The following is a 72,089-nucleotide window of genomic DNA, read 5'->3' as shown; positions in this document are numbered from 1 at the left end:
CGTGCATAGAGAAATTATTTTAAGCTGTATTGTTCTTTTTAAAATTGTGTTATTTTGGTCACCATAGAGTACATCATTAGTTTTTGAGGTACTGTTCCAAGATTCATTGTTTGCGTGTAACACCCTGTGCTCCATGCAATCCGTGCCCTTTTTGATGGGTATCAAGGTATCACCAGGCTCACCCAACCCTCAAACCCCCTTCCCTTCTAAAACTCTCCATTTGTTTCCCAGAGTCCACAGTGTCTCTTGGTTCTTCTCCCCCTCCAATTTTCCCTATGTGATTCCTTAGGCTCCACAAATAAGTGAAACCATATGATAATTGACTTTCTCTGTTTGACTTATTGCACTTATCATAATCTCTAGTCCCATCCAGGTTGATGCAAAAGTTGGGTATTCATCCTTTCTGATGGCTGAGTAATATTCCATTGTGTATATGGACCACATCTTCCTTATCCATTTGTCTACACTGTTGGTGGGAATGCAAATTGGTGCAACCACTTTGGAAAACAGCATGGATGTTTCTCTTCAAAAAATTAAAAACAGACCTACCCTATGACCTGGCAATTGTACTACTGGGTATTTACCCCAAAGATACAGATGTAGTGAAAAGAAGGGCCATATGCACTCCAATGTTCATAGCAACAATGTCCACAATTGCCAAACTGTGGAAAGAGCCAAGACACATAGAGGAATGGATGGACACACAAGAAGAATGCAGTGTGGCTGTAAAGTCAGATATTTCAAGAGATGTGTCCACAAAACAAGTAATCCCTGCAGGTACCAGAAGCTGGGACAGGTAAAGAATGAATTCTCCCTAGCATTTGCTGAGGCAGAGCAGAACACCTTGATTTTGGACATCTGGTCTCTAGAAGTGTGAGAGGACACATTTCTTTTGCTGTTAGCCACCCAAATTGTGATCATCTGTTAACAGGAACCACAGGAAAACTCATGCCCCAGGTGTCTACACACTTGAGATTGTGTGCTCGTCATTTCTTCTCTTGTTTGAAGCACACGTTTGGTCAAAGTCAACGTTCAGGGAATCATTGCTTTCCTAAAACACCATTCACTATGATGCTGGGCTATAAGTGACCATTTTTTTTTCCCCATCATGGCTATTTTACATTATATTTAGACATGATTCAGTACAGAAATTTCATGCATTTCATTTCTCTGAGATCCCACCTCCTTAACAAATGGAATGCATTTTGCATTGTGGCTGGATGGCATTAAGTTAGATGGAACTGGGGTGCTCCTTGTAACCCTGTGAAGACAATTTTATTGCCCTGATGTTATCAAATGCCCATTATGAGTCCAGCATCAGTAATGAGCAGTAATGTAGAAACGAGCAAATCCAACGGGTTTCGAGTCAATGGAGGTCACCATCCAGCAGAAATAAAAAATGAGGATTACAGTCAGTTTTGTTATCTACAGTTGTGATGTCCTACAAAGTCACCATAAGCACTGAATTCCTAAATAGTGAACTATAAATACAGGATTAGGGTCCTGGGAGCTTCTGGTGGCATGACCACCCAATGGAACTGGGAGTTTTTATTTAAACATGTGTTTTTATTTAAAGACACCTTATCGACCAGACATAGTTGATTGATTTACATTGGAGGCCAACAACGTGAGAGCTCATGCCTGAACAATGCTTACCTGACACATGTATTTTCTTAGTAAGGCTCACCCCAACTTTCTTGCCCTTGGGAGTAGTGGAGAGTTCTTTAGTAGCACACATGGCACCATTTTAAACATAAAATCACAAACAAGAAGCACGAAAACATGGCACCCAACAGACCACATGAAGAACACTTGATTTGATGTCTGAGAAGGGAAAGGAGGAGTCAGAGTGTCACCCTGGTCTTGCTTAGCTGACATTGTGTGTAGCAGGAGACACATTTTTTTTTTTTTTTTTTTTTTTTTGCCACTCCGTGCTTGTCTGAAAATGACAGCAAAAGTTCCAAGTCTATTGACAGGGTCATTACCAATCAGCTCTAGTGGTAGGTGTACTGGTGGGTATGGATTCTGTAAGTAAGGAGGACAAGTGTGCTTGGAAAGAATATCCATAAAGCTCAGGTTTGCAGGGGCACCTGGGGGTTTAGTCCATTAAGCATCTGCCTTTGGTCATGATCTCAGATCATGATCTCAGGGTCCTGGGATACACCCCCATGTTGGGAATCCCTGCTCAGTGGGGATTCTGCTTCTCCCTCTCCTTCTGCTCCCTACCCCCCACTTCATGCTCTTTCTCTCAAATAAAATCTTTTTAATTAAAAAAAAAAGCTCAGGTTTGCAAACTTTTATAATGACACACCACTAACTCTTTGGGTCGTTAGTAAATTCTTCTGGCTTTGGATTTTTGTTGTTTTGATTATTTTATGAAGAACATGTTGTGTGAAAACCACTGTGCAAAGGCATTTCCATGCTTTTGTTTATTTTTAATTATTTTTTATTATGCTATGTTAGTCACCATAGAGTATGCCATGAGTTTTTGATGTGCCGTTCCAAGATTTCATTGTTGACATATAACACCCAGTGCTTCATGCAATCCATGCCCTCCTTAATACCGATGACCAGGCCAACCCATCTCCCATCCTGTCCCCTCTAAAACCCGCAGTTTGTTTCTCGGAGTCCATAGTCTCATGGTTTGTCTCCCCCTCTAATTCCTCCCTTTTCATTTTTCCCTTCCTTCTACTAATGGAAGATTAGTCAACCATCAGAAATGATGAATACCCAACTTTTGCATCAACACGGTTGGGACTGGAGGAGATTATGCCCAGTGGAATAAGTCAAGCAGAGACAGTCAGTTACCATATGGTCTCACTGGAACATAAGGGATAGCATGGAGGACATTAGGAGAAGGAAGCATGCTTTTATTTTTCCCCTTACTCCGCACAAACTGGTGTGTGCAAAAGTCACTACTATTGCTTTTTTGTTTTGTTTTGTTTAGTTTTTTTTTTTTTAATTGCACTTGAAGGATTAGGAAATATGCCCAAACTTGAAAGTAGTGACTCTGGGAATCCTTTCTGGGTCCGAGGAATATCGAAAGTTATTATTGGACATAAAATGGTGAATGACTTCTGTCTGCATTTCCCAGTTCCTTAACCCCTTCTTCTGCTCTTCCTCTGGGTCCATGTGTATTTTCCATGTGTTCCCCCTCCCTGACCACACCCATGTCACTCCTCTGTCCCCACCACTCTGTGCCAGACTCCTAGCATTGCAAATCCCAACTGAAAAGTCATTTTGTTCCAGAAAATGACCGTATTCATCTACCTGCAGTGAAACTGCCTTCTCTTCTCTCCTCTTCTTTCTTCTGGGGCTTTATTCCCACATGATATTTGCTCTTCCTGGTCTGCCTTGTGTCCATGATCTTTTTGCAGATGTCCCCATCTTCCCTGAGTCTCATCTACACAGGCAACGTTGAGTGTGTCCATGTTCATTCAATCGGCGGAAACCTATCAGCAACCAGAGATAGGCAAGATGGGTTCAAAGCCCTTCATGCTGGCTTGGACAGGTGTGCAATGATCTAAGGTGTGGGGGAGGAGAGTGTGTTTCTGGTGGAAACAGCAAGGAAGAGTTGTTTTTCCACCTATGGGTTGAATGCTGGGGTGCTGGCAAGAGTTTTCACAGACCCTGGAGACAAGTTACTTGGGTTTCAATTCCGAGTACCACGAATCCCTCCATTGATGCTGACAGTAAGAATTAGACAGGCCCAGGTAGGTCCACACCCCCACACAGCCGGCTGTATCAGGAACCCTCCATCTAAGTTGGCCCACGCCACCATTAGCAACATATTAAACACACTTGCTTGCCTGGGGACACATATTTTAAAGCCACCTCATAAGAAAGGACATTCCTTTGATTTTGACCGCTTGGCTCAGAGAAATAAATATGGTTTTAAGAGACGGATTTGCATTGGAGCCTCTAAAAGACAACATTGAACTGGACAGGTAAATGAGATCCAGGTGCCTCCTTCTTCTTGGTCTGACCTGTGATCTGAATCCGCTGTGATAGGCATTTCCTCAGCTCTGATGCATGCGCGTGGTTGTTCCTCTGCTTTGCGCTGAACCAGAAAAAGGAGGCTTTCAGGCATTTGGTGAGCTCCCTTGCAAGTTATTTTTAAGAGTGAAAAGCATGCAAAAACATACGTATCTACCATTATCTTCACATGGGGCAAGAGGGAGAGTCTGCTTGCTTTTTGCTAATAATGTGCATGCTTTTTGGCGCTACATTTTAAAAAATTGGGGTAAAAAACACACAATATAAAATGTATCATCTTAGCGATTTTTAAGCATATAGTTTGGTAGCTAAGTATATATTCATATCGTTGTGCAACACATCTCCAAAACACATTTCATCTTGTAGAACTGAAACTTTACACTCACATAGGCCATTTTTCTTTTTTAAAGATCGTTTCATTTGATTTATTTTATCCATCATGATAAGTGCACGCCTTAATACCCATCCCTACTTTTCTATCCACCCACCCCCTTCTCCTCTGGTGACCCTCGGTGTGTTCTGCAGGGTTAAGAGTCTGTGTCTTTTTTTTTTTTTTTTTTTTTTTTTTTAATTTGACAGAGAGATCACAAGTAGGCAGAGAGTCAGGCAGAGAAGGGGAGGGGAAGCAGGCTCTCCGCTGAGCAGAGAGCCCAATGCAGGGCTCGATCCCAGGACCCTGAGATCATGACCTGAGCCGAAGGCAGAGGCTTAACCCACAGAGCCACCCAGGTACCCCAAGAGTCTGTGTCTTAATTTGTCAATATGAGTGAAATCTTATGATATGTGGAATTGAAGAAACAAAACAAATCAGCAAAGAGGAAAAAAAAAGAAAGAGACAGATCAACATTTTTTTGCTGAGTCATAGTCCATTGTAGCTATAGTGCTGGATACTCGACAAGTGAAAACATTTTTTAAAAATGTGCATTTAAAATGAGATTAGTATATAGAATTGTTTACTATCATACAAGATATGCAGTAGGCATTCAATTAAAAAAAAGCTGTTAAGAAAATAATAATAAATAATTGTATGAAGTAGGACTAAAGAAACACTCTATCATTAAAGCCTGTTTCCAGTGTTCTGGAGAAATGTTCTCAGATTCCTCCCATATTTGATTATTAGGTCTGTTCTCAGATTCCTCCCATATTTGATTATAGGAATATTGTTTAAAAACTGTGTAAAATTGTAGAAATGTTTACGGTATTTTAAGGCATGAGAATCCATAAATCCACACAGGCACACAGGTAGATATCAATTTCTGCCCTTTGGTGGTTTAGAGGAAGAAAAATAAAATCTCCCTCTACCCTCTTATGTTCAGTCCCTGGAACCCTGTAAATTAAACTGACAAAAGACAAATTATCAGGAGAAAAGGCATGCTCATTTTCTTCAATATTAATATTTTTTAAATTAATTGGTTTACCAACACATTAGAAAATAATCTAGTGAAAGAGAAACGGCATTAGCAAAGAACTCAATGGCCTGTATTCAACAAGAGATTTTTGTAGATTGATATAGTATCCTGAAACTTTGCTAACTTATGAGTTCTAGTACCTTTTTTTGGTAGCGGTCTAAGAATTTCCTAAGATTATCATATCCTCAGTGAATAAAGACAGTTCTACTTCTTCCCTTCTGATAGACCTTTTATTTACTTATCTACCGATTTTTAAACCGTATTTCAATAGCCAGGATCTGTGGTGTAATGCTGAACCCAAAGGGTGAGGATCTGTTGTAGGGTTTTTGTTTTTTGTTTTGGGGGGTTTTTCTTTGTGGATGCCTTTTTATAAACTGGAGGAACTTTTTTCTTTTCTCAGTTTACTGAGAGTTTTTAGCATGAATAGATGTTGGATTTCCGTCAAATTATTTCCCTGCATCTGTTGAGAGGATCATGTGGTTTTTCTTTCTCATTCTGTTAACATGGTGAAGTCCACAGATGGGTTTGAGACGGCTAACTCATCTTGCTTGGCCATTTTGTGTTTTGAGACCTGTGTCAACCCCATTAGAACAAGCCCAGTGATCGAAAATGGGGGCCTAGCTGTAGTATAGTCTTGAGGGGATTCCAAGTCCCATCTATCCTGAAGGATAAACCCCAGGAGATTGATGTTGCACTGCCAGGGGACCAGGAAGGAACAATGGGAGATGATAATAGGGCCATGTCTCTATTCTGTGTCAGGACATTCAATAAATAGGCTCCTTTTCTCCGTTTCAGTGCTTGTCCAATTCAGGTGAACCACATGGCTGAACTGGGTAAAATTTTCAATGTCTGCTTGAATTTTCCAAAGCTGGAATGAAATCCATTGTTTAACCAATGCCAACGCTCTCCATGATAGAAGCTGAAAAATCACTTTGAGGTCTGATTCCCCAGCAGAACCATAGGAAGCTGTAAATTCCTATAGTTTGAAACGGCGTGTGGTTGTTTGATATAAAACTACCATGAGTAAGGAATCTGATCTGCCCTCAGCTACTTAGCTGGTTATCGCTGCTTTTGCAAGCTGGTGAAGATATTTTCGATCATGGTGGCCACATGCAAAAATCCTCTCCATAAAGTCATTTTGGAGCCCGAAAATGGCAGACCCCAAATATGCCAGGTTTTGTTGCCTTCTTTGCATTTCTAACAGAAATAAATCCCATGACTGATTTAATTGCACTTGCCTGGCTAATGGCAAATACTCACATTGTGTCTGACCAAAGTCTTGCATAAAATAAATGTGATGCATTCACAGCTCTCTAACATACTGGCTCCCTTAGGCTCCAGATGTTATACATTAAATGATTATGATACATTTTATGGTGTAGGACTTTTTCTTGGTTTTACCTTTCCCTGCTATAGCATTTTATATTTTTTTTTGCAAAGACCTTGCCTCCTTTCATTTTAGTGGAAAAGTTGGTATGTTTCCATAATATGATGTATCTCTTTCTGCCATTTGGTTGTACCATATTCTGGGTACTGCCATGGCTCTCAGACCCTTGAAAGCAACATCTGTGACAAGTCCTTCATACCTTCCCAGGAGAGAAGACAAAAAGTATGGGTAGAGTCAAGGTTGCCATGAAATACAGAGAGTGCTAAGGAACTCTACTAAGTATTGGAGACATGAAGGTAAATGAAAACAGGAACCTCTTAAATAGTTCACTTAGATAGAGAGGGAAAGCTCATAAGGGGAAACCCCATAGGGTGGGTGTTATATTGGGTTCCTAGACGAGGTAACCCTTGTACCAGACCTCAGAGAATGAACTGGAACCTACAAGTTGGAGAAATTAGGCAAGAAGTTTCCAGGTAGAGAAATGTGTGAGCTCCAAGGTTGGGAAGACACACATGCTTTTGGAACAAAGCAAGAATTTCAGGGTGTGTCAGGAGTGAGGGAACAGATATGCAACTGAGGGTGAACTTGAGGGCATAAACTGGGGTCCAAGACCTGGAGGGGCTCCCAGCATTAAGGGCTCAGGAACATATCTTTTGTCAATAGGAAGCCAACCAAAGATTTTCATGTCCTATTATGTTACTGAATCACAAGAGACGCCAGCGAGGACATATTTAAAAAAAAAAAAATTGAAACAGAGCTGACACAAATTGTTACATTAGTTTCAGATGTAGAACATAGGGATTCAACAGTTCTGTGTGTTGTGCCATGCTCACCGCATGTCACCACGTGTCACCCTACAACACGATTGTCATATCATTGAGTGTGTTCCCTATGCTGTGTCTTTGATCCTCATGATTTGTTCATCCTGTAACACAATTCCGTGCATACATCCGACTCCCCTTCACCCATTTTGCCCATCCCCCAATGGCAGCCTCTAGTTTGTTGTCTGTATTTGTGGGTCTGTTTGGCAACGGCCATGCCACAAGGTCTTTGGGCCAGCCATGCCGGTAGCCTTCATTCTTGACTTCACCACACACTTAGGGCAGAAGCCCAGTGCAAATTGCTCTGTAATCAGACCATTTCTGTTGAAAAGGAAACGGTCCCTGTCACTTGGAGCTGGCTTCAGTAACATGGTCAAACCGTGAGATGAATTACCGATGCAAAAACAACACGACGCTTCACATCCAAGTCTGGCTGGTGAAGGTGGAGGCTGAGAGCTTCCGTCCTGCCTACAGGCTTCCCCCCTCATTGACAGATTTGTTTCCATGGCTCTGTCTTTAGTAGACCGTTTCTTTGCCTTTGCTGGGGGAGAGCTGAGTTCTGCCAGTCAGCCCGATGTTGCAGCCACGCCAAGCGAATGCTTGGTTGACTGTTGGCTTCCTCCGTGTGCCAACACCCTTTCCCACTGCTCTGTCAGCCCACTAATCCCTGAAGGGACTTTCGTTCCAAGGTGGCCTTCTGAACCGACCTGCGTGTTGAAGCCTGCCGTCCCTGCTAAAGGTCTGAGGCAGCCTGGTGTTTACATTTTGAGTAGAAGAGCTTCCACTAGAAGCAGCAAATAAATACCACAGAGCAGCTGGGCGTGCAGGGACTTGCACACACACGGAGTCAAGGGGACTCGCTCTGCTCCTTGAAGAAAAGGCGACCCAGAGCAAAGGAGTAAATTCGAGAGTTTATAAGAAATGTCTGTGTGGCTCTGGGACTGCCAGTAAATATTTCAGTTACAGACACATTTTCCACAATTAATGACTGTATGTGTGGGCAGGAAGTGGGATCTGTAAGAGAAGTTGGAATAACATTCTAAGACCATAAATCTTTAATGATTGTGGAGAAAGAGGGAGAGAAGGTGCCACCGTTCCAGAAAAGAGAGTCCTCAATAGTTGAAAAGAACAGAATGAGAATGAGTTGTGCCTTTCCCATGTTCTCCTCTGTCCTAAGCCAATTCTTCCAGAGAGACTCTGTTTCTCTACCACCTGGTCCTTCACCATTCACGGCAGGTAGATGCTGTTGCATTGTGACCCCGTGAACCACAGCCGACTCAGAGCCCAGCAACAAGGGTGGTGTAAGAAGGTAAAGTAAAGCTGAGAACTTGCCAAGGATTTGAAACTGCCATTCAAAGAAGGAAGAATTTCTATACCCAATAAAGACAGCTTTTGCTCCAAAATGCCATCTCATTGATTGGGTGGTAGGGTTTTCTTTCCTCAGCATGTGGCCAAATACTGGCCTTCTCATCTCCATGCATTGAAAGACGGGGATGATTTTCACCCTTTGGTGATGCCAGGTGTCAAATGCCTGGGTTTCAGATGGACTGCTACTGAGTGAAAGTATCGGGGTATCTGCAGGCCAGGTCACTGAGTCCCCTGACTGCTTGGGTAGCTTTATGTGAGCAAATACTGGAGGGAGTCTGTGCCCATCTGGTGCACAGAAGACTACCCTCTTCTCTCTGTTTGTCATTAAAACCCATCAAGCCTGTGGCGTGCATTCTGGAGTCACAAAGGGCCGTCAAACTGTCTCTTCAAGCTTCCGCCTGTGGCTCTGAGGACCACGGGGGCACATTAAAATCCTACCCAGCATGTGGAAATGCCAGGCGGATAGGTGAGTGTCAAAATTTCTCATGCTTCTGAAAGTCAGATGAGGGGTACCTCTTCCCCCCAGTCCTCCCCCTCAGGGAGTGTCTGAATCAGTAAAAGCCATAACTGCCATTTTTAAGGGTACACATTTAGCTTTTGCTTGGGATGGGAACACTTTTTTTTTTTTTTTTTTCCCCTTACAATCTCAGGAAAAAGTCAGCTAATCCTGGTTCTTTGTTGGGAAGTTCTCTTCTGCATGGATCACATGGGTTATTTTATGCATTCACAATAAGTTTTTATTTGTTCTTTTTTTAAAATTTTATTTTATTTTTTTTAGTGTTCTAAGATTCATTGTCTATGCACCACACCCAGGGCTCCATGCAATATGTACCCTCCTTAATCCCCACCACCAGGCTCACTCAACCCCCATCCCCCTCTCCTCCAAACCCTCAGATTGTTTCTCAGAGCCCACAGTCTCTTGTGCTTCATCTTCCCCTCTGATTTCCCCCAACACACTTTTCCTTTCCCTCTCCTAATGTCCTCCACACTAAACTTTATGTATTTGAAACACAGTTTGCAGTTGCTTCAGGATTGGATATAGAAGGGAGAGTACCAACACCTTCATGGAAGTCTGGGTGACGTGGGTGACTGGGAAGACATGGGTGACAGAGAGGATGGTGTGTTGGAAATGTTCAGTGATTCTCCTGACATGCATGAGGGTCCCTTTAGTTGGTTCTGTGCACCCTGCCTGGTTATGCATGTGCTTTGCTTCTCCCGGCCAAGACCCTCTTCAGAAAACAGGCCTTGGCTTCCTGGAACTGCATCTCTCACATCCAGAGAGGTGTGGATTTAGCTCAGCCCTCAGCCCAGGGTGAATCAACCCTGATGCATAAGTACCATCCAGAGTCCCTTGCAGGTTCAAGCAGAGGCTTCCTTTTGCAGAATTGGTCGGAGGTCCCACCTGGCTTGCTTTATTTTTTTTCCAAATATCACTCACACAATCGGTTTGTTGGGAACACTTCCTCTTGTGGTCTGCTTTTCAGAAATCAGACCTAAGGCAGATGAGTAAACCAATGCTTGAAAATAAAATGAACACTTGAGTGGCTCAGTTGGTTAAGCATCTACCTTGGGCTCAGTTGTGATCTCAGGGTCCTGGGATTGAGCACCGCATTGGGCTCCCTCCTCAGAGGGGAGACTTCTCTCTTTTCCTTGGCCTCTGACTCCTGCTTACTCTCGCTCTCTTAAATAAATAAAACCTTTTAAAAACTAATAAAATAAAATGAAGCAGAACGTGAAGATTTTTTTTTTAATAACTCAATTTACTTCTTTTTGTATGCATTGATGATAGCTTGGTTTTGCTTTTAGGATGAATGTATTAAATAGCTCAGGTTTTTATTTTTCTCTGTGGTGTCTGTCCCCAAGAGGATCAATGCTGGCAATTTACAAGCATGAATTGTACTTTCTTTGTAATTTGAGTCTAGGGTCCAAAGCCACACACAGAGTGCTTCCCAAGAACATTTCTGAATAAACAGGAATATTATACTCAATAACATACTTATCTGCTTTACAATATGTTCACCCCCCCCCGCCCCCATGCCTACAGTGAACTGACAGTGGGTCTATGACCATGTGGGCCTTAGATGGAAGAAGCCAGACACCCCGATCTCTGCCTGTTCAGAAGGGCCAGGACAAATGAAAAAAAAGATGCTTCAAAGACCTGGAGAGAGAGCAGGGAAGTCTTACTCTTTATACTTTTTGGAAAAGAACTAGTCCTTCCTCTTTATCTCAACAAAGGAGATGAAGCTCTACTTTTGTTTTCTTGAAGGAAGGGAGTATTTTAAACTTAAGAAAATTCAGTTTTGTCTTATAGTTTTGGCAGATAGTTAGACAGGTTAGGATGAATGGATTGATAAGGATGGATGGATGGATGGATGGTTGGATGGATGGATGGATGGATGGACGGACGGATGGATGGTTGGATGGATAGATGGATGGATGGACGGACAGATGGATGCATGGTTGGATGGATGGATGGATGGATGGATGGATGGTTGGATGGATGGATGGTTGGTTGAATGGATGGATGGTTGTATGGTTGTATGGACATGTACACTGACAGGGAGATAGATATGAAATTCAAGGTTAGAAAGTTTCTCATGAGTATCCATTGGCTGGCATGCCGCTCAATGATCTCAGTCTTGGGTGGCAATGTGTCCCATGTTTTCTAGCCAGGTGAGATTGTGCTTTTGGTGTACGCTATCCAGAGGTCCACCATGTTGTTGTCATTGTTTCCATTATGCTCCACATGCAGGCAACTACAGGAGAAGTTCTTAAGGCAATAATACTCTTCATTCACTACAGAACAGACTAGCACATTGCTGTGCAAAGTGGACATCGATTGCCCACACACTGGCGTTCAAAGCCCAGCTCTGTTTGTTCCTCAATGTTCCACCTAATGGAAGTTTCTTTCTCTCCATCAACTTGGGCTAGGGGTCAAGTGGTTAATGAGGGTCTCCAGGGCCATCTGGAGGATGATAGACTTCAGTGTAAAATGTCTAGTCCAGGGCTTGGCTCCTGATGCCCGGTAAAAAGTCATGAATATTGTTGGCCATATGAAGGAAAATTCCAGAATGTGCCCATTCTATTTGATCTGGCAGATACATAACCTATTCAGAAGCCTGCTCTAGGCATGAACAATGGCGAGCTGATGCTGGATGGCGGTGAGAGGCTGACAGGCAGAGCTGCATTCTCCGACTTCCATTGCAGACTCTCAAGGCGTGTCTCCAGCATGGCCTGGAGCAGAGCTGAGGTGTAGCGGGTCTGATGCTACAGGCTCAGAATATCACCTGTCTTCTTTGAGTCCTAGCCACCACCTGGAAAACGGACAAGTGATGCACTGTTTACCCAGCATTCCTGACTAGTCCTGCGATCTAGAGAAAAGCACTAGTCCTGCGATCAGGTCAACCCTGCAGGACACTGGAGCTACCTTTTCATTCTCTTAAGTCGATGACCTTGCTAATTATTCTAGTTGCTCCTTAATGACCTCTGACCCAAAGCAACACATTAGGAGGCACAATGCTTCACACAACATACAAATGAACCAAAACCACTTTTGCTTTGTGCAGAAATAGATCTATCATGCAATTTGTTACCAAAGAAATATTTCAGATCTGAGCTAGGCATCACATATTTCCTTAAAATCCACAACGCATGTGGCAATCTTCATCTCATGAAGACAAATCCATGCTAGGGTGGATGTGTATTATTTTTTGGTCTTAATGATGCTGGTCTACCCTGTCCATCACAAGGCTTTTGTCTGTCTCTGTGGTCGTCGCCCATATCCTGGGTCCATCTGTGCACGCTCTGGGGTAGGACTTGTGTTTGAAAGTTTCTATGACCCCGGTGTATGTGGTTTCCGCTATGACCCATCGTTTTACGGCCTTAATAAAATAAGAAAATTACAATGGAGGGTTTTCCAAAACTGATGGCAGTACGTTTTGTTTCGCCTGACCCTTCCTTTGTGTTGTCATGGTTACAGTCACCAAAAAATAAAATACAAATCCAGCAGACTGAAACAGCCCGCAGGCACCATTCACCCTGACCTCTGCTTTCCTGGTGCGTCCCTTGTGATGTGGGCTCCAGCGTGACTCATTCTATAGGCAGGCGAAAAGAGCTTTTGTGAGCTTTTGGTACAAGTGCAAGCTTCCAGGGGCTCCACCCTTGAAGCTGCTCCCCCAGCCTGGACGAGCCCAGCTTGCTTTATTTATGCTGGCAAACCAGATGGCAGTCCTCGGTCCATTTGTTGGCACCAAGGTTCTTTGAGCATCATTTAACATTTTAGACTAATGAGACTTGGGCTCACCTCACTGACTGTCAGCACTTTGAGACCATGACCCGTACCTGCTGGATCTCCCCTTGGATGCTGGCATCCCAGGTTTTGCAGAGCAGACATGTGATTCTTCCCCACCCCACTGGTTTTCTCTTGCTGGTTTCTGTGGTGGCGAGCAATAAGTAGCAGTGGAGGCTCTGAGTCATTGATCCTGGCTGAGAGGTTGGTCTCCATCCCACTGTTGCCTTTGGACCTCTGAAGGTCTTTTTTGCAGACACCTGGAGGGAAGATTCTGTGTCTGGGTGTCCTCGTGATGCCCCAGGTTTCTCCAGGTGGCCACGTGTGCAACATATCAACCTGGGTCCTCAGTGTTTCCGTGTGTGGCTTTGCAGACCAGCCGAGCCTCTGCCCCTGGGCCACCATTGTCTGAGGGGACTTTCCAGGGCTTTGTTACAACAGGCAGGTTTTTCTTGGTTGGTGCTTTATTGCCTCTACTTGGACCAACTCATGAGGGTTTTAGAGGCTCATAAACGTTCAGGAATCTGCAATCAGCACATGCTTGCAATTGTGATGATGGGATCCTGAAGTCAAAATCAAAACCACTCATTTTCCCTCCTTATGTGCATGGCCCAGGCTCCACACTGTGTGTGTGCCAACGGCCATGGGGCACTTGCCTCATACCCATGCCTGCCTTCTTCGTGTGTCTTTGGCTCAATGTGTATTCATGAATATCTAACTACTCCTCCCCCAACAAGTTAAACTTCACAATAAGAGGATCGGACAAAACATTTTTTAATGTAATTACTTCTGAATCTTCTGACTTTAAATGGACATCTCGTCATGTCTAAATACTTGCTCAACATTCTCAATCCACCATCAAGAAAAAAGCTTCCAATGGAATAGCACCAAAGTGGGGAACTTTCAATCTTCTTCTCTCTCTTTTTTTTTAAAGATTTTATTTATTTATTTGACAGAGAGAGATCACAAGCAGGCAGAGAGGCAGGCAGACAGAGAGGAAGGGAAGCAGGCTCCCTGCTGAGCAGAGAGCCCGATGCGGGACTCGATCCCAGAACCCTGAGATCATGACCCAAGCCGAAGGCAGCCGCCGAACCCACTGAGCCACCCAGGTGCCCCTCAATCTTCTTCTCTAGTTAAAGGAGATACATCACCCTTCGTCCCTGAGATCCAAACTTTTTTTTGATATTGATATTTATTTTTTATTTTCAATTCAATTAGCCAACATATAGCACAGTATTAGTGTCAGACGTAGTGTTTCACCATTTGTCAGTTGCATATAACACCCAGGGCTCATCCCACCATGTTCTCTCCCTAATACCCATCACTCTGTCACCCCATCCTGGCTCCCACCTCCCCTCCAGCAACCGTCAGTTTGTTTCCTAGAATTCAGAGTCTCTCATGGTTTTTCTCCCTCTTTGAGGAGTTGCTATAGTTCTTCTTTTCCATGCATTCACCAAATCTTAAAGACCCTTCCTCTGTGATATTTCTCAACTTTCTTTTCTTCTATTTTTGCTCAGATCACCTTAAACTAAACCTTCATTTATACTTTTTTTTTAAAGATTTTATTTATTTATTTGACAGATGGAGCAAGAGATCACAGCAGGGGAAGCAGCAGAGGCAGAGGGAGAAGCAGACTCCCCACTGAGCAGGGAGCCTGATGTGGGGCTTGATCCTAGGACCCTAGGATGACTTGACTTGAGCTGAAGGCAGATGCCCAACTGAGTGAGCCACCAGGTTCCCCAAAACCTTTGTTAATTCTAAACCAAATTATGAAAATTGCCTCCTAATTAATTTTACCAGAAACCCAGTTAATTTTTCTCAATGGGAATCAATCCAACTCTCCATCCCCTGCAATTAATTTTTTTTTAAAAATTCCTTATTGGTCAAATAGTCTATGGTAGTGGCTTAAAACAAGCAAAGTGGAAAAGCTTGCAACCCTTCCGTGTTGACTATTCAATTCATTTCAGTATGGAACAGACTTCACAGCATAGTGCAAGGTACGTCTCTGGTGTTCTCTGGTACTCACACTTCATGAAATCCACATCCAAGCTAACTTGAACCACTGCCTGGTTCCCAAGACACCAGGCCTTTGCATCCCTGTGTCTTCCTCAAACTAATTTTCTGCCAGAGAAGCTTCCCTTCCATTTGTGTTTGAGCAAATCTTAACCATCTGTGAGTCACCCTTTTCCTAAGATCCCTTTTCTCTCCAAATGTATTCCCCATGTACAACTCTCCTAACCAATCATGTTAATGAGTGTTTAGTAGGAGGTCTACTTGGTCACTGGGGACACTGGGATATCTTCCTTATTTTCTCCATGAAATAGTGAATTGTTATCAACATCAGGTGTTCAGTAAATATGAGGAGATGTGAATGAATGAAACGGGTGTATGGAACAATGTTGAATCATCCTGTCTAGCTTAGGAGCTCCATGCAAGATGGACTAACCTTGGGATAAACATTTGACCTCCCTTAGAAACCCATGCAAGATGGAACAGCCTTGGAATAAAAGTTTGATCTCAAAAGGAAACTCACTTCGTAAACACATCAGGTTGATGTTCATTAGACATTAAAACACCTAAAAGAATAAAAATGGCACATTCATCACATAAACCCTCCATAAAGTAAAACAGGTTGCTAACTTGAGTTGCTTACAAACACAAGACAGAGTCCAGAAAAGAAAACAAACAAACAAACAAACAAATCCATGTTTCCAAGATCCTAAATATGCAGACCATGAAGAATTTGAGTGGGAAGTAAAAGAACATGAATTCTTCCAAGTTATGCTCTTATTTTGTTCCTTTTTCTACCCATGTGGAACCCATTCATTGTCTTTTCTGTAGAGAACTCTGGTACACAGAGGGAATGACTTCTGTGGAAACCAAAAGAGTCAGGCTGGGTGGTAAGCTGATTTCTGAGGAGGTAAGTGTGTGGACCTTAAACAAAAAGAATCTTTAGAGAGAGATGGTGGTTTGCAAGGATCTCCTGTGAATTCCACCATCAACGTTCCACCTCATCTATCCCTTCGGTTTCAGATTTCGCTCAAAGTTGCAAAACTTGATTCATCCATTCTGTGGTTTAGACATGCTTACTGAAGTAGCTTCTGTTTATTGTGGTAAGTGGCTTAAAAAAAAAAGGCAGGGGAGGGTCTTCTCTGTATTCGATGTATATAATTCCAGGCAGGAAAGAGTTGTTTATGTATTTATGGAGTGGACTGAAAGTCCTGAAAAGTGACAAGGTCCAAGGTGATGCATCATTTCCTCAGGGAAATCTGGGAGCTCCTGGTCTGACTACATATGTGTGTTACAAACTCTGAAAGTATCTCCTTTATATGACTTATTGCAGCCGTGTGCATTAGCTGATTACCATTGAATCTTTACCTCATTATTCACATTTTTATCTTTTGTCCCCTTGTCTGTATGTGGAATTTCATCAAAAGATATTTACTGAATAAATAAATGCATGAATGAGATATCTTTCATAATAAGTGATGGGCTAAGAAAACCAGCTCTCTGGTTTCTCCAAGACAACACACACGCTCTGATTTGTAGTGTTTGCCCATTCCCATGGTGTAAATCCTCCACTGTGGTTGATTTCAAGTGACCCATGGCTGAACAGGCGGCTCACAGAATTCCTGGATGTTTGATCATTGGCTTCTCAGTGCCAAGATGAGCCTCTCTGGTGCACGACTCATTCCCAGTGATGTGAATGCGGTCTTTGATTTATTCAACACCCTTCTCGACCAAAGAACACACTTCAAAAGTCAGAATCAGAAATATCATTCTTAAATGTGGTGAGCATTTGCTTCAGGCTGCCTGATGTAGATTTTCATGAGTAGAAATGCCCCCGATTGTTTTTGGAGCACCTGGCAGAACCGGAACCAGACTTAGAACCAGAGGTCTGAGGGTGACCTAGGAAAATCTGCTCTATAGACCTTTTCCTTCTGCAAGAATCAGAAATGTCGCCAACCATTACTTTGGAACTTATAGCCAGTAGCGTGAAACAAGGAAAATAAATAAGAACTATGACTATGGAGAAAAGAATAAACTCAAAGTGTTCACAGGCAATATCATCTTTTAAATAGCTTAGCTTAAAATGATGCTGATTAAAAAAAAAAAAAAAAGACCTCCATAAGAAAATTTAGCAAGTGTGTTTGAAAATTCTATGCAGGAAAGAATGGACCATTTCTAATATAGAAAGATGCTTATAAACAGAGGCACAACTGATGACCAGCTTATGACCTTTCATGGGAAGACACATGTACAAGACGTATGTCAATATATAGCACATAATGATATATGTAAAAAATATTTTTAGAACTTCGCAAAAAAAAAAAAAAACCCTCAGGCATTTAAGACATTCTGGTTGAAATTTTAATGATTTTTGTCATGAATTTTTTTAAAAAAATTATTTGACCGAGAGGGGGATCACAAGTAGGCAAAGAAGCAGGCAGGGGGGCAGGCTCCCCCCTGAGCAGAGAGTCTGATGCACAGCTCGATTCCAGGACCCTGAGATCATGACCTGAGCTGAAGGCAGAGGCTTAACCCACTGAGCCGCCCAGCACCCTTATCATGAAATTTTTAAATAAAATTTATCTCAAGGTAAAGACAGATAAGAGTAACCATGATAATAGGAAAAAGATTAAGAAACTTCCACTGTGGCGTTAAAATGTATTATAAAATACTCTACAACAGATCAGAGGAAACAAACGTAAGGCAGTTTCTATCCCTGGAGAAATGCTAAATTAATATGTGGCCTTAGAATAATTGGTTTAATATTCAGTCCAAGAAAAGTTAGACTTTCACCTTATAGCACCGAGTCAAGTAGGTTCCAAATGTTTCATGTTTTAACATTTAAAAAGGAAAAAATATTATAAAAGCAGGTAGGGGACTATCTGGTCTCAGAATGAAGAAAGGTTTTCTAAACAGAACGGGGGAACCACGGAAACATGAGAGACGCAGCTACCAGCAATTCTAAAAACTTGTGTACTTCGGAAAAAAACAGAAAACAAAAAACAAAAACTGCAGTTCTACAAACAAATTTGAAAGGAAAAGGATGAATAAGAAAATGTCACCAAATATTGCTACAAAATACTGCCAAGACACTAACGCCTGTTGGAGCATTTGCTATATTTAGGATGTGCTAATGCCTTGTTATGTAAATTCTTCTTGTTACTAAAAAAAAAAAAAAAAAATGTCTAAACAGCTCAACAGAAATATGGGGACAGGCTAATAAATGCTTCCTTTATGAAACTGCCAAGTTCAGTCGTTTGTTAATTAATGTGCTTGACGATAGAAAGGACATATTTCTTTTCTAAGTACCAAATGAGGGGCTGTTAATATGATCCCAAGTCTTGGGCATAAAGTTGTTTGGTCCCATGCCAGCGTGGAGAAAATGGAAATTGGAAAGCCTTTGGCCAGAACCTCAGATGCCTTCTCCTTGTCTACTGTAGCAATCCTATATCCCAGGACTTTGGACATGAATGGAAGATTCTTGGCAGAGATGGCCAAGAAAATATGAAACGATCCAGATGTCCACCAACTCAGGATGAAAGAGTGTATGGTGTATCCGTGCAGTGAGATTTTAGTCCCATTAATGACACTGCAGTAAGAGAATCATAGATTGTTATGGAAAGTAGGTGGACTTTAAATCACATGGTTTGGCACATAAATAGAACTGATACACACACACACACACACACACACATACATATATATTTTGGCATATACACTTACCCATATTTGAGGACTTTCAGTGTATTTTGAGTAATGTGATCATGAATAATTTTTATTTTTTCCCTTTTTCCTGTATTGCTCTATCTCATCTATAACATTTACACTACGAAGTCGAGGCTGTACAAGAAGTCACTGCAGTACAGACCTTACGTGTGAAAACAGTAGAAATGTGGTCTTTCTCTCCCAAGTTCCTCCTGGCCGATTCCTTCTGGCCCTCTAACAACCTGGCCACATGGTGGGTGGCCTTCTGTTCACTTTTCTCGTTTCTGCTGGAAGGCTGTCAAGAAAGATTATTTTCCCCCACTTGAGATGTACTAAATCCAGTATTTTCTGTAGGAAAAAAAATGTCCTCTTTTTTTTTTTCTTATTTTTATTATTGGTTTAAATCCTGGCTTAAGAAAAGTCTCATTTTCCAGAATCAACTATGAGAAAAATGAAACGGCAGTGGGTACCAATCCTGTCCTCTGAAAATTGTGTTTTTAATCTTCCTTTTACTATTTATTTAAAATAGACCTCAACCTCCTCCCATCATCCAGAAAGAAAAATAGAAAGAAAATTTTAAAAAGCTTTTAACCAGATCTATTTTTATAAGCATTCAGAGCCAGATTCTGAGGGAATATCATAACTTCCACCATCTCATCACGGTACTGTTGAATTATTTGGACATATTGCACAAAAGTTTATACAACATAAAATAATAAAAGGGAATTTGTGATTCTTTACGTTATATGTGAAACCCCTTCAAGATTTTGTTTGTTTGCTTTTTATTATTGTTTTAAAATTCACATGGCCAGACATTAATGGAAAAGAGCCCGTTTCTTTTTTTTCTTCCTTTTTTTTTTTCCTTTCCCAAAGCAGCCTGTCTACATTTTCTTTTTCATAACAGAAATGTTGAATTCAGTTTTCACTAGCAACACATTGTGCTGCTCTCAAGGCACTTTATGGCTTTAAAAAAAAACAAAACGAAAACATACTTTTCTCTTTCTGTTTCTTAAACGATCAAGGGAGAATCCCTCAGCATCTGGACGTTTTGACTAGAACATTGTAGGAAAATTTAATACGGGGCACCTGGGTGGCTCAGTCAGTTAAGGGTCTGCCTTCAGCTCAGGTCATGATCCCAGGGTCTTGGGATCAAGCCCCACATCGGGTTTACCTGTGCATTGGAGATCTGGCTTCTCCCTCTTTCTGCTGCTGCTCCCTTGTTCGTGTAGGCTCTCTTTTTCTCAATAAATAAATTTTTAAAAATCTTTTAAAAAAGAAAATTTTAATATATGCCATGTTTAAACATCCACCTGCAATTTTGACCTGGACTGCAGACAATCTTTCTGGGACTCACAGAGGAGAGAAATGTGGGATTCCCCCCTCCCACCAGGAGTTCCTTGATCTAGAAGAAACCCTGAATGCTTAAAGTCCTACCATACATTTTAGATCACAGCCTGTAACAGAGTTTGAAAACCACGACTCATGTTTGCACTTGAGTTATCCTATCTACCTGTCAAAAGGATCATAATACCGGTAAAAGTCAGAGTAGCTGGTTTTTCCGCATTTCCATAGAAAGGTCTTTGCAAGTATTAGCTCATTTAAACATGGCAGTGTTTTTATGGTTCATGAGCTAATGTGGGGCTCTGCTGGGCGTAATATAAATGGTTTCATCTCTTTTGTGGGACCCTCCTATGGGTAGAATAAACCCCAGGTTTGCAGAGGCATAAACCTAATAAGCATGGGTCTCTGCTTTCAAGGTGGAAATGGCTCTCAAGACCTATGGTGGCCACAAGAGGAAGGATTTCAGAAGACAGGAGCACAACAGAACCTGCATGTTAGCCCATGCCATGTTCTAGATTCGTATTATCATCTCTATTGCATCATTTCAGTCTGGAAAGGAAACACCTGATTGGTGAGAATTGGTCACATGATTGGATCTGGAGGCAAGGAAGTCTGGAAAAGGTGGTGTATCCGTTCTTCATCAGCTTAGACTGAAAGGAGACCCCTGATTGGTGAGAATTAGTCACGTGACTGGATCTGGTGGCAAGGGAGTCTGGGAAAAGTGGTGTATCCTTTCTTCTTCATCATCTTAGTCTGGAAAGGAGACACATCATTGGTGAGAGTGGGTCACATGCCCCTATCTGGAGGCAAGGGAGCCTGGGAAATGTAGTCTGTGCCTGGAAATGGCACCTCACCAACAGTATACAATTGCAATAGGACTGCCGATGCTTGATGCTTCAGAGATAGCTAATTACCTTCGTGGTTATGGAAATCACATTCTTTTTTTTTTTCTTTTTAAGATTTTGTTTATTTATTTGACAGACAGAGATCACAAGTAGGCAGACAGAAAGGAGGGGAAGCAGACTCCCCGCTGAGCAGAGAGGCCGATGCGGCTGGATCCCAGGACTCTGGGATCATGATCTGAGATGAAGGCAGAGGCTCAACCCACTGAACCACCCAGGCACCCCCGAAAATCACATTCTCATGGACATCTTAGCAAGGGAAGGGACTCAGAGACTAGGAACTGTGAGATAGATTCAGATCCAGGCTATCATCTGTGGTAGGGCTGCTTTTTAAAAATGTCTTCTATGTACCAAAATGGGAATGACATTCAACAGATGAAAGGATAAAGAAGATGTGGTCCATATATGCAATGGAATATTATGCAGCCATCAGAAAGGACGAATACCCAACTTCTGCTTCAGCATGGATGGAACTGGAGGAAATTATGCTGAGTGAAATAAGTCAAGCAGAGTCAATTATCATATGGTTTCCCTTATTTGTGGAGCACAAGGAATAGCATGGAGGACATTAGTAGAAAGGAGAGATGCAGGGGTAGACATCAGAGGAGGAGAAGAACCATGAGAGACTATGGACTCTGGGAAACAGAGAATTTTAGAAGAGAGAGGGGTGGAGGGATGGGTCAGCCTGGTGATGGGTATTAAGGAGAACACATACTGCATGGAGCCCTGGGTGTTATACACAAACAATGAATCATGGAACATTACATCAAAAACTAACGATATACTGCATGGTAACTAACATAACACAGTTCAAAAAAAAAAAAAAAAAAGAAAAGAAAAGAAAATGGGAGTGACATACCAAATAAAATATCACCAAGATTTTTTTTTTTTTAATTTATGTTTTCGGGATTGAAAATTTTTACCGAGTGAGGCATTCCCTCCTCTGTGTGACTTTTGAAATTACCCAGCTCTGCACTTGGTATCCCATCTCTTCATTTCTTCATCTCTTAATACATATTCTAAGAGAAAAAAAGACTTATAAAATAAGAATGACTGAACCTATATTAAGATGTGAGAAAGGGGTTGGATACCATTCAGGATTGTGGCATTTTATTTTGTGGGTGGAAGGCTTTTCACAGATATGTAAGACTCACCTGGCCAGATGAAATACAGTCAGTGTGGCAAAGGGTCATGAAAGGTCAGGTATGATATTTTAGGACCTGCTAGGGCATAGTGCACACACTGTGAGATTTATGTGGACATTTTGGGTAGTAAAAGATTTAGCAGGATCGTCTGTTAAAATACGAGTCTTTGAATCTTGAATCCCAATATAGCCATACATATATAATTTTTATATTAATTTGTATATATGTTGTACATGTATATATTATGTCCTCTATCTAGCCATCTACCTACCTCTCTCTCTCTCTCCGGCTTTTTTATTTTTTTTTAAAGATTTTATTTATTTATTTGACAGAGAGAGAGATCACAAGTAGCAGAGAGGCAGGCACAGAGAGTGGGGGTAGTAGGTTCTTCGCTGAGCAGAGAGCCCGATGCAGGACTCGATCCCAGGACCCTGAGATCATGACCTGAGCCGAAGGCAGAGTCTTAACCCACTGAGCCACCCAGGCACCCCTCTCTCCTGCTTTTTTGTTTGCATACCCTCACTGCTTTGCTCTCACATCTCAATGTGTTTCTGATAGTCTAGACCAGGACTGGACTTTCTTTTTACACAATCAAAAGGTATCATAGAGTTTCTAAAACAAACAAAAATGTATATTTATCTTTCAGATGATTGACGCTACCCTAATATGTGGTAGGCACAGCTGCAGGATTTTTGTTTTAAATAGGAGTTTTGACCATTGTCCCATGATCTGCATGTTATCTCAGTGGTTTTCCTAATAATCCTATAAAATGAGTGATGTCATTGTCATCTAAAGGACAAAGAAACAGAAGCTCAGGTAGATTCCACCTAGGTTCTCATAGCTGATAACGAACAGAACCTAAATTCATGCCCACCTCTCATTGATTCAAAGCCTTGTTTGTCCTGCTCTATTTTAATAAGCCTCATGGTTGAGCCAAGTCCAACCTAGTACATAGCTTACTTATGTTCTGGTTCTGGTTCTGCTACATGGTTCTGGGTGGCCAGGTCACAGCCAAAGTTGCATGATGTGGGAGTGGACTATATCATCACTAAGAACTCTTCCTCAGAATTCAAGTCTTCCAACAGCGTTTGTGAAGCCTAAATTGAATATAGTGTGTGAAACATGCTTTGAAAACCACAGCTAGTTTAAAATCTTTGGAAATAAAAGCACCAAGTATGGAAATAACAATGCTACCAAGTACGTTCAGTGGGTAAGTCTCTGTTCTAAGCACAGTATTTTCTACCTTAACAATGACCCTATAATGGTTAGGGTTAGGGTTAGGGTTGTTAAGGGTTTGTTTTGAGCTTCCTCTTTCTCTCAAGTCTGGAAACAATAGCACAGAAGCTAAAACAATTTAACTTAAATAAATAATGAGGTTCGAATGTTTATACGTGGAGGACACACCCTGCAACTTGGTGGAAACGATCATATTAGATCACCCCATAGAGCGTTAAACCATAAGGAAATGCACAGTGCCCTGTGGTATATATTCACTGCACAAAATCCTGGGCTGTGGTATAAATTTTCCAGACCACCTGTTGCCTCTTAGCACTAAACCTGCCACTTGATGATCTCAAACCTTGACATAGACTATAGTCACAGGGGCTTCTCCCTCAAAGACTCTCGTTTAATTGGTTAAAGATACGGGTTGGTGTGTTGAGTTGATCGATGGTCCCACAAAAGATATATCCGCTTCCTAGACCCGGAAACCTACAAATCAATCTTATTTAGGAAAATAATCTTTGGAGACATAATTAGGTAAAACATTTCTACATGAGTTCATCCTTGATTAGCCAAGCGGACCCTGAATGCAATGGCAGGTCTCTTTATAAAAGACAGAAGAGGAGACACAAGCACAAAGAAGAAGCCATGTGAGGACAGAGGCAGAGGTAGGAGGAATGCGGCCACAAGCCCAGCGATGCCTGGAGTCTCAGAAACTGGAGGAGGCAGGAAGGACCCTCTCTGGAGCCTGTGGAGGGTGCATGGCCTTGTGCCGCCTGGATCGTCCTGGTCTTGCCCCGCCTGGATCTCAGTCATCTGGTCCCCAGAACTGGGAGAGCATAAATTTCAATCCTTCTAAGCATCCTCCCAAATTTGTGTTGATCTGTTACGGCAGCCCCAGAAAATGATCACACCAGGACGTGAGGAATTTTTAATCCCCTCCAGGTGACCCCAACACAAAGTCAAAGAGGAGACCTACTGGCTTCTTAAGATGTAACAAGGTTAACTGTTAAGAAGGCTGAACAGCCAGACATTTGGGATGTAGTCAAAATGACGTTGGGCTTTCCTTTCCAGAAATATCAGCTCCTCCTGGACTCCAGAAACTCCCACACCTCCCGTCTGTTGTTCGGTCTTACTCGATAAAAGTGGAGAAAAGGCCCCCATGGGATGCAGCATCCTGTGGTCTGGATTTAGTCTGGTTTTAGTGGTCAGAGGGAGGCCTCCATCTCATTCCCTGGAATGAGAGCTGCATATGCCATTAGAAACCTAATAGTAAAGAGAATTACCTGGGTTGGATTTTGTTTTCCAGTGGAACCCTGAGAGCAATCAAAGGTGGACGACTGATGCTACTGAGGGTTTTGTTTCAGTGCACAGATTTACGAGCCCATATACTAGACGTGAGAAGTTGTGGAGGGCAGGGGTGGGGAGAGATGCACTCTAAGTTACTATATTATCTACAGATCATAATAGAACCATGAGCGATTCCAATTAATTATCTGGAATCACACACATCCCCTTTCTGGGCAAACTGATTTAAGTGTGTTTGCTCCTGGGGGACCGGTCCTTGTCTCCTACCCATATCATTCTGCCCCACCACCCATCTTATGACTTCTCAGTCATAAAGATGTCCCTTACTCTTCCATCTGATGTGGCCTTTGAGTCCCCTAGAATCTGAAAGCTCTCTGAACCCCCTGTGATGATTCTGTATGTTTTAGGCTTGGAGTAAGCAGATTTGTACAGTTGTTCTACAACATTTGACAAGACATTGAGTGCAGAGGACCAAATGCCTCTTCATGCCATCCTATCTTGCCTACAGCAGGACATGGCAAGTCTTTAAGGATGTACCTTGAGCCCACCCATGAAAGTATGTCATCAACCCATCTATCATCTATCTATCCATCCATCCATCCATCCATCCATCCATCCATCCATCTGACAATCCCTATCTCCCTTCTTCTCTCCCGTCATCCATCCATCCATTCATCTATCCCTATATCTCTCATCCACCCATCATATCTATCTATCAATCATCTAACGACCCATTCATCTATCCATCCACTCATTTATCCCTATATCTGTCTGTCTGCCTATCTGTCATCCATCCATCCATCCATCCATCATATCTATTTATCCATCTATCTATCTATATATCATCTATCTATCTATCTATCTATCTATGTATCTATCATCTGTCTATCATCTATCTATCTACCTACCTATCTGTCTTCTTCATCTTCATCATCATCATCATCATCCTTCACATTTCTAGCATCTCGGACACTGGTTCTGACCTGGGGACAGTTGAGCAGTAACATCTGACAATATCTGGAGCCAGCTTTTGGTTGTCACACCTAGAGTGGGATGTGCTACCTGCATCTGTTGGGTAGAGACCAATGATGTTGCTCAACACCTTATAGGGCACAGGATGCCCCACTCACCCAGATGAGTACAGACACTGAGAAGCCCTCTAGCCAAACGTCCGTGTGTGGAGCATGAACTCTTGAAGCAGGATGTGTTTCCTACACATCTGGGTGCCTGCAGGGCTCCTCCCTGTGCCAGGCACATAGTAAAGGTCGTACTGCATGAGGAAATGTATGGGTTAATGAGTGAGACATCCTTTGTGCATACCACAGCGTCACGGAAAGTCACACACTCTGACTTCAGTGACCACCATTCATCAAAGATGGACAACACTGTTCTTCTGTCAATGCTACTCTTCATGTATTTCCCAAAGCTTTCTCTTGATTTTTGTCTTTCTTCTTTGGGGAATGACCGTTTTTGCATGTTGCAGGAAGGCTAGTATATGTCCCCCAGATGTGGCTTTCCTAAAGAAAATTTCATGAGTGATTGCTAAGAAACCACGTTCCCATCTCCAACCCCAGACGGTCTTGCTCCATATTGGACCTGTCATGCTCCAGGACCAAAGAATATCACCGTATATTCCTATCAAATACACCTTGGAGCCACTGCCTTTGCTTCTGTTTCCTTGCCTGATACACCCTTGCAGAGAACAGAATAGTTCTAATGTGGTGGGGGAAAAAGCAGTTTTTCAAGAATTGTGCTTTACCTGCAAAATCACTCAAAATGCTCTTGCCCTGGAAAATAGGACTATTATCATTGCCCAGTTACTTGGAAAATATTATTTTATTATCAAATGTACATTATATTGACCTTAAAAATACAGTAAAGCAGTCATGGGGATAACATGTGTCCTAGTTTCCATGAGCACACATTGATAGGGGGCTGGGTGGGGGAGATAGTTCCGGACTTTTCCAGGAGGCTTTGGATTCACCATGTAGGGTCACGGCTTAGCTCTCTCCTGCCCTCTCCCCCAACTTCAGCTCTCAAGATAAAACCACAAACAAGGAAATCCAGCATCCCAGCCTCCAAAACCATAGGGCTGCTGGGGAAGGTAGTAAAATAGCAGTTACTGAATTTGCTCAAGGCAGTAGAGGGGATTTGCTTTTACAATTATATTTCCATGCCTGCTCTCGTGTATCCAAGTCTTGTAAAGACCAATAATTTATTATTTTTAATGAGACAGAAAGCATTGCTTTCTTTCTAGCCTCATCGTCTGATTAGAAAGAAAATATAAAATGTCTTTATGTAAGACATTATATAAAAAGGGAGTTCCAGGGAGAGTGAGTTCCATTATATATTTAAAAAAAAAAAAAAGTGAGTTCCATATAAAATGGTAGCTGTATTGTATGGAAGTCGTATGTTACAAAAACATCAGTCCCTGTGGTTCTAAGCCCTCAGAGGGCAAGCTGGAGGTCTAAAGGGACAGGAAGTAAGTGAAAGATGGGTAGTCATTCTAGAACATTCTATCATGTTAAGACTGCAACAGGTTAGCTAGAGGACGCGTCTTCAACAAGGCAGCAAGGCACCGGTCATCTCTATGGTTTATGTGCAGTGAGTGCTCCTTCGGTCAGCTACACACGCCCATATGGTGTCTTCAGGATGAGCCCAGCTCCTACGAAACGCCAGACGGGGGTAGGCATCCTGCTGTAAACCTGAATGAAAGTCCCCGGAGAGGCTAAACCATCCTTCCCATGTCTGCATTGCTTCCTTTTGCTGGCAAGCAGAGGTCAAAGTCAATATGAAACCCAGCTGAAACCCAGAAACCCTGAAACCCAGCCAGGGGCCACCGTGCACCATGACAGATCAGTTAAGAGTTCTGACCAACCGGACGTGGTGGCTTTCTTACAAATGATGCTTTGTTCTAACTTCCCAAGCAATGGCGGTGGAGTCCGTGTCCTGGGAGGAGGCATTTCAGTAGACGTGGATATAAGTAGTCTTTGAGTCAGTGCCTAGGATGTTCTTTGCAGTGCACTTGTAGAAGCCTGCATCTCTGTGCGTGGCCTGCTGGATGGTCAAGGAGCCTTGGGGGTGAAGGAATCTGTTCCCATAAAGACGGGCCTGTGCCCCGGCAGTCAGGTGTGATTTGTCTGGCAGGTCCCAGGTGATCTCGGCTTTGGGAATCCCCATGGCCATGCAGTTCATCTTGACGGTGTTGCCGGGCCGTGTGTAGATAACGGGTGTTGGCTCGCTGGTGATCCGGGGAGGATATGCTATCACGATAACCGGAAAGTTCATGACAGAGGGGCCATACTCAGTGTCCACCTTGCACACGTAGGTCCCCCTGTCAAACACGGAGGCATCACGGACCGTGAGGGTACCATTTTCCCAGAGGGAAAAGCGTCCCCGTGTTTGGGGGCCCTCTAAGAGCATGGTGTTGGGAAGCGTCCAAGAGAAACGAGCCGGCCGGCCCCTTGGAGGGACGCAGGACAGCTGCAGGGTTTCCCCGTTGATGATGCTCACCAGATTGTGGTACTGGTTGCTGACCTCGGGTTTCACGCCCACCTTCAGAGACACCAGCCTCTCCGTGTAGCCGGCGGAGTTCCGGGCCACACAGCGGTAAGCCCCGGCATCCATAGAGGAGAGGCCACTGATGTGCAACATGCCATCACCCTTATGGTAGAACCTCTGTAGCTGTTGGCCGCTCTGGAGCTCCGTCCCGTTGGGAAGGACCCACAGCAGGGTGGGCGTTGGGGTCCCTGCGGCCGAGCAGTTGAGACTGATGGTGTGGCCGGCCATGGCGGTGATCTTCTCACTGACTGGGTCGTGGAAGATGGGCTTCTCCACGGGCTCCAAGACCGTGAGCTGCACAATCAGCCTGGCTTCCCCACCCTCATTGCGGCCGATGCATGCGAGTTGCACAGAGTCGCTCTTCCTGAGACTCCTGATGTCCAACGTGCCATTGCGATGGATGGTGATCCGGTTCCCATAGTACGGGGCTGGCAGAACCACGCCCTCGGGAAAGGCCCACAAGACTCTTGGGGTGGGGATGCCTTCTGCCTGGCAGTCAATGAGTTTGCGGCTCCCGCCAGCAGCGATCTCCCGCACGGTGGTGATGGCGTTGGGGTGTCCATTGATGGTGGGCGACTGGACGTTGACGTGAATCCAGACGGTTTTCCTGTCCTCCCCGGCGCTGTTTCTGACCACACAGGTGTAATTGCCGCTGTCTGAGCGCTGGGCTTTCTGAATGAGGAGAGTGCCATCCTGATAAATCTGATACTTATCAGAGGAGGCGGGAATCAGCCTGTTGGTTGGAGAAAGCCACGTCACCCTGGGCGTGGGCTCCCCTTTGGCTTCACAGGCGACCGTGACCACATCACCATAGGGGACCTGGACCACAGAGTATGTCTTGTTCCGGATGGCGGCGGGCTCGGTCACCACCTTGACCCGCACCCTCATCTCATCCTTACCAACCTGGTTTTCAGCAAAGCAGGTGTAATCCCCTTCCTCCCGCATGCCCACCTCATTGAAGTAGAGGGTCCCGTTGTTAAAAACCACGTAACGCTTGGTACGGCCACCGCCGTCATCAGACTGCATAAAGGAGTTGACCAGGCTACCATCCGGGAGGCTCCAGGAGATCTCGGGGTTGGGCAACCCAGTGGCCACACAGTCCACTTTCAGGTCCCCCCCGTAAAAGACCTTGTGGTCATTCTCCTCCTTGTGCTCAATCTTGGCTGGTTTCATGACCACGTTCACCTTGAGCACGACAAAGTCATCTCCGACCTTATTCCTGGCAACGCACAAGTAGTCTCCTGCATCTTTGTCCGTGACGGATTTCACCACCAGGGTCCCGTTGGCAAACACCTTGATTCTGGTGTCAAAGCTGACCAGAAAAGAAAAAGAGAATGTTAGTCTCTTGTACATTCTATTCTGGCTTTTGGTCACTGGAATGAGACGAAAAAATATGGTTCTCAGAAGCTATCTGGGTACATGGTTGCTACTGCAAAATGTCACATCGGTTCTGCAGCCTGACCTGGACACTGATTCCAGGATGTGAAATGCAGTCAAAGACTTCTACCCTGTTAGTGTGGGTGTACATCCGTCGCATATTTGCGTGGCGGTCAGGGCACAGCTTGTAGTAATGATAAAATCAGGCAAAATGCGACAGCCATGGGGAGAATGAATCTGAGTGAACCCAATAAAGAAATGCACTTCTCCCTGAATGAAACGGTTCAGACGCAATGTTCACCCTTGGCCATCTTGTATTATGTCATCTCCCATTATGAGGCAAGAGACTGCCAAGTGGCTACTGTATGCATCATGTGATTAGAGTTTTTTCCAGAGTTTTAATACTAACATTGGGTTCTTGAGAACATGACAAGATCAGTGGGATGTGTTCTTCCCTAGAACTTGTACCTAAAGCTGAAAGACATTCACCAGCTAGCACCCCCAGTGCCGTTGCATTCCCCCACATGAAAAGATGACTGTGCACCTCTGGGTTAACTGAAAATTAAAAGATTTTCACTTCAAAGGAGCCAATCATGGGGAGAATGATAGGAAGGTCTTCGTTATGCATATGACCTTTTTCTAAAAGTTGGGGTGTCCTTGAGTGTCAGAATTCATGTTTTGAATAAGAGGTGGAAAGACTTGGGAGGTTCTTCCTTTGTACGTGTCCTGATTGAAAAATCGGAATGACACATCATTTATGACGGTGATATTGGGGAAGGAGGCGGTTGAATTTAAATCCACAAAGAGTTCCTAAACATTGCATTATTGGAACAGCATGGGTGGAACTGTGTTGAAGAGCTGCAGAAGAAAAAGGAGGAGGAGGAGGTGGAGGAGGAGAAGAAAAGAAGTCGGCCTATGGTAGAACCGACCTGATTACTGTACCTAAAACGCAAACAACTATGAACAATGACCACATAAACTGTTTTGTTGGTTGACAGTGCAAACCAGGTCCGCATAAATCAGTAGCAGAGGAGCAGACACAGATATTTCAATGTGTCTTAGCGTTTAGGATCCAAAACTGTGTGCAGTAGCTCATGTCTGCCAGCGTTTTGAAACTTCAGAGTGGTGATTCCAGCCTGGGCTGTAGTCACCGTCCGTGGAGCGACCCAGCATGGCAGACGTGCCTATCCAACCCTAGGGATTGGCCTTCAAGAAAAGATCCAAAAATCTGTATTTTTAAAGAGTCCCGATGTGTAGGCACGGCATAGAGCCCGCCGTTTTACAAAACCCACATGCGTGGTTTAATCACACCTTCCTAAGAATGTCATTAGTCAGAATTTATTAATAACGAAGCAGCAGAGACAGCAATTTATGACTTATGGGGAGTTACTAGCCGAAAGGCTCGCATTCGTAATGAGATCACATTCTTTTGCTGCCGTTCATTCAACACTGCCTGAGCCGTGCCAAGAAGAGCTGAAAACAGTTCTCCCGCACATGGCAGGACATCTGCTGAGCTGGGAGATGGTCCAGGGAAAACTGCGTACGTGGTATTCTGGACGGAGCCTGCGAGGTTCACCAGGCACCACCCAACTGTCTAACATTACCACTCGGGCTGCGAGAAGGCACGTTTGCCTTGTTCCTGCATTCGGAAGAGACGGGGGAGGCCGGGCGCTGCTGCTCAGAGCCCCTGAGTGCTGGCTTCCCTCCTTGTCTCCTGGGTCTGACTGATGTCCACACGCATTCCTGCCTGAGCAGCTGAGCCGTGGATGCTGAAGACACAGCGTAAGCCAGGGCTTCTCCACCATGGCACCGCTAATGCTTCTGTGATTCCATTTTGCCAACCAATGTCTCTGTGCCCTGTACCTTGAGATGGGTCATGGAGAGATGTTGGCTCTTTTGGACCTAGCCTATGGTTTCTCAGCCTGAGCACTGCTGACATCTGAGGCTGGATGACTTTCTGGGGTAGGGCATCCTGAGTTCCATAGGGTGCTGAGAAGCTGTCCTGGTCTCCACCTACCAGATGCCCGTGGCACACTCCACTCTAGTGTAACCACCAACAATGTCCCCAGTCACTGACAGGTGTTCCCTGGTGGTGTATCTGTCTAGCTAAAAACCACTGCGATGATAGATAGATGGATAGATAGATGATGGATAGATGGATGTGTCAATAGATAGATGGATACGGATACATACATACATAGATAAGACGGATGGTTAGATGGATGTATAGATGGATATATATCTAGATATAGATACGTAGCTGATGAATGGAGAGATAGACATAGATAGATGATAGACAGATAGGATGGATGGTTAGATGGACCTATGGATGGGTAGATAGATGACAGATAGATAAAATGGATGGATGGATGGATAGATAGATTGGATGGATGGATGGATAGATGGATGGATGGATGGTTGGATGGTTGGATGGATGGATGGATGGATGGATAGATGGATGGATGGTTGGATGGATGGATGGATGGATATATGGATAGACAGATGTATAGATGATAGGTCAGTTGTCTTTCCTGCTAGGTCAGAGGGTCTCAGCCTGGGCACTACCAACATTTGAGGCTGAATGACTCTCTGGTGTAGGGCATCCTGGGCACAGAAGGGCTCTAAATAACATCTCTGGTCTCTGCCCACCACATACCAGTGGCACTCCCTCATTCCCTGAGTTATGTCAATCAAAAATGTCTCCAAACACCGTCCAAGGTTCCCTCGGGCCAAAATCGCCCCCCCCCCGGGGGGGGGGGTTGAGAACTAGTGCGCTAGGTCCATACATGTGGGAAATGGAAAGCACTGGATGAGAATCTGATTTTCTTTGCAGCCAAAATAAAGTGTTAGAACTGGATGTGCCCAGCCGGTGTCCTAGTCATGCCTTTAACCTTTTTGTGTTCAACACTGTTTCATTCTTAAGCTAAAGTCCTTTTACGACAAGATGTGCAGCTGCCTCTCTGTTTGGTTGAAATCATGCAAGACAGAGAAGGCAACCCAAATGTTGTAGCTACCATGATCTCTTAACACACGATTAAAATATACTCAGTAAAACAAAAGTTATTGGTTCATTGTTTCCCCCACCTTGCGGGGTGGGAAAAGAGAAGGACAAAGTCCCAGTGTTTGTCCCCAGTTTATAAAGACAAGATCTCCGGAGGAATGTGCCCCTCTCCAGCGTGGCACACACGGGGAATCAGTTCTGTGCGTCCTTGTCTTGGACGCATATTCCCTTCTCTGACCCGCCCCGTGGAGAGGGTTCCCAGGATGGCCCCAGGCACATTTTAGGACGCGGCCCCCCGCACCCAAAAGAGAAGCAGGTGCAGGAGAGCAGTGGCCGATGGAAAGCCCGGAGTGGGCCCCTACCTGAAGAGCGAGTCTATCATTCGCTTGGACGGCAGTCGCCAGAGAATGCGTGGCCAGGGGTCCCCCGAGGCGCTGCAGTCCAGGCGGAGGGTCCCGCCGTAGCGCACGTCGGTCCTCTGCGGGGAGGTGCCGGTGATGCGCGCGTTGGCCGCCGCGCGCTGCACGGTCAGCTGCACGGTCCTGCGCGCGGAGCCCACCAGGTTGGCGGCCACGCACTCGTAGCGGCCGCTGTCCTTGGGCGCCAGGTTGCGGATGTAGAGCGTGCCGTTGGGGAAGACGAACAGGTTCCCGTTGATGAACTGCGACGGGCGGATCTGGGTTCCATCCCACAGCACCCAGCGCACGCTGGGCAGGGGCGCGGCCTTGGCCGTGCAGTGGATGTGGATGTTGAGCCCCGGGGGCAGCGAGATGTTCTCCAGCTTCTCCTGGTGGATGACCGGCGGCAGGGCCGCCACGTGGAGGCGGATGGCCAGGCTGTCCGCGCCCGCCGCGTTGCTGGCCACGCACTGGTACACTCCCCTGTCTGAGAAAGTGGCCTCTTTGATGGACAGGGTCCTGTTTTCGTGCAGCGTGATTCTGCCCTCCACGCGGGACACGGTCTGCCACACCCTCCTGTCTGGGAAAATCCAGGAGATTTGGGGAGCTGGGGTTCCCTTGGCCAGACACTCCATGGCGATAGTGTCTCCCAGGTACACGGTGACGTCCTGGTAGTGGGACGCGAGGATCTGGGGCTGCTGCACAGTGACGGTCAGCAGGACGGCCATCCTGTCTACCCCGTGCAGGTTTTTGGCGGTGCACAGGTACTGGCCTCGGTCCTGCACCTGCACCTTCTGGATGACAAGGGTCCCGTTCTTCAGGACCTCGAACCGCTGCACTCTGGTGTTGGGGGTCATGAGAGCACCTGAAAGACAGAACAGGCGGAGTCAGGTTCTGCGTAGACCTACGCCTTTCAGGAAAAACCAAGAGGGACTGTTGGAAGGAAGCCGAATTCTCCCCTTTACGTCCCCAACAGCAACAGCAGAGACCAGCCCCACCTCCAACGTGGAGAAGACAGAACATTCCCCTGCAATATTTTCGGCTCTCACGCCGATGCCCCCTTCAAGCAAAAGGCAGCTGGCGTGGGTTTCGCAGAGTGTTCCAGAAGCTGCCGTGAGGCCCAGGCCTTCCGCAGGGGACCTCCTTGTCCCTTCAGGTCCTGGGACGGGTGTTGACCTCCTGAGCTCCCCAGGCCTGCAGCCACCTCCCACCACTCCCCGGCCAGGCTCTGGGGTCCAGCAGGAGCCAGCACAAACAGGTCCTTCACTGCCCATTGTGGCTGCGTCGGACGCCAGCTTCTGCAGTCCGGGGCCTGGGCTCCTCTCTCTCCCCCGCCCCGGTCCTCCTTGTGTTGTATAACACATCTCCTTGGGGGCTCTGCCAGAGAGAGGATCTGTGCTATCCAAGAGTTCCTGATGCTTGGACATCTGGGTCAGGCTGACCTTGGTGGGAGCATGGCCCCTTCCAGAGCTAGGCAATTCCTATACTCAGCAAGCCATTCACCTTCTATATGCAAAGCAAACAACACAGAGTCTACACCCCCAGTGCCTTGTCTATGGGGCTCCCCTGCATGCCCAGGCCACCATGCACCTGCCTTCATCCACCCAGGGCAGGTCCTAGGGAAATAGGAGATTGCTTGCGCTCCAGAGGCCACTGAAATCATTCCAGCCAGCCGGTGCTAAGTCTGCTCGCCCTGCCTCGCCTGTTTCTTCTCGCAGAAACCACAATAAAGGTTCCTGTACTCCTTTCCGCCTCTCCCTCTGCCTGCCGACAGACCCCGGTCCTCCCCTGTGTGGTCCCCTCCTCGCGGAGACGGAAGAATAAACGGTCTTCTGTGGCAGGCATTTCCTGATGGGCTGGCCCAACCTTTCTGAAGAATAACAAGTCCCAGATTTAAAAACTGGAAAGCCCTGAGCTACAGCATTCTGTTCATCTACCACGCAGCTGGGTTCCGGGGTCCTGCCTCCACCGCCAGCCATCGCGTGAGCTCTGGCCAGCTCCCTCTGCTGCAGCCGGCAGGAGAAGCTGACTCGTGGTGAGGCATATACATGTGTATGTCTCGTGAAGGGGCATGGCCCCCGATGCTCTGGTATCACACAAGATTGAGAAAACGCTACAGATTAATACAAACGGGATTGCCCAGCAGGAAAACAAAGGCACCATCCTTTTAGCATGAAAACCCCATGGTGTTCCCCACTCGCCCTTCGAGCAACATTCCTTATTAAATCATTATGAAAACGTATGACATCAATGTCGAGCTGATCAAAGACGGTCATAATTCCCCGTGACCCAGAGCCTCTGTTGAACTTTGGAACATTTCCAACGGGGGTGAGATAAGCCTAAGCAAAGAATGCACAGGTCCCTCAAGTGCTATGAACATAAATCATCCCTGTAACACCAAAATGGAGAAGAAGAAGGGAGGAAAACAACCCAAAAAACCCTCTGATCAGAATCCAGGCCTCAAGGATATGGCTGTGTTCATGGTGCACAAAAGAAAAGGAAGAGGGACAAGATAGGATTTTCACAGAGGCCGTGGCTTCTCAGATGGTACTTTCCGCTGTCACCAGGCAGTTGTTTTGACCTTCCAGAGAGATGGTCATTTTTACAAAGCCGAGTGCTCTTTGGACATCCCAGAATTCCAAGTAGAGGTCATTGTTATGGGCTGAATGGTGTCCTGCCAAAATTCATACTCTGACGTCCTATCCCCTAGGATCTCAGAATATGACTGTTTGGAGATGGGGTCTTTCAAGTGATAAGGACATTAAAGTGAGGTCATCAAGGTGCACTGTAATCCAAGATGACTTGTGTCCATATAGGAACAAGGGGTGAGGACCCAGACTGCACAGAGGGACAACCATAAAAGGACAAGGGGAGAAGATGGGGTCTACAAGCCAAGGACAGAGGCCTCAGGAGGAACCAGCCTTGGCCCTGCCTGGATCTCAGAGTCCCAACCTCAGCCCCGCCTGGGTCTCACACTTCCAGGCTCCAGGCTGCAATGCTTCGTAGGGCAGCTGAAGCAAATTAACGGGAGCATATCCCTAAGTTCCAATCAAAGTGTTGTCTGATGAGCCCAGAAGAAGCTGCTTCATCTCTGGTGCCAGTGGAAGGGGAAGGGAGATCTGCTCACTCCTCCTTACCCTCATGGTACCCCACTGGGGTGGTGGAAAACTTTTGTGCTAGGCTTCGCTGGGAAAAGGCAAGTGGCTGCATCATGAAGCGTTTCTGAGCCTACGTCATTCCCTACCCAAAGAACCTAGGACATGTCTCCATAGTCCCATTAAAATAGCATGTACTTTAGAGCTGAAGGAAGAGCTCTCGGTCCTTACTTCCTATCGCCTTAAAGTCATATCCTTGTATCTAGGTTCAAATGTCTCCTGCCATCCCATCCATCTGTCCTTTGCCCAAACCCTATAGTTTTGCCTGGGGTCACGGACTCAAGGAACCTCCTTCTACACGAGTTCCAGTTAAAATGCAGACCTGTAAATGCCTTACCTGTAGAAACCTTTGTCCACGTAATGAAAGGTGTGGGTTTCCCCGTGGCCTCACACGGGAACACAGCATCTGTCTCCGCAGTGACAGACACGGTCTGAGGGGATTTGGTGAGGATTTGGGGCTTTTCCCCAACCGTCCAAAAGTTGGATGCAGGGGGCCCTGCAGCAGAGAAGAGCTTTGAGCTGCTCTGATGGAAGCTTCTGGAAGGCTGGCCAGAAGACGCCATGAAGGGGATGGAGCTCCGGGTGGAGTAGACCACAGGGATGTTCTGTAAGTTTGTGGAGGGTGGCCCCGTGGCCTGGGGCACGTGCGATAATGGAGGTGCCGGGGGACCAAAGTCCACGTGAATGACGCTCTGAGAATGTATCCTATTGTAGGGACCTGGGTTGACTTTTCTCTCTCTTATCACAGGGGTGGGAGAGGTAGGCGTCTGGGGCTTCAGAGTAACTCCCAACTGCGGGAAAGACAGAGTCTTATTGAAAAAGAAAGGGAATCTTCCATTGGGATGATGGGGAACTCTTGAACTTGGAAGCTTACCAACAGGGTCTCTGAGATCTGGGATGTTGTTGTTCCCAAACACTTTGGAGTTGCTGTTGAAATGGCCCATCCCTGGGTCAGTCAACTTAGTGGGGATGCCAGGTTTGGGCTTATGCACTGGAACAAAAGGAGTTGTCGTACTTGGTAATCTCGGCGTCGTCAACTGCTTGTTCTCTGGCAAAACCCTTGAAGGATACGACGTTATTCCTGGTTTGTTGGTCAAGTGACGGGGAGGCTGGAAAGTTACAAAGAATCTAAAGGAGCCTTCTGTAGCCGTATGTGGTGGTCTCACTGTCCCCCTAGGCAGGATCGGTTTGGCAGGAATTCTGGCTGGCAGGGGGAACATTTGGACTCTCCCATTCTGGTGGTTACCATCGTGGCCATGTGGAAGACTGTTAGGGGTCTTTCCATCCAAGGCTTCCTTTTCCAACGGCTGCTTTGGAGCTGGGTTAAATTTATCCTGGTTGGAAGAAGGGGTAGATAATTCATTTGGTGTCCATATATGTTGAGTTCCCTCATTATTCACGGGGGGTGCTTTGGCTTCTGGGATCCCCACGTAATTCAAGAAAACATTTTCCTTCGAATCTGTTGATGTTGGAGGTGTCTTTGAAGGAAGAGGTGTGGGCTTCGTGAAGGTCTGTACCAAAGACACAAGAGTGGTGGCCTGGGGTGGGGATGCTGTCTTCTCCATTTGAACAGGAGTTGGGGTGTGATGCCGAGGTCTAATTTCAACTGGAGTGCTTTCGTGATGATCTTGAGCATGGATGGTGGTTTCTGCCTTACTTGAAGATGGTTCTACTTTTATGCTTGAGACAGTGGTTGAAACAACCTCTTTTTCTGGTTGAAAGAGTGTAGAGGCTGCAACGGATGGTGGAAACTCAGAAAGAACACCCAGGTCCTCCACCTGTTTAAGAAAAGGTGAGTCTGTAAAGGTTTCCATGGAGCTGGCAAGAGGTTTGTCTGTCTGCAGCCTCCAAGGCTGGTCTACACTTGGGGTATTCCAGTGTGACATTCCTGGAAAGCCAGAGGGAGCTGATTCCTCCTGAAATTCTCCCACAGTGGAGACCTCTGAGCCAGGAGGTGATGTGGCATTAGTGAAGGAGGAGTCAGGGACTGAGCTGTGGGTTTTATAGTCCTCGATGTTTGTGACACCATAATTCTTCATTTCTTCTCCATCCCATTCAGGCTTAGGGGTGACTGGAATCATCTCTTGGAATTTATTGGATGGTAAGTGACTTTTTGTGGTAGTGGTCACAGCAGCTCTCCCGTGAGGGTCCCCAGTTGTCAGGGAAATGGTTGTCGATGAGAGTACAGTTTCCAAACCAGGGGCAATGACATTTTTATGTTTGTTTTCCAGAGAAGGGCTGGGCGTGGTTGCAGAGGCTGGAGAGCTCACCGTAGAAGTGAAATATCGATGTTTATTTGGTCTCTTCCCGTGTTTCCTTCGTGGGGTCCCCTTGGATATGGGTTCTGCCTGCTTCTCCATCTCCAACTGCTTGGGGATACCAACGGTGCTGTCAACCCAAGATTTTGCTCCCGGCGTACTCCACACATGGTCTGGAGCCTTTCCTTCGGGTGCTTGAGTAGGTCGAGTAGAAAACGCCTCCATTGGGGCGAAAGTCGTGGGTACAGTTTGTTTATGGCGGTGTCGGAATCTGTGGGGGCGAAATCTCCTCCTCCCATTGGGTCTCTTTCGAGAAGGCTGAGTGGTCAGCTCCAGAGGTGAAGTGGCCTTCTCGGTTGGCATCACTGCTGCTACCGTGGTGGTGACTTTGTCAAAGAGATGGCCGAGTGTGGTTTCGCTGGGATGTGTAAAGGGAGTGACACCATTCACTCCCAGGGCCGAGTCAAGAAGAGTGGTAGATCCGACATGCTTTCCCATACTCTCAGGACTTTGGGAGTTTGTGGGGTCTTTCTCTGGCATATCTCCTTCCTGTAGGGCCTCGGAATTGTCCTCTGTGCCCTTTTCAATCACCAGGCTGCCTTGAGTGCTCAAAGCACCTTTCACAAGGTGTCTGTCATCTGTTTCTCCCTGTGGATGTCCTTGTGATAGAGCATCTGGCTCCCCCAATGTGAGCCCTCCTATGGGTTCCGATGTCCTGGAGTCATCAACCCATAAAACGGTGTTGGGCAGAAAAGGAGCGGAGGTCAGCTCTTCCAAGTTCTCTGCATCTGGTTGTGGGTTAGTCTCCAAATCTGGGGGCATATATGGTATAGTCTCGGACTCAGCCAAAGAGACGGCATCCAACGGAGACTCATAATCATTTGAAGTAGGCTCTGGAACGGATCCAGCATCTACTAGAGGCCAGCTCTCTGTGGCTGTATTTTCACCAGTGGACTCCTCAGAGACCAGGTCTAGGGTTTGCAGAGTAGGAGAAGACGCATGAGGCATGCTGGCTGTAGCCCACTTTGGGTCAACTTCAGCAGGAGCTGTATCCTCACTGTTAGAAAAGTCATGGTCAATGAATTCTTCCAGATGTGTGCTTGTCACTTTGGGATCAGAAAGAATTCCTCCATCCTGTCCACTTTCCAGTCCCATCTTGGTTGAGGACACAGTACTGGAAACCTCATCCTCCTCACCAAACAGAGATGCATCTGCTGAGGTTTCTTCGGTACTGCTTGTGGTCCATGCAGGAGATACCGAGGGAGGAGGAACAGCTGGCAGGAGGGGTGTCACTTCTGGACTCACGGATGGAGGAGTGGTGGTTTGAATGACCTGGGGTATTTCAGTTCCCTTTGGGAGATTTTTCCCACGTACTCTGGCTAAAATATCTGCCCAGTGCTCTGGATTAATCTGTTTGTTTGCCATGTTTATTCTTCGCCTGGACTCAAACACTCTGCGACCCTCTGCGATGTTTGTCTCAGGTTCTTTTACAGAATTCTTCCAGGGTTTGAGTTTTCTTCGCCCTTTTTTGGGTTTTTTACCTCCGGTGGTGGCATCATCTTTTGTTTTGATGAGTACCTCTTGGTCCTTTTTGTGTAGACCTCTCCTTGATGTGTTCTCCTCATCTCCTATGCCTGAACCCCCTTCGTCCTCCACAACATCTCCTAGCACTCTGGAAAGAGTCTTCCCACCTGGGTGTCTGCCCTTTTTGGATGACCTGGCAGATCCTTTCTTGTTCACCGTGACCCCCACGGTAAAATGATCTGCCCCTTGCTGGTTGACAGCCACACATCTGTAGTAACCGCCATCACTGACTTGGACCTTTGGGATGGAAAGAGTTCCATTTGCCAACATGTATGCATGTGAGCTGTTGGCCGAAGTATTAATTATCCGTTTGTTTGGAAGAATCCAGCTGAGCTGGGCTTCAGGGATAGCCAGAGCGCTGCAAGGCAACATCACTGGCTCCCCTGGGTTCTTCTGAATTGTCACCATATGACCATTGGGTGGTTGTGTGGCAGGTGGTTGGACAAGGACCCTGTACACCATCCGGTCCATTTCATCCCTCACTTGAGCAATGCACTGGTACAAACCCGAGTCTGACTGCTCTGTCGATTTGATCCTCAGCCAGCCACTGGTGAGGATGGAGAACTTGCCATTTTCGTCCTCCATGGGTGCTTTGAGGACCGAGCCATCTGGAAGGACCCAGAAGATGGATGGACTCTCAGAAGCCTTCACGTTGCAGCTCAGCTGGCATGGGCTCCCTTCCAACACAGTCTGAGCTCTTTGCACGGCTCTATTGGGCTCAATCATCACCCAGCTTCTGCTCCGAGACTGCCTTGCCTCTTTGGTGGGTATTGTTAATGCATAGTGGGAATAATAGGACAGCAGCACCTTTTTGGCCGTACTCTGACGTCGGTTGAGCTGGAGATCTATGGTCGGCTGCATGACCCATTCCGGTTCTGCGACAATGTGGGCTCTGACGCCCGTGTAGTAGAGGGCATCATCGTCTACATCTTGCCTGTACTGGTAGGTGACCTTGGGGTCTTTGCTGAGCATGAGTTCTTGGTTCAGCCTCACAGGGACCTCACTGTAATAGGCGATGAGTTTCCACAGCTTCTCATAGTTTTCCCGAGTCATCGGACACTCAAAGTCCAAGGCAACCGTTGCGTTTATGTCAATCTCTTGAGGGTCCGTCTGGTTCAAGTGAATTTTGTACAGATCCATTGGCTTCTTGATGTCGCAGACCAAGTTCACTGTGTTCCCGTGCTCATCGGTCATGTTCAAAGAGATGTTCCATGGGGGGAATTGGAACCCCTCCAGAGAAAGCTGGCTGTCACCATCCTCTTCGAGATCCTCCTCCTCCTCACTGTTCTTACTCGTGTTCTGTCGCAGAGGGGACTCTATGGAAGGCTTCAGACAAGTAATATCCTTCAGCTTGTGAATTTCTTGTTGGTGCAGTGTGGGGGGACTGGAGCACATGGCGCATAACTGACCACCCTCGTAGGCTTTGTCCTTCTTACACTTCAGAGTCCCTAAAACAGATAACCAAAAAACATCCTATAAGTTAATGAACCCCAAAGCGGCATGTCTTGTACACAGCCAGAGAACAAAGTCTCTGTGTGTGTCTTTACATCCTCAGTGCATGGCCATCAAGATTTAATATCTTACATCTGTGACTTCACCAATGACCTTAAATCCCTTTAGCACAAAGTGTAGCAAGGAACTACCATTTTTAGAACTATGTGGCAATGGATAATGAATACTTCTTTCTAAAGTGTTTTTTTTTTTAAATCAATTCTATTCACAGACATTATACAATTTACCTTCTCAAAAAGTCCAAGAGAATCTACATAAATTCAACCAATGAAAATAGTTCCAGGTTAAAGGACCCACTTTTGCCATGAATCATGTTGTATGTACCTTTTATAATTCTTGCTATAACTTTGCTTTTCAGGCAGTATCTATAGTTTGGATTCACATTCTACTCTTGGCTTCCTGAACATGAAGTCTTCCGGAATGTTCTCCCAATCTGGTCATTGCTCTGTTTCTTTCACTGTTTTGTCTTTCTCAGTCCCCCAACCCATTAGTGAGTCAGTGTTCCATGACTTGGTCTAGACCCTGCTTGATCTCGTTGTACCCCATCATCCATGGCCTAACCCACGTGTAGGTTTCTGTGAACAGCCATGATCCATTGATGGTTGCCGTATGTGCTTCTCCAGTCAACACACATCTTATGAACTCCACGCCCAATTTTCTACTTGATGTGCCTATTGCAGAGTCCCAAAGTCTCCTCCGACTAACATTTGCAAGACCAGATTATGTTCTCTCCCTGCTCCAGACCTAGATGCTCCTTCTATACCAATAAATAGGAACCACACTTTCTTGCATTAGGAAAAGGAGAAAACTACAGTCCTCTTGATATCTGTCCTCTTGTTTTCATTCCCACTGGGAATAAACCAGTCAAAGGGCCATCATCTATGACTTGGAGGCACATGACAGTAGGACATAAGGTGTGTGTGTAGGAAGGTCCTAGATGGGCACAAGACAAGATAATAAGTAGAAATTGAGGACAGCAAGGCCTCTTAAAGGTGGTGATTTTAAAAAAAAATTAAGATTTTATTTATCTGGAATTGAAAGAGAAAGAGCATGAGCTGGGAAAGGGACAGAGGGAGAAGCAGACTCCCCACTGAACACAGAGCCCCACATAGGACTCCATCCCAGGACCTCACGATAGTAACCTGAGCTGAAGTTAGATGCTTAACCTACTGGGCCACCCAGGCACCCCAAGACAGGTGATGTTTTAACAAAGCTCTGAGTGCTGAAACTAAGCCAGACCCTGGAACATCTAGCAGATGTGTGGTCTTTGTGGGTCCAATGACACTGAGAGCAAAATAAGTTTGGAAGGTGTAAGGAAGCAAACTTAGGTGTAAGGACTGCAGTGCGACTCCAGTGAGTGACTAAATGGAGGACTCTCGTGTTGCAGAAGAGGGGGCACAATTGTGTAGGAACTCCTACAGGATTGTAGGATTGTACGTTCCATCCCAGGATCAATGGGAAACCAGTGGACTTTCAGGTAGCAGTAGGGCAAGACTACATGGTCCCTGTGACAATGTGTTCTGACCACTGCTCTGTGTGGAGTTGTTGGAAGGAGGGGTCACCAAGGCTGCAAAGACCTGCCCAGAAGCCCCGACTCTCCTCCTAGAGAGAAGGAAGAAGCTGGACCCACGTTGGGGACCATGAGGATGGACATGAGCCAACAGACCTGGGATATGGTAAACCCAATGGAGTCAAGGATGGGTTTCAACTTGTGGCTTGAGGAAAGGGATAAAGGAAAGATAAAAAAAAAAAAAAAAGATAAAATCTTCCTTATTTTGAATCAAAATCTATTATTTTGCAATATCTACACATCACTCCAGGTTTTTTTTTGTTGTCTGGATCAAGGCAGAACATCTCTCTCCCCATTCTTAAGAGAATAACGTCATAGCCACTGCTGGCTTTCCCTCTTCCAAACTTCCTTGAACACCTCCTCATAGGACAGGGATGCACAGAAAGACCCCCATAAGCAGCTGGAACCCAAAGCTGCTTATGACACTCCAGATATCCAACCAAAGACAATCGTAGTCAACTGTATATAACTGATTAAATGATCTTGACTTTAGATTTCGTGGAGGGATGATACATCTATTATAGAACAGGAGTGTCTTAACATCAAGGTTGTACATTTTGCATAAATGTTCTCCCCACCCCATACTGATTTGGTGATGTGCCCTTCACAAGATAAAGCGACGTCAGAACACCAGAGAGCGGAACATTTCCAGAAGGGTCAGGAATGTGCCGTGGGGAGCCACATTCGCTCTGCCCTCCTCTCTTACCTTTCCACTTGGCGTCCCACTCCAGAAACCACTTCATCTCACAGTCGCATGACCACGGGTTCCCATGCAAGTAAAGATTCTCCAGGAGTGGCATATTCTGCAGCATCCCCGTGGGCAGAGTCCTGATCATGTTGTCTGCGAGGTAGAGGTGTCTTACGGTTGAGAGTCTGAAATAATCCAGAAACGTCAACGTGGAGAACGTGCCGGGATGCAGCTGGTGCAGCATGTTTCCCTCTAAGTGGAGCAGCCTCAGGGATGTTAAGCCATTGAAAGCTTGTGGGTGGATAAATTCGATCTTGTTGTGGTCGATGTGCAGCCTCATTAAGCTCCAGAGTCCCTGCAGGGTCTGCCCTGTGATCACACGCAGCTTATTGTAGCTGAACTTGAAAACCTATAGAGACAGGGGTGGAGTGGAAAATCCTGTTTATAATTTACAAAGCCACAAGCAGAGAAAGAAACCAGAACTAAGGGCAGGGAATAATGACATGAGGCTGGTTTTTAACGCTCTTCCCAAAATGGCAATTTTATTAATCGTTAGGGAGCATTAGGTCGTACCCACTCTTCATTAATGGTCTGCTATTACTGGTGCTCATAAAGGTGTGGGTTTACCTGGAGGGAACTGAGGTCTCTTAAAGCTCCATCGGGGATGCTCGGGATGTCATTGCCGTGAATCATGAGGAGCTCCAACTTGGTCAGTCCCGCAAATGAGGTTTCTGACAAAGCTTGTATACTATTAAATCTAAAAGAAAAAAAAATGATAATAGTAATTGGATTAAGAAACAGTGAATGCTTAAATCCCATATGGGAAAGATTCTATAGCCTGCCCAGGAGCAAGTTAGCAAAATGCTAAAATGAGATCTACCAGTGCCCTTCCCAAAGTACGTTTGTTGCTCTGTGTCCATGTCTGTTACCAGGGTCAAAAGGGAAGTGACACTTTTATTCTCCTTCATTCCATTAAGGAATATTTTCTGGGCATTTTGACTAAGAACATGTTCATGGAGCTAGAGGCGATTTTAGGGAAACAAGTAGCATTCAGATTCTAAAGGAAGTTGGTCCAAATTGCTCTTCCTTGGAAACTTGCACTAGAAAGTGTCAGCAATAATGAAATGACATATTTGTTGAATATAGAGAATTAGTATGAATGCAAAGAGGTAGCTTGGCAAGTAGCTTTGTATCATAAAACAACAGAAGGAGCCATTCCAGGCTATAAAGACCAAATGAAAGAGCTGACCACCCAACACACCAACACTGTATTTCACAAGCACAAGTGGCCATTTCTGAGGGATTCTCTACATTATTTGTCAACTTTCTGGTGTGTTTTGGGTTTTGTATTTGCATCCACATGGGTTAAAATGTTTCCTTGACCAATCTGAAAACTCTTCATTGCTACATTATTGGTAACACAAGGGACTTCCCAACATCAGCACCTGCAGAAGGGGTTGTGAGGGGAGTGGAGGGTAGTTACTTTGTACCACTCCTTCTGCTGAAATAGAACACATCTCTATCCTGACATTCTGTGTGACCTCTCCCTGTCCCCTGGATGGAAGGAAACAGACCTATCCATCCATGTATCATCTATCTAACTATCCATCTATCCATCCTCAATCTAACTATCCATTTATCCATCCATCCACTGAGCCCCCCATCCCTCCATCCACCAATGTATCAATCCGTTCATCTCTCTATCATCTATCTAACCATCCATCCATTCATTGACCCATCCATCCATCCATGTATGATTTATCTATCTATATATAAATCTATCAGCTTATCTCTCCATCCATCCATCCATCATCTGTGTACCCATCCATCCATCCATCCATCCAACCATCCATCCATCCAACCAACCATCCATCCATCCATCATCCATCCAACCATCCATCCATCCAACCAACCATCCATCCAACCATCCATCCATCCAACCATCCATCCATCCATCCAACCATCCATCCACACATCCATCCAACCATCCATCCACACATCCATCCATCCATCCATCTATCCATCCATCCATCCAACCATCCATCCATCCATCCAACCATCCATCCATCCATCATCCATCCAACCATCCATCCATCCATCCATCCAACCATCCATCCATCCATCATCCATCCAACCATCCATCCATCCATCCAACCATCCATCCATCCATCCATCCATCCAACCATCCATCCATCCATCATCCATCCAACCATCCATCCATCCATCTATCCATCAATCCATCCATTATCTGTATACCTATCCACCCATTCATTCATCCCTCATTTATCCATCCATCCATCTGTGAATCTATCATTTATCTCTCTACTTGGCCATCTATGTATCTATCTGTCCATCTATGTTAGTGGTCTCTATCCATCTGTCCATTCACTCATCCATCCATTCATCCATCCATCATCTATCCATCCATCCATCCATCTATCTGTGCATCTATCATTTATCTATCTACCTGGCCATCAACTTATCTATCTATCCATCCATGTTAGTGGTCTGAACTGGGTGGTTTTGCCCCCCAGGGAACATTTGGCCGTATTTGGAATCATCTTTGGCAATCACACCTGGGAAGCTGCTATTGGCATCTAATGGGAAGAGATCAAGAATGCTACTCAATATCATGCAAAACAGGACAGCCCCACATCAAAACTACCCTCTGCAAAATGGAAAAAGTGCCCCAAATACCAAGTAGACTGAAGCTGAAAAACCAGAGTCTAAGTCAAGATGGGAGAGTCGATGAATGGAGGTAATGTCCCTGTCACTTACAATTTAGGATTCCACAGTGAAATCTGTCTGGGATGGTGAACCTAACAGGGCATGAATGACAGAATTGAAATACCTTTCCATTTCTTGATGCCCGAGAAACCGTAAGTAAGGGGGAAAACAGTATCAGGTGAGAGAGGTTGGTTTGGGAGGCACCAGGCAGTCTAGGAGCTGGGAGGCATTGGGAAGGGGAGCTCTTCATTTGCTCCAACTTCAATGGAAAATGACTGGAAGGTTTTAAGAAAAGGTGCAACACAAAGGAAGGTATGTGTGAAAACAACAACGTTCTACTGTATGTAGAGGGAATAAGTAGGATCACCCGGGAAGACCCCAAAGGCAAGAAAAGAAGAAAGACCAGAAGGAGGAGGCAGGTCTTGGGGCAGAGGAGGTGAGAGTCAAAGTCTCCACAAACAAGTGAGAAAGATGTTGATGTTTTTCGGTGCTTCTTAACAAGTCCTAGAGTGCTCTGTGCTCACTCGCGTCCTTTTGCATCTTTGTTCCCCCAAAACTCTGACTTCCAATTGGAGAGTTGGGTATAATGGTGGTTGCCAAGGTGCAGGACAGGACTGTGTTTGAGGACAGAGGAACAGCCCTGTTTGGACGCCCTCACACCTCCATACGTCGTCCCCTATCTACGATGGGGGGCATACCAGCCACCCTGGCTTACTGTATCCTCTTGATGCTTGTTTTTAACAGACATCAGAGACCAGCAGATGCACCTGTCATTGGTCCCAGAGCTGTGAATAGGGAAACTGCCTCACCGATACTGGTGTGTATCACAAAACAAATTTTAAAATTAAAAAAATAAATAAATAAAAAGGGCCATGTGGGCATTTGGGAGGTTCAGAAAGAGGTCATTAGAATGAGTCTTTTCATCAAGGGGGACAGAAATCTTTAGAGCTTTAGAGGTCTAGAAGTATGACACTAAGTGGATGCTTTTTTTTTTTGGTTGTTGTTCACTCAAAAATACTTGGAAAGTCATTTTTGAAAAAGCTCTGTGGCTGTCCACATGGTAAATAGCAGATCTCTCTTTCCATGCTGACCAAGGACCCAGACATCTGTGTGGGAATGAAAGACTGCATTAGTGCTTTGCCAATAATCCCTCATTCCTTAAGTGTTTCTTCCTCCTTCCAGATGGCTGGAAGGAAAAGCAGACCCCGAGTTCTAGCTGTAGTAGAAGTCCATCTTCCCCAACCCCCAGCAATGAAATGCCCAATGACAGCCTCATGCACTTGGAGATTAATTATCAGAGAAAGTCCTGAATACAAGGGTGATGGTATTGATTAAAATGAAAAAGTGCCGTATGAGTTCCTGTTTTCAATAAAGCCAGATGGAAGTAATATATGTGGGCACAGCGTGGGTATTCCTGAACTGGTTTTCTTTTTGCTTTAATATCACACAACAACATCTCAAAGGACTATCGCCATCAGTAGGAAGAGAAAGCATCTTGATATCTGTGTTCTGGTCCCGTGGCAAAGCTTTTGGGGAGACCATAATTTGTAGACTTTACCATTTAGAGTTGGTTCAAATGCAACCCATGGACGCTAGGTTCTCACTGAGAAATGAAGTTTCTCCTGTACAAAATGTTTCCACGTAAAGAGGAGTAGAGGGAAAATATCTCAGAAATTGTAAGGGTGGTATATACGGCTTGACAAGCCATGGTCCAGTGGTGTTGCTAGGATCAAGCCATCGCATCATTAACCTTGTGGTTAACTTATGGAGATGTGTGGCATCTTTCCCACTACGGTTCCCAACATGACAGCCCAGGGAAAATGCTGATGTCCTCGCCCCTGCCCCCTCCCAGACCCTCAAAACACAACAGGTGGTACATTCATGCGTTCTGGGAGGGACACACAGTGGGAAACCACTCTCCTCCAACCCTATTCTCACACTTTCTTAGGGACCCTACGAAAGCCTGTTGGACTGTTCCTTCAACCCTGTGCTCTGCTAAGAAGTCAGGCTTGTGGGACACAGTGACGAATCACAGTCCTATGGGACAATATGCTGACAGTGGTTCACGAGAGCAACAATCCCCAAACAGAACCACGTTGCACACCAGCCGGTGCAAGAAAGAAGAGGAATGCCACATGAATTTCATTTCCCTTTCTACACATGTAGCACGCTGCGTCCTGCCCTGATTCAAATCGGTCTTGGGTCCTTTTCTCTTTCCTCTCTCTGTCATTTCACAAGTCGTGTGCCCCCATAGAAGTGTAAGGCTGTAAAGGGAACCTGGTTTAGGATCGATATCCCCTCTACTGGCAAAGATGAACTGCTTCCCCAACTGCCCTATCCTTACTGTGGGTTGGATTTTTAGATAAACCAATCGTAAGGTCTCTGAAGATTTTATTGAGGAAACTATGTGATGATCTACTCCTTTCAATTAGGGAAATTCTTATCTCACTGTCTTAATTCCCATTCTCTTCTTCTACTGCTACTGGCCTTTAAAAATTCAAGAAGTTTTTTTGTTTTTTTTGTTTGTTTGTTTGTTTGTTTTTTTGAAACTCTGTGCTACAAGATGTCCAAGCATATATACAATTATCTGTTCATTGATTCAGGTTTTGCCATTTTATTTCACCCAATTTCCCCATCAGTAGCCAGTCATCAAATTGTAAATTATTTTTGTTGTTTTGCAGGTGGTAGAAAATGGCTTCTACATTTTGTGGAGGAAGCCCTAATGGTTGTTGATAAAGTTACATGTGTGTACCTTTAATTCATCGCAGCTAATACTGATGTGTAGAAATCATTTCTGCATATGACATGGAATTTTAAAATATGCAAGTTCTGCCTGAAATGTTGCATAAAAATGTCTTTTAAAATATATTCGTATTTTAGGGGCACCTGGGTGGCTCAGCAGGTTAAGCCTCTGCCTTCGGCTCAGGTCATGATGTCAGGGTCCTGGGATCGAGCCCCGCATCGGGCTCTCTGCTCAGCAGGGAACCTGCTTCCTCCTCTCTCTCTGTCTGCCTCTCTGCCTGCTTGTGATCTCTGTCAAATAAATAAATAAAATCTTTAAAAAATAAAATATATTCATATTTTAAAGAGGCAAAATTTGCCGGAACTCTCTCTTTCCCCCAAGGTCCCGATTGCATCATCCAGATAACTTACAGAATATCAGAACTGTGCGATTTATTTTTAAATTATTTTAATAGCTTCTGAAGTCTATTGCAGTAAGCTTACTTATATATTTCCATGTGTGTCTGATGCATTTGTTCATAGCTACTATGTGGAAAATTACTTATCGAGGAAAAATCTTTGGACACCCTACAGTTGTGGATGCTTGGCTATGAGGCCTTATGAGAGTGGTTGCAGCTGATGGATATATTGAGAGAATCGCCCCCTCCCCCACCGCGAAAGGACTACATGGAGTAGAGCAAAGGCCCATCACCCCCCAATTGTGCCCATCTCGAGGTACACATGCTCAATAGAGAGACCCAGAAAGGAATATATACGTTTGTATTTACATCCATGCAGATCCATGTATGAAAAACAAAAACAAAAACAGAACAAAAAACCCACCACGCAAGCAAAGAGGCCGAAATTGTTAAGAATGTGGTACAAACCCCAGATTGATTCTTTCCACATGTTTAGAAATCCCAGCGGGCACAGAAGCCAGGGAGCGGAACGTGCAGTGGACCTCGCTCGGAACGTAGCAGGTGCACGGGTGAGGACAGGCCAGCGTGGGTCGAGGACGCCCCCAGAGCAGGATCAGCACCACGGAGAGGGCTGGCCAATGCGCCTGCGCGGGCATCTTGTCCCGGGGCGTGGTTCCTGGACACCTGTCGGGGAACCACACCAGGAAACCTGATTATGGCCAGGTAGCTCCTGGGCTCCGCGAACGTGGTTGCAACTGTGCGTTGTGATTTGGACCTTCCCAAGACACCCCGTGGTATCCTTTAGGGACACCAGCGATCCGAGCCACCCACGAAAATTCCTTTCCTCACCTCTCCCCGTTAACTTTAATCATCACATAGGATGCCACTGCGAACTGCAGACTTTCACACTAGGATTTGGAGATCTCCGTCTGCGATGAGCGACGGTATGGAATAGACACACACACACACACACAAATAAATATACATCGGCCCGTATATACTTATGAGTGGATACATGTGTATATATGTGGGAAGGAGAGATACATTTAGGTTTCCATAACAATAAGGTAATTAAAATAACTATGTATCCACTTCCAATGTCAATTCCGAGCCGTTACATTGTGTATATATTTGAAAAAAGAAAAAAAACAACAACAACTTCTCAAGAGGGTCATTATTAACAGTATTCCCTTTTTTTAAAAGATATGAATTAAAGTTTTCACTATATCTTCTGAAAGTGTTTCAAGAGTTTGCATTCCCTAACGCGGAATGCATTCCATTATAAGCGGGTTTCTATACTATCCTAATCCTTATTATTATTATTATTATTATTATTATTATTAATTTTTCTTGGAAGAACCACAGGTTTGCAATGATACAGCGCCGTCGTTCATCGGAGACACACATTGTAAAATCTGACATTAAAGGGCGAAGAGAGGCACTACCTGGTGACGTTATGTTCAGGCAAAGGAAAGCAATCCGTGAAGTCATACACAGAAAAATGGGAACGCTCGGATATGTCTAGGAACAGGCGGCCTCAGCGGTCTCGTTTAGAATACCCGCGGCTTTTTCTTTTTCTCAAGCACTGGCCATCCCTTTGACACCTTAGACGCTTGTCATCTGTTCAATGAAGTTTCCTTAAAAATAGCAATGCCGGTGGAAAGCAAAGTGCGCGCCACAGAAACGCGGCTGCCCTGGGCCAGTGCTAAGGGCTGGTATCAAAGTCATCCGCGCACACAGGCTTATGGGTCGCCAAAGCCCGGAGCTTTTCCATCCACGAAATACATACGCGCTTAAGCCCGCGTGCGTCCTCTCTCTGAGCGGACCGTGCAGGCAGCCCCGCGAGAGGGAAATCCAGGCTCCACCTCTGCGCTCGGGGGCGAGAGGGTTCCTGCAGCCCAGCCGACTGTAGCCGCCTCGGCGCTGGGCTCCCCCGCCCGCGCCCACAATACGCGCTGCGCCCACCGGTGGCCTGCGCTCTCCCCGGAGACCGAGAGCGCGCGCCCCACGGAAGCCCAGGCCTGGTGCCGCAGAAGGAGGCTCCCTGAGCCGGCGGGGCGGCGAGGGCCCGCGGGGAACCCGGGGAGCTTGGGCCGGGAGTGAGTTAGCCGGCGCCACGGCCCTGCGCCCTGGCCGGGTTCCAGCGCCGCTCCAAGGGAAAGATGGGCATTCCCCGAACGCAGGTCGGGTGGCCCTGCTGGGACCCGCACACCAGGAGCCACCTCTCCCGGTTGGTGACTTCTCCAGCTTCCGTGCGGCTCAACCCCTAGCGGGCTTACGGTCTCCCCTCCTTTGCAAGGGGAAGAGGAGGAAGGGGGTGAACTTCAGCGCCGGGCGCCAAGGAACTCAGAGGAGGCCCCGCAGCTGTGCTGTCCCCTCCAACGCAGGGCTGGCTCGCTTTCCCTTGGGGGTCTCCCGGGCCCCTCCCTGGAAACCGGGTCGGAGCGAGGTCGCCAGGTCAGGGAGGGAACGGGTATGGGAGAAAGGAATCCACCCGCAAGATTTGGCTTCTCTCCTGCCTCCGCACTGGCCACTCAGCTTCAGGGCCAGGGACAGTGCCAGGCGTCTCTTCGCCTTCTCGCCGCTGCCCAGCCCCTGCCTAGGCCGACCCCCAACTCCATCCCCCCCGGGTGCCCAGGCTGCCCTTGGTCCTCACCTGTCCTCTGGAAGCCGCGACACACGGGAGCGGGACGCCCTGAGCATCCGAGGGGCCGGGGCGCGCGAGTCACCTCCGGGGGTCCGCCGTGGCCATGCCCTTCCCGGGCCGGGGGCGAGGCAGCGAGGCTTCCCAGCTCGGCGCGGCGAGCCGGCTCCCTTTTATTCGCGTCGCCGAGAGGCTTCCCCGAGTCCACGCCTCGGCCCACCCCCACCCTGCCCTGCCCCACCCCGGGGAGACCGGGCGCGGGCCCGAGCCAAGGGACCCTGGCCGCGCGCGCTCTGCGCTCAGCCCTCCTCGCGCCTCTTCATTGCGCCTCGGCCCGGGAGGGCACGCCTCGCCTCCTCCGGCTGGAAGAGCGGCCTTGGCCCAGCGCGCACGGCTTTGGGGGGAGAGTGTTCCTGGTCCCGGAGGCAGCCCGGGGACCAGGGGCAGGGGGAGAGGCGGGGAGCGCGCGGCGAGCTGCAGCACACGGTCCGCGCCCGGAGCACGCTTCCTAGCAGGGCTGGGAAGAGGCTTTCTTTCTCCCGGGGAAGCGAGAAGGAGCAGGGTTTGCACTCCTCCGGGCGCGACGGCGTTTTGTCTGGCAGCTTCCCGGCACCCGTGTGCAGGCGGGAGCCGGCAGCCCCCAGCCCCCCGCTGCAGGCCGAGCTGCAACGTGAGACCCGCCGCCACGCCCTCCCGCCTCTCCTGTTGCTCCTGGACGCCGGCCCCTCTGCAGCCGCCAGGGCCCTCCTGCCAAAAAGGTGGAACTGCGCTCCTCTCGCCAGAGGAGCCTGCGGGGGCAGCGCCAGGGCGCGGAACTGTGGGGAGCCTGGGGGTGCTCGCTGGGGGACGTGGGAACGACCTGGGGAGAGCGCAAGGGACAAAAACTGCAGAGCGTGGTGCGCCTATAGCCCAGAAGGGGAGGGAAGAAAGGCCATCTATCTGCCTTCCAGAAGGAACCGGACTGGAAGGAAGGGCTCAGGTAAGAACAGCCTTCAGCGGAGGACCCCCCGACCGGCCCTGGGGCAACAGGACGGAGCCACTGAGAAGAGGACCCAAAAAAGGCTGCCCAAGTGCCAATAGCCAGGAACGGAACATTCCAGAGGTTGTGGCAGAACGTGACGCGCGGCCTGCACTCTGCTCAGGGCTATTAGGAGGAGGCCCCAAACGAGCCTGGGGCTGAGTTGCTTCGGATGCATGGAATCTGGGCTGCCTCAGTTTCTCCTAACAAGCCCAGTGTCCAGAATTCCTCTCCGCCCCTTGCCCAGGGTGGGGCCCACGCGGTAGGTAGGTCCGCAGGAGGCACCGTTTCCTGAATGGGTTGATCGCCTTGCTCTGTGGTGTTCGTTTTCAGCCATGTGCCTCGATAGGTTTTTCAGGGAGTCGTTTTAGGGCTTCTCCTTCTGGGTGTGCCCCAGGCCCACTGACTGGATTTGTAAAAGCCTTGTCCCCAGGACATCTTCGTGTATTTCCTCATGGTATTGCGGCCCCTCTACTCCACTGAAGGGGCAACTCACATCATCCTCCCCATGGGTGTTCTCTGTGGGACCTCACAGTCAACTTGGGACCTCGTCAAGTCAAGGGGATCCTGACGCAGAAGAATGGGAGGGCCCCCACACCCAGCTGTCTCACTGCCTTATTAGGGTACCCAGGCCTAGTCTTCTGGTACTTCTGCCATACTTCTGGTACTTCTGGTACTTCTGCTCCACCAATTCCTCCTTTATTAAATCTCCAGTGGGTCACCCAAACGGGGACGGTTGTCCTCACCATCAAAACAAGTTCTGAAGTTGGATCTGGGTGGCACATGACATCCAAGGTCTTCCCAGATGGTCCCAGTGATGTTGCATCTGCTGGCAGGCCTGATTTTGAAGGATCGGTGGAGATCCCATGGCCTTCTGCTCCCCGTGTTCGTGCCTGTTCTCTTCTTGAAGTACTTGCTCGAGTCCATTCTTTGCTGCCCAGCTTCGTGTCATAGCATTTCCCAACATCCCTGCCCGTCCACGTGGCCCTGTGCTTCTAGCCATTTACCTACCTGATGACGCGTGTTCAGGCAAAAGGAAGCAATCAGACGTCTCCTAATTAAATGGTAACACAGTGAAACCTGGAAACTGGCATGGAGATAAGCATACCCGAGGGGTTCAGTGGAACTCACTTGGAGCGTGAACAGAGTGCATGACCAGATGACGTTCAATTCTGCTAAGAAACGTGTACGTTAACTCAGTCCAGGAACAAAGGCAGGAATAATATATCATTATGGATTCTCAATGATTCCATAATTTAAAAGAAACAATACCTCGGTACATTTAATCCTTTCGTTTTGACTTTGGTGTTGGCCTCACTGCCCGGGTCGTTGGTGGCTCACCCCATGGGCAGGACCCATGTTCTACCTGTTGAGTCTCCACGGATGCCAACAAGTTTCCTCAAATGCAGAAGGTTTAGAGATGCATGTCGGTTGAGATAAACTCACCTGTTTGCGCGCTCTTGCACCATAGAGCAGGTCGGGGAGGGGAACGGATGAAGGGTAGGTCAACCAGCTAGGAGAGCTTGTAGCTACCTCTAATGTGCTTGGAGCAGAGGAGTGGTATTGACCTCAATATTGGCCAGAGCCCATAAACTCTTCCCACTAACCAAATACGTGGAACTAACTCAGTAGATGTGTGACCCCTCTACAGTGTATCAGTTATTACCTTTCTGTGTTCCTCCATGAACTACCAATTCTTGCCTTAAACCAGAATTTTGACAAAAGGTGTGCTACGGCCTGGACCGTCGCCTCCGAAGTCGTATGTGCAAGCCATACTCCTCCACAGGATGGTATGACCAAGTGGGGCCTTTCGTACGTGATTGGATTGAGATGAGCTCATAAGAATGGAGCCACCATGTTGGGATTCGTGCCCTCATAAGTGGAGGAAGAGATCTGAGGTCCCTGTCTCTCTCCACCATGTGAGGTCACGGAGAGAAGACAGGCATCTGTAAGTCAGGAAGAGGGTCTTCTCTAGGAGCCAGATCTGCCAGGTTCTTGACCTTGGCTTCCAGAACCACGGGAAAGAGATACTTTGTTCTCTAAGAGCCCCACCCTCCAGCCGAGGATATTTTGTTACAAATGTCTACGCTCCAGCACACTTGGTCATAAACTCTTGCCTAATGTGGTCTTTGATCTGTCTACAAGAGACATCTGTTGGCACGAAAACGTGCTTTTTAGAGGCCCCATGATGCCCTTTACAGGGGCAGGGACTCCTGGGTGCCGAGAGGCTGGTAGCTGGCAACGTTTGGGAGGCGGTACCTGGAAAACACATCACTGAGATGTGTGCGCTCTTGAAATCCAATGCTCGGGCAGCTGGGCATTCAGATGGAAATCCTGATGGCTTTCCCGGACCAGTCCCCTGCCCCCCCTTCCTGCCCTCCACCACACTTTTCTCTTTAGGAACAGGGGCATCCGAAACGCTCGTGGCTCGGAAATCCCTACTGTCTTGTGCATCAGGGGACCTGCCGTCCGCGAGGCCCGTATCATGAGAACCTTAGCACTGTTTCTCTTGGGAGAAGGGTATGGACGTTCCCTGGAATGGGCAGAGCAATTGGGAATGGAGTCGGACTTCTGGGCTCGAACCACCCCCATGCTCTTTCCAGACCATGCCATGAACCCTCCCTAAAATCATAAAAGGAGGGAAATGACATCCACCTGTCAAGGGTAGGGTATTGACAATCGGGATAGGGCCCAGGGAGAACCCAGGAGCTGCCCCGGGTTAGTGTCTGCCTTTGGGCGAACCTGTCCTCACTTGTTTTTGATGCATTCTTGCCGTTTTCGCCAACTCCCCCTCCCCCCCAGTCTTACCCCAAGGCGGGATCCCTGGGGGATATAGTGGTTCTTGAATGACGTGAGGCTCCTAAGGGGAGTGGGTTTCGAATGGGAGAGTTTAATACTCCAAGAGGCGCCGCCCGTGGCCAGGGCATGACGTGGCTCTTTGCTCAACAGGGACTTTTAAAGTCAGTTATGAATCCTGGGAAGGGACCCCCTCCCTGCTGCTGACAGGGCTGACTCTCCGTCCTGTGGGATGACCCCGAGACAGAGAAAAATGTTGACCCAGGAAATGTCTACTTGCATAGCTCGGGAATCCAGGGTAAGCCTCCTGGGTCGATGCAGGGTACTGGCGATGTTGCCGAACACCAGGGGCTATTTTTGCTGTTTGCTCAGACGGACTAGAGTCAGAAATCGCCTGCTCGGTTGCATATACTAAAAGGCTTCGAGATTTTCTCAGTAGCGTATGTGAAGGGGCACAGGATGCCCAGGGAAGGAAAGGTGCCCGTCGGAGACACTGTGCAAATGTCCCCAGCACGGCAGAGTTACCTTTGCAAAAGAAGATGGAGAAAATTCTGCTCCACGCGTAGGGCCTCAACGTACAGAAACCGATTATCGTGTGTGTCGATGGGAAGTCTGCGGGGCCCCTTGTGGGGGATGCACCCAAAGGGGTTTTTGGGCTAGAGGAAGGGCGTCCATCCATCACTGCCCCTTGTCTGAGCAAAAGCATCTTGGGAGAAGGAAAGTCATAGGCAGAGGCTCCCTCACTCCGGGTCTCCAAATTGTGCTTGGTGGAAAACCGCGGCAGGGGGATGAGATCATGGAATTAATTCTCCCTCCTCCCTCTGCACACTGCCCAGGCCGGTGGCCGGCCGGCCGACGGGGCCAGGCAAGGAGAAGTCAGCGCACCCTGAAGCTTCCCTTTGAAAACCTCAGCTCCGGATGGCCCTTTGCCAGGAACCGAGATCCGTCGCACTTTTCAACATAAAAACTGCCAAAGGTCTCGACTTGAAAATGGTTATCTGAGAAAGATGTCCTCTGCATGAGGACTATTGAACACTCTCTAAAGGTATTGTGAAAACTTTTCTTTTTTCTTTTTCTTCTTCTTTTTTTTTTGTTTGGCCTGCATTCGTGCCGACGCTAGGAATGCAAACCAAGTCTCTTCAAGGTCATTTCTTTCAAGGGCATTTCCAGAGGAAGCTGATCTAGAAGGCAGAAGGACTGAACATCCTTTGCAATTCCGTTGGAGCTCTGAAGGCTGGTGGGACCCGGCGTCTTGGCGGGTCCCCCGAGGAAATTGTTCAGGTGATTCCTGTCCCCTGCGGATGTATGAATTCAGGACACCAGGTGAGGCTCCTGATTTTCGGTGACGTCAAGTGGAAGAAGTAGCCTCATTAGTGGACAGAAAATGCATTATAGAGTTTAAGTCATTCTGGAAACACAGCAGTAGGAAAAAACCCTCGTGCCCAGTGGCCCTACCCTTCATACCAGGAAAGAGAAGAATGCTGATTTCCCCTGCCGGGCGATGCAGGGGTGTGTTTGTAGGCACATCAGCTAAGAAGTCGAAACACAAGACAAACCAAAACAAAACCCCAAACTGAATTTCAAAGTTACCGACATGTTTCTGTGGTCTTTAAAGACCTAAATAGAATTCACTTGTGAAAAAAGTGGAAGGAACGCATGACTCAAGTGGCTATAAATGTTTTCGAGGAGAAAATGTCACTCCGACACAAGGCCCTGGATTCTTAACCCAGGAGGAAAAGGCGAAGAAAACATGTCGCTGAAGCAGAAGCGGTGTCGTGTGGTAACGACTTCTAATTAGGATTCAAACTCGGATACGACCTGCATGAGTTTCCTGGGGCTGCCTTGACAAATTAGTGCCATAAACCAGGAGTCTGAAGAACCTGGCAAAAGAATTCATCCCCCTGACCCCATCTCTGGAGACCAGAGTCAGGAATCTAGGCAGGGAAGGGTTGCTGAGATCCAGGTGAGGCAGGGCCACTGAGATCCAGGCCGGGGAGAGGCTGCTAAGATTGTTTCCCTCTAGGACAGGTGCTGGACATGATGTGTTCCTGTGCTCAGCTACACCTGTAGAGAAGACAGGCTACTTCCCCTCCCCCAGCCATGCTATTACTGTTGGTGTCCCCTTGCTGTATCCAGATGTCCCTTCCTACAGGGAGCCAAATAACTCAGGCTTACGTGGTCGTCCTCGCCATTCTTTGCCAGAACAACCTGGGTGTGCTGGTAAGCACCTGTCCACCTTCCTGAAGCTTCCAGAAAAACCTGCCGATTCCCCCAAAGCAGACCTCTGCTGGAGGCCACTTTCTCCTGGTCTGAAAAAGAACACCGTTGCGCATCTTCAGAAACCAACAGTTTCACCAAAGTGTTCTCCGTTCTCTGACACCTTTTTGTACCTTGGTATATAGAGAATATATAAAGGCCCCAGGACCTTTGCACGGACTGTGTCAGTTACCAGATTTCTTTGCCTGCAAATCCCTCCATGATCTCTTCCAGCACCTTGACCTGGTCTTGGCTCAGTGGTTCCCTTTTGGCAAGTCTTTCCCTGAGCATTACCCCTATACTTTCCAGGCTTGCCCCCTGCTTTATTTTTGTACAGTCTGGGGCCGTGCAGAGGCAGGTGGACCCTAAGAGAGGCAGACGTGACCAGCAGCTTCAAGTCGAAGGTTAGCATCCCCGGGGACAGCACAATTTCATGATTCCCGGAAACATCCCGGAGACCTTCTCAGTGTCCCTTAAACCCATACACACCTTCTTGCTTTTCCGAATTTGAGCTGAGTTGGCTTGTTGTTGTTTTTTAACGTCCAGTGGGGTAAGTTCTCCATGATAGAACAATCAGGTTCAGATATAAACCCAACTTTTAAATAATTAATTCATTAATTAATTTGAAAGAGAGAAAATGAGTGTGAAGGAGAGCACGAGCAGGGGGAGGGGGAGAAGCAGACTCACCGCTGAGCAGGGAGCCTGACAAGGCAGGGCCTTGATCCCAGGACCCTGGGCTCATGAGCTGAAGGCAGACACTTAACCGACGGAGCGACTCAGGGGCCCCTAAACCTAACTTTTATAAAATGGTGTCATTTAGGAGAAATGATCATGGAAGACCAAGCACTTTCTAGAGCAACAAAGCTAGGACGACCCCGTTAAGGGAATGTGCAAAAGAAAGCATAGGTTTGCTTTCTTTTCTGTCTTATGTTGTTTTATTGTTATGATGTACGACGAGGTCTCCATGAGTCTCAGTTCTTCCTGAACATGACCACCAAGAAATTTTAAGATATTTTAAGCCACGTTTCATGTGTTCACGGTGCCGTGCGACCATCGTGACTACGTAACTCCAAAATGCTTGCAACCTCGTCAGAGAAGACCCGTGATGTGGTTGCTGCCCATCCCTCACACCTGCGTTCAGACCCTATGCACGAATGTGTCTGAGACGCCAGTGCAATCACTCAGCACGTGGCTTTCCGTGGCCAGATATACATGGCCTCCTGCTCATCCGACCGTCTACAGGAGGCCACACATTGGATCGTTGCACCCTCCACTTTCATGACTTTCCCTTCAAACCCTCTCTGACTCTCTCTAGGTCTACAAAATAAATCAATACAATAAAGGTATTTTTCAAAAAGACACAAAGTTAACAGCATCATCGGAGCCCCCGCTACGTCGAGTCCTAGGGGAAAGGGCAGAGCGTGCATGAATTAGGATCTTGAAATACGAGAGAGACCCGTGCTGTGAACGACCTGCCCAACGTCTCCCCCCGTGTCCTGCGGGAACAGGGAAGAGGGACGGGTTTGGTTGACTGGGCTGCCTGACCTGGATCCTTCAGGGATGTTATGTAACCGTTTCCAGCGGAGACTAAACATTTCAGGACTGTTAAGTAAGTTAAAAAGCAAGGGAACATGTTGATACATAACCTCAACCCTGGGGCCCAACCACGTATTAAACACCTGGAAAATTATATCTTGTGTGTGTGTGTCTGTATGTGTGTGTGTGTGTTTAAGAAATACAGATACAATGTACATACCTCCCACATATGGAAACAGTATCCTGCATATGTAATGCAAGTGGCAGAATTAATTGCAACCTAGGACACTCTTGCAATGTTGGGAGCATGACCTTGGTGGCGGGAATCCAGACGTCAGGGGACCTGCGTCCTTTCCTAGCTTTCATTACTAAAAGCTCCATCCGGGTTTGGAAATCAGAGTTGTTGAGCTTAACTCCAGAATGACTGAAGGAGCAGAAATCCTTCGGCTTGCAAAGGAAATGGAATGCCGCGGAGACAGCTTCCTACTTGGTTATATGCCCCCATGGGATTTTATGACCTCGTCGGTGGCTAAATTAGTTGCATTACCTCCTTGCCAGGTGCCTGGCCAGCCTTAACGGGTTGACTCTGCATGGTGATAGAAGCTTCTTTCAAAGGCGGGTGTATTCTACATTCGATCAGCCCCATGACCCTAAAACCCCCGTCTGTGTACATGCCATGGGCCACAGGTGCACCCCGAAAGGCCAGGTGGGATATGTGTACGACCTCATCTACACGGAGCCTTTTGAATGCCACAAAGAAAACGTTCCCCATTCTTCCTCTGCGTTATTTTCCTTAGAATAAATGCATGCTTCTACCTCTTCTGGCTGAGAGAACTTGAACCAACCTTCACGTATCTACATGCTTTCCAAAGGAAGCACCCGGCCTTGGTGGTATCCAGGGTGGGGGCTCTCATCCGGATGACTGAAGGCTGTCCCCCGTCAGCTGATACAGAATATCAATTTATAGGTCGGAAGTAAGACATCCACACGGCGCTTTACAGGAACGAAAACGTAATTTTCTTTGATTCGAAACCAGCTCCGTTTTTTTTGGCTGTGCGTTCAGGCATGAAGGGGACTGGAAGGATTTCAGCTGTCCAGGACGGTCGTCATGGAAATTGAACAGCGTGAAGGAAAAGTTAGTGGGTAGGTTGCAGTTGCCTGTTAGCTCCCAAAGGGAATGAGGGTGGTTCTTTCCGTGCAATGTCATCCTCAGGAATGCACGCCATCCCGTTCCCAGAAGCCACCTCGAAAATGATGGGATACCCCGTCCCCCGAGACATGCAATGCAAACAAAAGTTTACATGCTCCCCGAGGCTCATCAGGGTCTCCACTCCTTGTCGCACACCATGAAAACACCAAGGAGCCATGGAAGACTATGTGGGAAGGAGCATTGGACCTCCTCTGAGGAACCCCATGAAAGAAAGAAACATGCTGGAGAGGCGAAGGGAGCATTCTGTAATGGACACAAGGCACGGAGCAGTAATTCTTCTCCTAAGAAATACCACAGAGAGAACAGCAGGCAGAGATTATGTCGCCTTCATGTGGGACGAGCTCTGCAAGCTGTGTGCACACCATCTCTACATGTCCCCAGGCCACAGACAGATGGGCTGTAGATGTGGCCCTGAACATGTGACGGGATCAAGGGACATCCCTTGAGCTGAATGGTTTGAGGACAGTGGGCCCAGTTGGCTCAGCCAACCAGCATTGCGCCATGTTTCCTGTCCTCCACATGAAAGGCTGAAATGGGGCGTGCCGGTCTTGTGTTTCAGAAGCACGTGGCCGTAGGAACGGCCACTGAGACAAAATGGGAAAATGGTCTGTAAATAAGACAACCTGAAACATGTAAGAAGAAATGTCTTCTCCCCTCCTTCCTCTCTTAGGTCCTCTCTTCTTCCCTTCTGACTATACAAAGTATTCCCTTGGACCTGCCTGTCTGTCTCAGCTCATGATGTCTTCTCTTTGGCCCATAATGCCTTCTCCTTGACTCAACAAGCCAAGCCAGCGATGTTGGGTCAAGCCTATCTAAGCACCCACATCTCTGGTTCCCTGTCTTCGGCTTCCAATTCCAAGCTTGTGAGCTCTTGTGGTTCCATTGGGCCCCCCTGTGTAACCCGGGACCATCTCCTCATTTTAGTATCACCTGCCCGGCAACCTGAATTATCTCCATTACCTTCATTCCCCATTGCCATGAAAGATAACAAATTCCAGGTTCCAAGGATTAGGACATGGACAACTTTTCCAGGGGGAGCCATATTCTACCTGCTTCTTCCACGGATACTATTAGAGATTTCCCTTCTAAGAACAGGTCTCCATCCACTGCACCATCTTCTGTTGGGTTTCCTCTTTGTTTTAATCCACATCCCTTGAATAATCTAAATATTAACCTCTTGTCAGGTTGATATGCCACGTGAGGGTAGCTGGAGGGGGATACCTTTCTGTCTAGTTTGTACATTCCTTCTTTTCTCAGAATCCAAATGCATCACCATGATACATGGAGGCACACTTTTTTTTTTTCCCAATGACTTTCATCTGGGAGTCATCAAAAACCAGATGGCCACAATGTTCCTAATCATCTAATAAAACAATGTTAATTTTGTCAGTGTGAGGAAAGCACAGTTGATTCCTTTCAAAGAAGTTGATGCATTCCCTCGATTCTCTTCATCATCCCAGATTTGATTCTGTAGGCATGAAACCATCCAAGGACGGCTCAGAGGAGAGCTGGAGGCCAAGGCTTCTGTGCAAGTCATTGACTTAGGGATAGAGGGCCAGGAACACAAGTTCAGGAAGTGGAGGGGGGTGAAACGGAGAAGGAGGGAAAGCCAATTTGAGGACACGTTAGTGACTTAGCTGTCAGTGCTGCCAACGGGAGCTGGGCCTGCAGGTCCTTCTGAGGATTTAAATATCAGGGCTCTACACTAGGAGGATGAGAGGGTAAGTTCTTTATCCGTGTTGTCCTATTCCCCTCATTGGCCCAGGATGGCTCCCCCTCCCTTCTGAATGTGCCTGCCTTCAGTCTTCCAACAGCTGAGTGCCTCCAGCCAGGATGGATTCTCGGGAAGCTGGGGAGGCAACAGTAGCTGACATTGGACCTGGTGGGCACCTTCTGATACGATGGATCTGATGGGTCCGAACTTCCACAGATTGGATAGATTCTGAAAGATTGGTAGGTAGATTCTTCTGATTGGCTCTTCCATAGCATTTAAAATTACATTAATGCGGGACACCGCTGTAGCTCAGTTGGCTGAATGACGGTGTTCAGCCCAGGTCATAATCCTGGAGTCCTGGGATTGAGTCCTGCCTGAGGCTCCCTGCTCAGCAGGGGGTCTGCTTCTTCTTCTGTCCTACTTCCTTGCATACCTGTTCTGTCTCATTCTCTCTCTCTCAAATAAGTAAAATCTTTTAAAAAAATACATTTTTTGTACAAATTACAATTTTTGTGCAAATTACAAAAAAACCAATGCCAGCCATAATAGTTATTATTCTTAGTAAAAGGGTCATGTACATACATCACTACTGCTTGTCTACTTTTGCTTTTCCATGGTGCAATGACCTCACCAATGCTCTGGAGCAACATTATCTCTCCTTCTCCAAAAAGGAGAAGAAAATAAATGTAATAATTTCTGCATTCAAGAATGCTAGATTAAAATCGGAACCTTACCACTGAGAACAGATGTGGCAAGGGTTGGGGATATTGGCCCTGCTTGTCTCAGTGCAACAGAGGGTTTATAAGGAAAATAAAGTTGAGTAATAACCTAGGGTCAGAATATGTGGGTGGTTTGGGATGGTGTGTGTGTGTTTGTGAAAAGAAAGTAATAAAGATCTTGCAAACTGAGTGGGTGAGTGTAGCCAGGTTAATCCATGTGGGTAGGTGCATAGATCGATGGAGAAATAGGTAAGATGATTGATAGATGGATAGATGGATGATAGATAGAAGGATGGATGGATAGATAATGGATGGATGGATGGATGGATGGATGGATGCATCAACAGATGATAGATGATGGATGGATGGGTGGCGGATGGATAGATGGATGGATGGATGGATGGATGGATGGGTGGATGGATAGATTGATGGATGTATGGATGTATGGATGGATAGTTGGATGGTTGGATAGATGGATGGTTGGATGGATGATAGATAATGGATAGGTGGATGGGTGGATGGATGGATGGATGGATAGATGGATGGATGGATGGGTGGATGTATGATAGATAGATAGATAGATAGATAGATAGATAGATAAAAGATGGATAGCTAGAAAATAGATAGATAGCAACTAAAATAAATGCAGTACCACATTCCAGGCAAGTACTACACATAATGATTGAGGAAGAGGAAAAATTCTCCACATTAGTCCACGTTAATCAGAGATTCTCCACATTGGGGGAGAGGGTGAGTCAATTTCATATGAAATCCTCCTGCACTGACGGGTCAACTCTCCTCTCAAAACCAGCTACAACCCACATGACATTGGCATTGTGTCATTAGCTTTGTGGGGAAAAAGGAAGAAAGGGGACGTGGAATGGCAAAGAGAAGCCAAACAAAACCGAGAGAGAGAGAGAGAAAGAGAGCGAGCGTGTTTGCAGGAATAGACGTTTTGTTTTGTTTTGTTTTTGTCCTTAAACTTTAATTTGCTCAACCACCAAGAAAGTAAAGAGTGAGGTTTAATGGGGCAAGATTGGGTGACAAAGGATCATCTGCTCTCAAGGACAAGTTGGGCAACAGGTGTTTATGGGACAGGAGGGCTTGGGACTTCCAGGTGTAAAGCTGTCAATATGCCTTGTTCTCAGGAGCCCCAGTGAAGAGTAGGATGTCCTCGTGAATTCATTCTGTGGCCACTGTACCTTCAGCAAGGGGAGAAAGTAGGGCTGACTCTGTTGGAATGGTCCCAACAGCAAAGCTGCTTCAGGACCAAGTGATGGATGGAGCAGAGTTTCCCAGAATGCCTTTCTCCCTCCTCATAGCAACTGACCCACACCTGTTGCATCTCCTACCTGAAGCTCTACATCGACAGACAGCAGCCCAGCCCTCCTCCCTGGGTGGACAGTCTTTTCCCCTGCTACTTTCCAGGGCAGTGCAGATACAGAGTTCCCCAAACATAGTGGGGATTGCACGATTAACTCCAAGACCTCAGTTCCATTAGATTTTCTAATGAATAATGTTTCTTTTCTAGTATAAGGATATCCTACATATATCAGGGGTTACAGTTAGATGAAAAAAATCACCCATCGTTAATCTGAAGCCCCCCCTTTCGCTGAATGTTCTGCGTTTTTATCTGCTAATTTTGGCAACCCCACTACTGGCTATTTGCATCCTCAGAAGAAAAAGATGACAAAGGCATTGGTCATCTTGATCATGTTGGTCATCAGCAAATGATGATGATGATTGTTTCTTCTTGTTACTATGTTGGTTGCTTTGGGTGGAAGAACTTCCCATTTTGCCTCAAATCACACTGTGCTAGGGACCCTCTGTGGTCTCCATCGGAGGTGAAACCTGGTTGCCGAGTCATGTCCATCAACCCTTGGGTTCCTCCTCAAGGGCGTGATGTTCACCGACAAAGATGAACCATGATACCCAAAGAGGTGGAGCCTTTTCTTTGAAAGTAGAAAGGCGGTCTGAATGTATTTTTTGAAAATTCAACTCCATATGCGATACTAAAGTATTAATTCTACTCTCCTTTGATCACGCCCGCCTCGTGCCTTCTGGGTGTTTCTAAAGCATGTTCCTCACATTTGCAAACCATTACATGACCAGTATTTGAAAATAAAAGTGACATCAGTTCAAAAGACTGGAACGTCTTCATCCTGGTGCTGGAGTCAGCAGTAACCTTTGATGATCTTCAAACCCTTTGGATCTTTAATCCAACTACATCCAAAAAGGGGGAGGAGAGAGTTGACGTTTCTAGAAATTTCCACTCGAACTCTTCTTAGAGGGACCACAGCCCAGAAAAAAAAAAAAATTTTTTCCATGATTTTGGTGTAACAGAATATAGCATCAATGCAAAATGTAACACGTCTTAACTGAATGATGCATGTGGAGAGTATTCATTACACGTGGAAGACAGACTCATGTAAAAGAGGATAAACCATGATCTATGGTATGTCAGTGCCTGAAAGGGGGAAAAAAATGTAGCTTCGTAAAGAGAAGCAACTGCATCTACTTATATAATTTTGGCAAAGGCCTTGAAAATTGCAGCCATCTACGGCGCACGCACATTTTCACTGTCGTTAAGCAGGTAGATTAAAAGGAGGGAAACATGGTGGTCAGAAAAATAATTTGATCAGAGGCGTTTCCAATTGAATGAAGCAGATGGCCAGTGTTTATCCGTTAAGTTGCTGCACATCTTGGAAGTAAATGGAAAAAGGAAGCCAATTTCCAAATTAAAAAATAAAGCCTGAGCCGGAAGAACGTCTCCTTTTCTTTTTCCTTTCTTTTTTTTTTCCCCCCCCTTAATTCTTTATAAGTAACTCCTTCAGTGACTGCTCATCTGGGGACGTGCGGTTGCAAATTGTTAACATATAATTTGTTTCGAAGACGCCACATGGTGCCCTACAATTGGACCAGATGCTCTTTTTGGGGTTTTGCTTTGGTTTGGGGGCGGGGGAGAGAAAAAGATGAGCTGTTGTAGGGCTCTTTCTCAATACTGTTTACTTGAAAAGAGGTTTAAGATTCCTTTTTGGCTCACAATTTATCCTGCATAAAGTTAAAGGATGGTGAGAACAAATCTCTGTTTAAGAAATCCTTAAAACGTTTAAAGTGTAGTTTTCCTCTGGAGGTATGTGGACTGTTCTGGGGCGAATGGGTTTCTTGGAAGCCTGGTAAGAGCTTTTTAATATAAAATTGGTACTTTGTAATTCAGTCTATGTGATATTGTGCGGACTGTTTTGCAGTGAGGAGAACCCAAATACGAGGGTCTGAGAAATCCTTTTAGAGCAGTGCTTATAAACATTTAATGGACATAGAAATGGCCCAGGGTTCTTGTTAGAGTGCAGATTTGGAGTCCTGGTAGCAGGTCTGCAGTGGGGCCCCCAAACTCTGCATTTCCACTGGCTTCCTGGTGACACTTTGGCTCAGGAGCCAGACTTGGAGAAGCAGACCCATGAAGGCAGAATTTCCCAGAGCAGAACCTAGCACTGGACCGGTTCTTGAACTCCCCAGGTCACTCTCATATGCCGTCAAGGTTGAAAACTATAGATTTAACACCAATGTCCCTGTTTTCCAGAAGAGGAGAACAAAATCTTATGCCCTCAGGACTTATAAGGTTCTGTTCACAGGAGCACAGAATGGACTCAAGGAACCACCACCTGGCAACCTGCTTCTCAGTTTTGGACCATCAATTCTCCATCACCCTAGCAACTGGGATCCAAGGAACTTTGAGTGATCAAGAAAATTTTATGGGGGTTGGGAGGTTGGGGTACCAGGTGGTGGGTATTATAGAGGGCACGGATTGCATGGAGTACTGGGTGTGGTGCAAAAATAATGAATACTGTTATGCTGAAAATAAATAAATTTAATTATAAAAAAAAAAATAAATGCAGCCACTGGAAAAAAAAAAAAAGAAAATTTTAAGTCCTAAAGGCCAAAAGGGTCCACACATAATACATTCTATCACTAGTGGGGTCTTTCTGTCACTCCTTTAGTGTTGATGTTGTGTATCAGGTAGGAAGAAACTGTGCCTGTAGAAGGAGGCACCATCATGGCAAGGTGTAAGGTAATAGGGCTCATGAGGGAGAAGAGAAAAGAAACAGACAGATGGTTGAAACAGAAGGTCTACCAGCACTCCATGGGGCTTGAGCCTAGGCAAGAAATAACCCTACAAAATCACATCGTCCACTGGGATGACACAGCCTTTCTGGATACATCCACGCCGCTGCCTCTGAAAGACACTACCATTAGTTCTAAATATGTGCTTATTGTCTTTTTTCCCTACTAAAACTAATTTCCTACAGAACCACTGAAGCCCTACAGGCAACCACCACACAGTACCATCAGCCTGAACCCTCCTTCCTCGTGAGAACATTAGCAAGACACAGCAGACTGGCCACCGTGCAGAGCTACAGAAATGTAGAACAACCAGGGGTCAAGAGAAGAGAAGCCTAGAGCTTCCACCCATGTTGCCCCTGGTGCAACTGAGCCATGCAAGGTAGACCCAGGGCTGCCCCAAATTCTGTACTTCTAGAAACACATTTTGACGGTGACGAGGGCTCCGGGAGAACATTGGGAACAGATCTGCTCAGATTTTCTTGTCGAGGAGTTTCACGTTCTCTGAGAGGTATCCGTTGGCCCCTTATAGAAACCGCCAGTGAAACCTACCTCGACAGAAGTCATCCATTCCAAATTCAGAGGACGGGGGTGGCTGAGAACTGGCTTCTCCTACGGCCGCAGTCCTGGTTTGTGTTGGAACAAAATCACAAGGGTATGTAGTATCTTCTTACGCATAATAAGCTATTCCTGCTCGAGCGGGTTCACCATTTTTTCCTCACTTATAATCTTCTGCTTGGACCGACATTAAATAGAAAAAGCAAAAAAAAAAAAAAATTAGTGAAAAGTTTCTGTTTCACCAAAAAATAAAAAAAAAATAAAAAAATTAAAATCCCCTGTTTATTTATACTTTGAAAGGACTCCAAGATCCTGATGTGAAAAGAAGAGTAAAACCCACATATAATGATTATGCAGATCCCCGAAATGCTCTGTTGTGTAGACCAGCGGTTAGGAAGTCCAAGGCTGAAGCCAAACGCTGAGTTCAGACGGCAGCTCCCACTTGGGGAATCACAATCGTCCTGACTCTGGTTTCAGGAAGATAATGTCTGCGAAGCAATTAGCGCAGGGGTTAGCACACAGAAAACAGCCAACCAATATTAACCTGATGCTTTTACAGCATTTTGCTTTCTTGACAACAGAGGAGTCAATTCATGTATTTCTCCTTTTTTTTTTTTAAATTTATTTATCTTTACCATCTGGAAAATTAGCCCTTTCTTTTATGTCTTTGCTATTCCAGACATGTGAACAAGTCCTAGGAACAGGATGCTGAAGCCATGAGATAATTTAAGATTTGTGTGCAGAAGGACGTAGACCATTAGGCCATGAAAGCGTCCCCCAGGGAATCGCAGAATAACACATGGAAACGAAAATGACCAGCAATATGGAAACCGGGAAATAATGATTTATCATAATCCGTCGCTCTTGCCAAAAATGATCTCAGCAAGCAGGGTTTTAGGTAAATAATACGTAGGAGGTTTTAACTGAAGATAGCCAATGCACCCATTGAAATTCCAAAAGGCAGTTCATGGGCGGTAAGTCATATCCTCTGTGCAGCAGACAAGGGCCCGGGCTGTGTACTCAAAGACCTTGGGTAGACCTCATCAGCCCCCTCTATCTGCATGAGCAAAGCCAACCCTTTGCCAGGCCTAACTCACTGTCTAGACAGAGATAATCTGCTGATTAGACCCAAACATGGAATCTTTGTAGGGATGCCAGTTGCAAGCGTCAGGTGCCAGATTACGCCCACCATATCTCACCTCCAGGAGACACCGTGATCCAACTTACAAGGGCTTCTTTTGAAGCAGGAAACTTTATTCCACAACCGGGATATTTTCTTTGCAACCCAAAATGGCATGTCTCTTGGAGCAATGAGTCGTGTGTGTGTGTGTGTCTGCATGTTTGTGTGTTGTCTTCTCCTCCTGGCTTATTTCTCTGGCCCTAAGAAACACTTCACCCTGTATGGGTGATTGGGTAAATTTGACAAAACTATGAATATATGCAGGGTTTGAACTCAATTGATTTTGCTTTTTATTGGGATGATCTAAAAATGCTACCTTGTTCATGTTTATGTTCTTTGTGTACCAAAAGGGCTCATGACTTAAGAGTTTCCATGAACCTATTAAAGGGAGACACACTTCTATTAAAGAGAGACACACTTCTTTTTTTTTAATTTTTTATTTTTTATAAACATATATTTTTATCCCCAGGGGTACAGGTCTGTGAATCACCAGGTTTACACACTTCACAGCACTCACCAAAGCACATACCCTCCCCAATGTCCATAACGCCACCCCCTTCTCCCAAAACCCCTCCTCCCAGCAACTCTCAGTTTGTTTTGTGAGATTTAGAGTCACTTATGGTTTGTCTCCCTCCCAATCCCATCTTGTTTCATTTATTCTTCTCCTACCCACTTAAGCCCCCATGTTGCATCACCACTTCCTCATATCAGGGAGATCATATGATAGTTGTCTTTCTCCGCTTGACTTATTCCGCTAAGCATGATACGCTCTAGTTCCATCCATGTTGTCGCAAGTGGCAAGATTTCATTTCTTTTGATGGCTGCATAGTATTCCATTGTGCATATATACCACATCTTCTTGATCCATTCATCTGTTGATGGACATCTAGGTTCTTTCCATAGTTTGGTTACTGTGGACATTGCTGCTACAAACATTCGGGTGCACGTGTCCCTTTGGATCACTACGTTTGTATCTTTAGGGCAAATACCCAATAGTGCAATTGCTGGGTCATAGGGCAGTTCTATTTTCAACATTTTGAGGAACCTCCATGCTGTTTTCCAGAGTGGCTGCACCAGCTTGCATAAGGGAGACACACTTCTTGATCACCCTTCTGATTTACTCTGGAATATTTTAAGTGACTAGACATTGCTGTTACTAAGAGTTCAATAAATATTTGTTACAAGTTACTAACAAATAACAGTTTTATTGCTAATGGGAAGAGAAATACACAAAGTCCATTAATTTATAAAAATTGAAACTCCTTCCATGAACTCTCTGTGCCAAAGTTTCAAAACCCTATAAACCATTGTTTTAAAATAAAGGTTTACATGATTTAAAGATCATGTCTTCTGCCCCCTTTCGATTGGATTATTTGAGGGTGTTTTGTTTTGTTTTGGTGTTCAGTTGTATATGTTCTTTATATATTTTGGATACTAACCCTTCATCAGATATGTCATTTGCAAACATCTTCTCCCACTGGGTAGGTGTTCTTTTAGTTGTGACTATTGTTTCCATTGCTGCAATAAGCTTTTTATCCTGATGTAGCCCCGATAGTTTATTTTTGCTTTTATTTCCCTGGCCTCAGAAGACATATCTAGAAAAATGCAGCTATGAGAATGTCAGAGACATTATGGCTCTGTGCTCTCCTGTAGAATTTTTTATGGTTTTAAGTCTCACTTGTAGGCTTTTCATTCATTATGAGTTTATTTTTGTTAACTATAGTGGAATTAAAATGAAAAATTAAAAAAAAATAAAGATCATGAATCTAATCTGAAAATTGGAGAAGGAGGGGGAGCTTGAAACAAATACCTGAAAGTAAATGGCCCTGGTTCTCATTGATGTTGAAAGACCAAGGAAGATGGGCTCTACACAGTTCAGGTATGGGCACAATGCAGACAGGTGTAAATGGTGTGATGGAAAGATTGCCATCTACTTGCCAAGGAGGGAGGCCTCAGGAGGAACCAGTCTCAGCCCTGCCTGGAACTCAGACTCCCAGGCTCCAGGATGGTGGGAAATCATTGCCTTTTTGTGTAATCCCCCCAGTCTGTGGTTGGTAGAAGATGAAGATGCTGTTGCTTTGTTATGGCGGCCCTAAGACCCTAACACACAGATGGACGTGGGCGTTCAGAGCCGTGTCCTAAAGCCCTGAGATTGATTGCTTACTGAGTCAAGATCTCTGAGGTCTGGCTCTCGCTCTAAATGGATTCATCATCTCATCCTTTTAACCTTTTACTGATCTGCAGAAGCAGCTCTATGCAGCTCAATGTGAAAATCTGCCTGGCATTAGTTGGGGTCGCAGGGAGACCCACCCTGAGTCTTAGGGAGGTGGGGGAATGCCTTCATGGCTCCATCAAGTCCACCAGAATGTGGCTTCAGATCAACAGTGGGCTCATCTGTCCCCTTCTGGAAGGTTGCAGAGGGGACACCTCTGTTTGCAGGGTAGAAGGGTCTTGGATGCAGAGGCAA

The 72,089-nt window shown here is 46.2% G+C and overlaps 1 protein-coding gene across 2 annotated transcripts; it reads right to left on the bottom strand.

The window, feature by feature from the left end:
- Positions 1 to 26,718: 26,718 nt before the first annotated feature.
- LOC309856179 (matrix-remodeling-associated protein 5-like) lies at positions 26,719 to 52,888 on the bottom strand. 2 transcript variants are annotated; one of them, XM_082717000.1, is made up of 8 exons: positions 52,529 to 52,716; positions 51,318 to 51,492; positions 50,341 to 50,556; positions 44,633 to 44,762; positions 44,024 to 44,414; positions 36,731 to 41,683; positions 33,203 to 34,103; positions 26,719 to 29,774 (listed from the first exon to the last, which is right to left on the bottom strand). In XM_082717000.1, the coding sequence occupies exons 3-8, from the start codon at positions 50,526 to 50,528 to the stop codon at positions 27,866 to 27,868; spliced, it is 8,472 nt and encodes a 2,823-aa protein (XP_082573126.1). In that variant the 5' UTR covers positions 50,529 to 50,556; positions 51,318 to 51,492; positions 52,529 to 52,716; the 3' UTR covers positions 26,719 to 27,865. The 2 variants fall into 2 exon arrangements, with proteins under 2 accessions (XP_082573126.1, XP_082573125.1); XM_082716999.1 differs by lacking the exon at positions 51,318 to 51,492 and having other exon boundaries at positions 52,529 to 52,888.
- Between the last annotated feature and the right edge of the window lie 19,201 nt (positions 52,889 to 72,089).

This window comes from Mustela nivalis (genome assembly GCF_964662115.1).
Source record: "Mustela nivalis genome assembly, chromosome: X".
Lineage (NCBI taxonomy): Eukaryota > Metazoa > Chordata > Mammalia > Carnivora > Mustelidae > Mustela > Mustela nivalis.
Note: the sequence above shows the minus strand (reverse complement) of the source record. Positions and strands in the feature narration are given on the sequence as shown.

Excerpts from the sequence above, each read along its gene's own strand:
- LOC309856179 (XM_082716999.1), bottom strand. The coding sequence starts at position 52,575 with ATGCTCAGGGCGTCCCGCTCCCGTGTGTCGCGGCTTCCAGAGGACAG. Across the intron at positions 50,557-52,528 it reads TCGCGGCTTCCAGAGGACAG|GTGTCCAGGAACCACGCCCC; the intron begins GTGAGGACCAAG and ends GTTCCCCGACAG. Across the intron at positions 34,104-36,730 it reads GTGGACAAAGGTTTCTACAG|GTGCTCTCATGACCCCCAAC; the intron begins GTAAGGCATTTA and ends TCTGTCTTTCAG.